Source organism: Cucumis melo, chromosome 6 (assembly GCF_025177605.1).
Source record: "Cucumis melo cultivar AY chromosome 6, USDA_Cmelo_AY_1.0, whole genome shotgun sequence".
Taxonomy (NCBI): Eukaryota; Viridiplantae; Streptophyta; class Magnoliopsida; order Cucurbitales; family Cucurbitaceae; genus Cucumis; species Cucumis melo.
In genome coordinates, this window is record NC_066862.1 from 17974267 (window position 1) to 18046355 (window position 72089).

Consider the following 72089-nt stretch of genomic DNA (forward strand, 5'->3'; position numbering starts at 1 on the left):
CCAATCCCTAGAGAAGGGTGAAAAGGAGTAGCCTTTTTGCAGTCTGAAAAAGTAATATTCTTCTTCTCTCGTCAACCTGCGAGTGAGAGCTTGGAGTTTGAACGGAGGGAAGCCCATTTCCCATTTACCCTAACTTGTAAACATTTTCCACTCTCTTTTCTTTCCTTTGAATATATATTACATGTTTATATCTCTTCAATCCATTCATCTATTTACTTTTCATCTATATATGTGTTATTTGTAGTTTACGACTTAGGCGAGATTCTTGATAACTTGCTTTCCTTATAACTCTTATCGTGTTAGTTGAACTATTTTCATCACTTGGCCAGTGTATATCACCAACTATTCGAGTGGGTAAGTAGCAAGGATATGGCTAACACGTGCAAGGAGGAATTTGGAGACAAACTCGATCTTGACGAGATAACTTTCATTATTTGTATCTCGAAAGGAGAACAAGTGCGGGTTTTAGGTGTCGAAGGGTTGTCTCCCTTAAATGAGAATTACCATAAGCCTTATAAGTGAAACCTTCTAGATATATCTTGCCTAACTAGGTTGAGTCATTTCTACCCCGAGAGAAGGACAAGTCATTTGTACCCCGATGGCGGAAAGGAGTCGCCATTGTCAAGTCATATAATTTCCATCTACTATTCTTGTCTTTTAGTGAACTGTCCTCATTTAGTGATGAAGGTCCTCGTCGAGCACTTGTTCTTGCCAGATAGGCACTTCTCGCATAGCTCTTGCGAGATGTCCTCTACGATTCACTAATCTTTTTCTTTTACTTTTATTCCTACGTTAAGACACTGAAACGCGGTAAAACAGACATGGTGTTTTGAGACACTTCTTTTACATTCTAGCCTCGTTATTCTATAAAAGAGACTATAATAACTTGTATTTCTACAAGTTGTCAATGCACACAAGATCCAATGAAAGATTGTTACTTATGGCCATTCTCATTAATCGATACTCCATTTCCATCGTAGTCAACTACCTTTGTCTCCCATATACTCTTAACTTTTGTTACATTATGCATCACAATTAGTTCTCTTATTTTCCATTTTTCTATTTTTTGTACTCCAGCTTGTACCAATTGATCTGTATTTGCATTGTCCAAACCTACTTTGGCCTCATCCAATCCAAGGGCAAAGTCCTCATCACTTGCTAGCTCCATGGTATAAGCATTAGCCTGAGAAACAAAACAAAGTTTAGTTAGCTCAATATAAGATGCAAAATATTCATAAAAACTAGTAAGTGAAAACCCACTATAACATTTACTCATTAGAAATCCATGTGCCTTCACAATCAACTCGTATATATGTTGGAATGTTTTCATCTAAATCTATATGTCGTAATTCATCATCAATTTTTCTTTCATTAGCATGCTAGGTTAAGTTTTTAGCACATTCAATACTTTTGAACATCGGTTGAAATCGTGGAATAGGTGGAAACTACCACAGTATATTAGAATTTTCTTGTTCTTTTTTGCATCTTTACCACATTTCCACCTAAACTCACCGCATTCAGGCGAACTGCGTTGGCATATTTTTTTGGGTACAAGCAACAATTATTAGAGCATGCATGAATCTTTTCATATTTCATTCCTAGTGCACCTAACATTTTCTTTGCTTTAAACATTGATTTAGGGTGGTCAATAGTAGAAGGTAAAATGTATTTTAACGTTTTTAGTTGTTCTGAGAAACTAATGTTACACGATCCATGTTTAACTTTTAAGTTATACAACTTTACTAATGTAGAGAACTCGGTGAATGATAGTACTCTCTTCGTTTGCCTATAACTTCTACTCATGAGAAGTATGTACTATACGATATGTGCAAAGTTAATTCATAGATTTGTCATGCGATCAATCATGGTGTCTTGATTAGGTTTATGCGATAAAAGGTGCATGTCCTATCTATGCATTTCTAAATGCATGATAATGAAATGTTAGTACAAGTTTTTCTTTTCCTAGCCCAAGTGCAAATGGTGAAAGAGGTTTCCTGGTAAGTCCAGGGTCGAACACAGGGAATTAGTTTCCTAAATGAGTTTATTTCACATCATAACCTTATGCGGTGAGTATATGGTGTAAAATATGCACAATATATTTTTCCTAACTATTTACACTAATAGTGCAAAATAGAGTAGCAAGGTGAATGTGGTCGTGAGATGTGATGAAACATGACCTCGGTGCTTTGGCGTGGAAATGAAGGAAAATTTAATGACTAATATGTAAAACATAAGATTTTAACATTTTGGTGCGATAAAAAGTATATATTAACTTCAGAATTAAGGCGAGCAACCTCTTAGTGCCTTTGCAATACTTCACCTTTTAGGATCCAAATACTTGAAGTTAATCTATGATTTGTATCTTTTCAACTTTTTTACATTATAAGTAATTTGTTCTTAGTAAGGCGAGCAACCTCTCGGTGCCTTCGCCACACATATCCTGCATGTTTGAGATATATGCAAGAAACAAATTCGGCAACTAGATTGTATTGTTACAATCTCTTATCCATATGGTTAGAGAAACACGGGTCATCACGCGTCAAGTGATAACAATCAATACTTTATCTTTTCTATCGAAGGAGATAAGGTATTCATTATCGTATTTGGCTAAGCATATGAGGTCTGGGTCCAAAAGCGAGTCCTGTTGAAGAGGAGCCTGGTTGAGAAATCACGTTGGACAAAGTGTTAGTAAGAGGCATTATGCTAAAAATGATGTGATAACTTGTAGAAATAATGTTATTATGAACTTTTAGGTAGAACAATGAAGCCAAAACGTATGATAAATGTGTCAAAACGTGTAGCTTCTATAATTAATTCATAACTATTAGAGAATGCAGCTTGCATAAGTCTTCACGTCTGTTTTACCCTATTTTTCAGCATTTTATCATAGGATTATAAAGAAAAGAAGAAAAGTAGTGAATCGTAGAGGAGCATATCTTACGTGATAAGAAGCTAGTTCGGTGACCAAACATCTCTAGACGAGAATCCACATCAGCATGTGTTGAGGCCTTGATTGCGTACTGCTAATGTGATAAAGATCTTGCGATAAGGATACTGAACGAAGAGATTCCTGACCATAGAAAATGTTCTGCGAAAGGAGTATCTGTGAGGCCTTGACAAGAAGAAAGGAAGTCCAGGTGGAGACGATCCTTTTAGGAAAGTCAGTTCAGATAGAAGTATAGGACATCCCTCGAGGGAAGATGCAGAGGGAAAGAAAGCGACGCGAAAAGAAATGCCTAAGTCTGAGTTCCATTGCGAGAAAGCAAGTAACATAGTAAGAATAAGTTGGCGAGGAAGAAGCATATATTGGAGGCAAGAGTTAGACATTTAGCATAGTAATGCAAAAAGAAGTGCCTACGTTTAAGGCAGGAGGCGAGGAAGTGTCTTGTCAGAATGACACGACCACTCACTGAGAGGAAGTCAATGTATGTGGCTTCCTGAGAAAATATGAGCGTCAGACGATTAAAAAGTTTGACTTCCCAAGGAGATAAGATATGCGTCTCGAGGGAATGCTCAATCGCTGTTGACAGACATGTCGAGTTTGGGATGACTGTGTGACGTAGAAAATCTATAAGGAGACACGTGTAAAGTGTTGAAGCTACCCTTGGATGTCGAAGGTCTTTATAAAAAGGGCCAAAGACAAACAGGAAAAGGATAAAGTTTTGTTTAAAAGAGTTAGATTTTCAGATGAAAATTAAGAAGGAAGAACGAGGATGCTAAACAGCTGGTCGAGGAAATCGCTAGGTGAGAAGAGGAATCTAAAAGCAAAGGAGGAAGGAGTTGAGCCTAAGTATATTTGTGAGTGATAAACAAGATTCAACGTGAATTAAGTTGTATTTGTTGCTTATTCTTTTCTATGTTTGTTTACGAGTTATGAATGAATGTTGCGTATGGTACATCTTAAACAAAACCACTATCTTTTTAACAATGTTCGTTTTTGGATATCTCTCATAAGTAGAATATATGTGAATCTTCCATTTATGGTTTTTATTAAAAAGATTTGAATGTGTAAGGTTTTTCATGTGTCTAATCTCTAGATTTACAGTTTTAAATTCAGTCACTCACTGAGCTTTTTAGGTAGAGATCGAGCTCTCGATGCTTGATGCACTGCCTTAGTCTGCTGAAAACTCATAGATCGATTGCCAGTACGTGGTTGGAGTTGTACATAAAGTCTATTTTGTTATGTCGTATATGTCTTTGTATGATTTAGATACTCTACAATTTGTGTAAGCTATTAGTGTTGTGATTGTGTAAACCTTTGTTGGATATGTTTTGGTTATGGTGTCTCCATTAGGTTTATTTGTTAAATCAGTTATGTCAGGGTTGCACACTTCATGTATGTCTATGATTGGTTTAGGTTTCACTATGTTGTGTTACATGTAAAATAGTTTATATACAAGCTTAGCATGTTTATCAGGTTCAAGAGTTCAGTAGAGTTAATAGGTATCATTAAAGGAGAGTGATGTCAGTTGGCTTCATGCCATCTTTCAGGCTAAGTTCAGGTAGTTCGGAAGGGGGTGTGGTAACTTGGTATAGAGTAGTTAGCTCCACGAGAAATGAGAAAAAGCATTAGCTCTAAAAAGAAGCTATGAAGTACAAAATAGATTTCAAGTTAGTTCAGGTAGAATTTACAAAGTATCGTCCAAGTAGGGATAAGAGTAAGTCCAGTTAAGAATAGATGTGAATAGAAGTTTAGTATCATGCATCTGTTATAAGTATTTATAGTATGTTTGATGCATTCATATGTTATAAGAGTCATTCCATGACGTACCCCTAAACGATCAATGCTGGATCAGAACGGGATGCAGGATCCTACATAGGGTTAATTAGAGAGGTGATCTAGTACCCCGAGAGTTCAGATGGGGGTCGAAAATGTACATTTTGCTAGATCTGAACAGGGGAAAGGTAGGTCAAAGAGGGCAGGGCTTAGTAATCCAGAAAAGATGTATGGAATAGAACGATTGAAGAAATTAGGAGCCACAGTGTTTGAGGGTTCATCAGATCATGTTGACGCTGAGGTTTGATTAAACAAAAAGTCAAATTGGCCACATTCCTGTTGTAGAAAGAGGTAGAGGGATGGTGAAAATCTATATTTTCCAAGCGTAGTAACGCATGTACTTTAGACCGACAGACTTTTAGAGCCATATTCAAAGACAAGTATTATCCCAGCACATACTGTAAGGCAAAGAGGGATGAGTTTTTGGGGTTTAAGCAAGGGTAACTTTCAGTGGTCAAGTACGAGAGGAAGTATATCGAGCTTTCACAGTATGCTGATGATATTGTAGCGTTCGAGAGTGATAGGTACCGAAGGTTTGATAGATGCTTGTGTGTTGAGATATGTACCTCAGTTACAACCATTACTAAGTGACAAATTTTTTTGAGTTAGTGGAGACTGCTCTCTGTATGGAGCAGAGTATAACATAAGAGAAGTCAGCAGTGGAGCTTAGTCGTGGGGCTTCAATAACTAGCCATTTTCGAGGTTGGAAGTAGTAGAAGTTAACACCTTGGGTAAATGCTTCAGGCCACCAAGACTTTAATAGTTAGTCTGGATGCCATGCATCGAGGTAGATGAGTTCTGGTAGTGCCTATGAATGGTAGAGGAAGAGAACACCCAGTCAGTCTACTAGATCAATAGTAAGACCACAGAAAGGTTAAGAGTCCTTTGCTAGTGTAGTCAGGAAATCCCATGAACGAGTTGTGGTAGGAATCATTGGGGTCAGTACTTGTTATTGCTGGGTGTGTTACCGATGTAGACAATCAAGATATTTCAAGAGAGATTGGGCCTAGTTGAAAGTAGTAGTTCAGAGTGACCAGGGAGTTGAGTCCCAAACAATTGAGCAATAGAGAGTTTCAACAGCTGTCGGAGCGGCACCAATGGTGTAAGTAAGAGGGTAGTTGTTAGAAGACCTAGGCAATAGGGAAATGTTTATGCCATGACCCGACAACATATGGAGGATGTACCAGATGTTGTTACTGGTATGGTTTATATTTGTAATGTACCTGCACGTGTTTTATTAGATTGAGGTACTACGCATTCCTTGAAAAAAATTGTTTAGATTTAGGTAGCCAAATCTAAACAATTGTATACCAAAAGAATCTTGAAAAAAATCATTTAGCCAAATCCAAACGATCGTGTAGCCAAATCTAAACGATCGTGTACCAAAGAAGCTTGAAAAAAATCATTTAGATTTGGCTACCCAAATCTAAACAATCAAATTTTAACGATCTTGTACAAAAATCTAAGCGATCGTGTAACCAAATTAAATAATTGTGTACAGAGAATCTAAAAAAAAAAAAAGCTTTTAAATTTGACTATCCAAATCTAAATGATCAAATCTAAACAATCGTGTGTCAAATATAGTATGCGCGTTGTTGACAGCGTGGTAGGCCTCTAGGCTTTTTTCGTTTTCAAAATTATTCTATAGAGTGTAAATATTTTTCTGCTTTGTTATATTTTTTGAAAAGACCCCTTATATATATATATCTAAAAGGGATTAAAGAAAAGAAAGTGGAAAGGAAGGAGAGGAAATGAAGGGGTCATTCGGTTATTTTTTTCTCAATCTTCTTCTCTGCCGCCAAACCTTTCTTCTCCAATTTCTCATTTCTTTTGGGTTCTTAAATTTCAGAGATGTGTTGAGGGAGGGTTTGAGAAGATTGGAAGCTAAGATTTTGCAGTTTGGAGGTTGAAGAAGATAGGAAACAACAAGCTCAAGTCATTTTCTTGATAGATTGAATTCACACAGACATCTTCTAGTTTATGAGTTCGTTTGAACTGCTCAAGAGGAATTAAAAGGTAAGATTTATTTTGTTGGAAAATTTATAGAGTTTCTAACAAGTTTTGTGAAGAAAGTGTGAGCAAATTCTAATGTTAGATTAGTGTTTTTCGAAGAGGCATTTAGGTAACAGTTTGGTATGTGAAATCCTAAAGCCTCTGGTTTTTCAAGTTTTTCAGATTGTACAAAGAGTGTTAGAAGCTCTATTATGTATGGTTGAAAACCTTATAAAAAATTTTACAAATTTTATGAAGAAATCATGAGCAAAAAATAAATGGAAGTAAGTTTAATTTTAGGAGAAAATCAGGGGTTAGCAGAAGACTCGATTTGGGACTACCTCTATTTCGGGTCATTTCTTAGCAATCTATTGGGAACCTTGTCGTTTTTCCTTCTAGTAAGTTATAGAGGAGTTCAAAAACGAAGCTTTTGATATAAAATACATTAATTTTAGTGAAGTATTGAGAAAGTTATTAATGTTTGAACTTAAGCTGTTGAATTTAGAAAATATTGGAGAAATAGGTGAAATAGGTGAAATATTCTTTTATGTCTATGTTTGAAATTGTTGAATGTCATGTTTTGTACGTCATCTTAAGTTAGTATAAAGATACAAGATCATATAAGGTTTTGAGGCTAGGTTTTGGTTTGTTTGACAGGCTAAGAGGAAATAAGTCAACTCTACACACCCAAGAACTAGCCTAAGGTTGTAAGTGACAAACAAATTTTAAAACTGTTATTTATGATTGTGTTTCTATGTTTGAATTTGATTTTATGAATAACGCATGATTTCTATGAATGATTTTAAGCATAAGTTTCAAGCTTATGTTTTATGATGAAATTTATATATGAACATGTTATTATTGTTTTTCTAAAACGTAGTTGAAACAATATCATTTTAAGCAAGTATTATTTTTAGATTTTTTGTTTTCAACAAACAATCTGAGTAAGCTTGAGTTTTACGAAAGGTGAAGATAGCAGACATGTTTTAATGTTTTCATATGACTTCCAGAGATTTCTATTAACTACATGATTAAGTTATTGAGCCCGAGGCTTTATGGTACCGTGTGCATGCAGGTTAGATTCCATTGTTGACGTTGATGTACTCCCTAACAACGATGCTATCGCGAGTGCTGGGCAGACCCCACTATGTAAACTTCAAGCTTACTCAACCTATAAACTGAATCCCTCTTGGGCGAATGAGAGGGTGGGGACCTTAGTTCAAGACTTGGATTTAGTCCTTAAGGGAACAATCTGTCTACTAACCCCAAAGCGGGTAAGAGTGAGACACTCCGTCTTGTACCTTATGTTCCTAGCTATTCACCCGGTCTTACCCCTAAAATGGGAGGCTTATTGGGCCAGTGCTGATGAGCTACCCTCACCTATACAGATCTAAGGATAATTCTTTTTGAACAAAAATTCATAGTTAGCTCAATAATTAAAATAGTCAGTTTTATACATTTAACGGTGTTGTAACTTAAAAGTGACGGTTTCATGGTTCCACTCTTATTTAAACTTTTTACATAGGATGCCCCCATTTCCATGTCTCTACAGGAGCACTTTAAGATCACATTGTTTGTACTAACTACAAAGGGGGCCGCATCCATTGTGTTCCCAGAATAAGGTGTCCAACCTTATTCATACACTAGACTATTTGGGATATATACTCGAACTTGATCCACGTTTATGTCTCTATATAAAGTTTAAGTTTACACTAAATAACCTCGAGACTTACTTTATTAGATTCAAGATTGTATTCAATTTTCACTAATAAGTCTTCAATAACAACTTTATTGAATAGAATGTTATTTAAACTACAAACTATGACTTTTATGACATAAATTCCAACATTGAAAACAAAGGGTTCTTTGATTTTTCGAATGGTTTAGCTCGATCCTCCCGCTTTTCTTTATCATTGAGGATAAAGGCAAAGTAAAAATTGAGAGATTTTAGAGGTTCTTGGTCAAATTGTTTTTGGGATCAAATTGCTTGAACACAAAAATTAATTTGTTTAAGATCCAAACCTTTTACATAACAAGAATCAAACAAATATGTGTAAAAGAAATTTCCAAAAATACTACAGATAGACCTAGTTCATCCATTAAAGTAGTTGATAAAACTAGGACTATTGGTCAAACACATTCTTCTCAAGAGTTGGGAGAACCTCGACGTAGTGGGAGGGTTGTACGACAGCCTAATCGCTATTTGGGTTTAAGTGAAGTTCAAATTATCATACCTGATGAAGGGATAGAGGATCCATTGACCTATAAATAGGCGATGAATGATGTAGACTGTGACCAATGGATCAAAGCCATGGACCTCGAAATGGAATCTATGTATTCCAATTCTGTCTTGACTCTAGTAGATCAACCAAATGATGTAAAACCTATTAGTTGTAAATGGATCTACAAGAGAAAACGAGACCAAGCTGGTAAAGTACAGACTTTCAAAGCTCAATTAGTGGGAAAAGGTTATATACAAAAAGGAGGGACTGGATAATGAAGAAACTTTCTCTCCTGTTGCCATGCTAAATTCGATTAGAATACTCTTGTCCATCGCCACTTTTTATGATTATGAAATTTGGCAGATGAATGTCAAGACAGCCTTTTTGAACGAAAATCTTGAGGAGAGTATCTATATGGTCCAGCCAGAGGGGTTTATATAAAAGGATCAAGAACAATAGGTTTGTAAGCTTCAAAAATCCTAGAATATAAGGTTCGATACTGCGATCAAACCTCATGGTTTTGAACAAATGTTGATGAACCTTATGTTTACATAAAGGATCATCAATTCTACTGTAGCATTCTTAGTTCTGTATGTAAATGGCATTCTACTCATTGGGAATGATGTAGGTCATCTAACTGATATTAAGAAATGGCTAGCTACGCAATTCCAAATGAAAGATTTGGGAAATGCTCAATACGTTCTTGGTATCCAAATAGTTCGGAACCGAAAGAACAAAACACTAGGTATATCTCAAACATCTTATATAGACAAAATGTTGTCAAGATATAAAATGCAGAATTCCAAAAAGGGTCTGTTGCCGTACAAATATGGAATTTATTTATCAAAAGAATAATGTCCAAAGACACCTCAAGAAGTTGAGGATATGAGTAATATTCCCTATGCTTCTACTGTTGCAAGCCTGATGTATGCAATGTTATATACTAGACCTAACATTTGCTATTCAGTAGGGATGGTTAGTAGATATCAGTCCAATCCTGGACGTGATCATTGGACAGCCGTTAAGAATATTCTAAAATATCTTAGAAGAACAAAAGATTACATGCTTGTGTATGGTTCTAAGGATCTGATCCTTATTGGATACACTGACTCTGATTTTCAATCTGATAAAGATGCTAGAAAGTCTACATCGGGATCAGTTTTCACTCTGAATAAAGGAGCAGTAGTGTGGAGAAGCATAAAATAATCCTGTATTGCCGACTCCACTATGGAAGTTGAATATGTAGCTGCCTGTGAAGCAACAAAGGAAGCAGTATGTCTTAAAAAATTCTTAACAGATTTGGAAGTTGTTCCAAATATGCATCTGCCAATCACCTTATACTATGACAACAGGGTGCAGTTGCAAATTCACGAGAACCTAGAAGTCATAAATGAGGAAGGCACATTGAACGAAAGTACCGTCTTATCAAAAAAATCGTACATCGAGGAGATGTTACAGTAACAAAAATCTCCTCCGAGCAAAACAAAACTGATCAGTTTACAAAAACTCTCACGGCTAAAGTGTTTGAGAGCCATCTACATGGTTTAGGTCTACGTGGTTTGTAAACTAGGACAAGTGGGAGACTTATTGGGATTATGCCCTAGTTAATATATATATATATATATATATATATATATATATATATGTTTATTGTACTCATATATATACTCTTGTCTCCTTATTGAAATTCTAACTTTGTATACCCTACTTGGAGTTTTAGTCCAAGTGGGAGTTTGCTGGAATTTATGTCCTAAAACTCGTACTTTGTTATTTGATTCAATAAAATTTATTATTGAATGCTATAATCTTAAAACCAATAAATTAAGGTCCTGAGGCTAATTTTACTGAGTTTGTCAACACACTTGAACTTTATGTAGAGACATAAACATGGATTAAGTTCGAGTTAATAGCCCAAATAGTCTATAGTGTATGAATAAGGTTGGGCGCCTTATTCTGAAAAAACACTATGGATGCGACTCGCTCCGTAGTTAGTACAAATGATGTAATCTTGAATCGTTCATGTAGAGACATGGGAGTGAGGGTATCCTATGTAAATGGTTTGCATAAGACTGGAACCCCGAAATAGTCACTTTTAGTTATAACACTTAAACTATAAACTGACTATTTCAATTATGATGACCTAGGTAACTTGATCTTAATCCTGAGCTAACTATGAACTTCTGTTTATTCGGTAGTATCCTTAGATTTTCATAGGTGAGGGCAGCTCTTCATTACTGGCCCAATAAGCCTCCCATTTCAGGGATAAGATCGAGTGGATAACTAGGGACATAGGGTGCAAGATGGAATTCACTCCTACCCACTTGTGGGATAGTAGATAGGTTGTTCCCTTGAGGACTGAATCCAAGTCTTGAACAAGGGGCCCCACCTTCTCATTGGCCCAAGAAAGATTTAGGTTTATAGGTTGGACCTTAAACCAATTGTTCAATAGTGGATCAGTGGGTCTTAAGGAGCAAGATGTAATCTCGGGGGTAAAACGGTATTTTGACCCAGCCAAAATTACGAACAACCTGTGAAGGATCAACTTACTCATCATGGTTATATCAGGTGGACATAAATATATCTATAGTGAGGGGAGTGAAACTAAGAGTCTTTAGTAGAATGACTATTTAGTTAACGAATGTTGATTAAACTTGGTCCAAAAGAGTTTAGCTAGTTAATCTCGAATCATTGGAGCCCATGATCTATAAATCCATTAGGTTCCCCTACTAGCTCATGTGGATTCAACTAAGAACAATATGTTGAAGTAACTTGAATTGTTCGAATTAGGAAAAGAGAGAGAAACTGACAAGTATATATGATATAATTCAGTAATTATAAACTTTAAACTTTAGATTCAAATATGATTTTAATTTTAGAAAAATGAATGCGGATTCATACTCGGAAGGTTAGAATTAGTCAAGACGGGTAAAATAGCAAAAAGTCAAAAAGTTGACTTTTGACTAAGAAAAGTCAAAGTTTGACTTTGACTTAAATTGGTTAAAAGATGAAATTGCCCTTTCACTAATTTCTTTATTAACTAAATGTTGGTAGGAAATGTGGCAGATTATTATGAATTAGAAGCTACTAATTCCATTAAATAATTAATGGATTAATTAGGTGTTGATATTATATGAAATAAATTGCATGCATTTTGCATGTAATTTTTGATATATAAACTTCTCATTACAGAATGAGAAGAGGATGATGATTTCTCATAAAATCTCTAAACGATACACCTTCTTCCCTTCATCTCTCTAAAAATTTACTTCACATAACGAGTCCCACAACTCAGTTTTTTGTCCTGAGATTAGTAGGTCAACATAGTGGTTGTCCTTTGCTCGTGATATTCAGGTAGAGAAGAAGCTTTTAATTGAAGAAGAAGTTGAGAACTACAAAAGGTAAGCTCATCGTTTACCTATTACATTCTTCGTTTAGTAGTTGCATATTAATTTCTAAATCGTTTAGATGCATATAGAGTAAAGCATGATCTTTTTCTTCCGCTGTGCATGCCATCTCTGATGTTTTTGTTCCATCAAACTCATAGGGGTTTGTTTTATTCAAATAAATCAAATTTTGACTTGGTTTTGTATATTCTGGATATTTATCTGATCCGCACAAAATTGAGATTTCAAACAAGTTATCAATTCACATTTGGAGGAATTACTATATCATGACAATCACTAAAACAGACTATAACAGCCACCTTCTCAAATCATGCTGAAATTCTTGTAATGCACGAAGTAACTCGAGAATATGTATGACTAAGATCAATGACTCAACATTCATGGAACATGTCACTTGTCTTCTAGTAAAATTCTTTCAACAACACTATACGAAGACAATACATGTGTAGCTCAAATCAAAGGAGGTTATATTAAAGGCAATAGAACAAGGCATATTTCACTAAAGCTTTTCTACACCCACGAGCTTTAAAAAAATGGCAACATCACAATACAAAAAATTTGTTCAAAGGATAACCTGCCAGACTTATTCACGATATTATTACCTATCGCAAGTTTTGAAAAATTGGTACACAATATGGAAATGTGGCGACTCAAAGATCTCAAGTGATGTTTTTAAGAGGAGTAAATTATATTTTTGCAAGTGTATAAATTTTATGAAATATGTACTCCTTTTCCTTCACTAGGATTTACTAGTAAGATTTTGACGAGGTGAATTGTGTATCTAAGAGGGAGTAGTATGAATATTAGTAAAATAGATGCTAATTATCCATTATACTTAGTGTCATTGTATAGCCATGTGTCACTCTTCCTCTCATCCAACTTCTATGTCACGTGTCTTGACTATGCCAACCGTTAGTGGTCACGTAATCCACCTCATATTTGCCAAATTGCCAATAAATAGTGACATTTTGTGGATTTTGATGAACACTCACACATTGGTGAAATTTTCAAATCAATTGGAGAAAATGGAGTTTATTAGAGATTTTTTTTCTTAATTTCCTTAATTAATTTCTACATGGGGAATTGTCAAAAATGGCAAATTTGACAAAATATTTGAAACATATAGTAAAATTTCAGATTCTATCATTGATAGACACTAATAGATTTCTATTATTGTCTATCTTCTATTAGTCATATTGATAGACAATAATATAAGTCTATTAGGGCCCGTTTTGTAACGTTCCTATTTTCCGTTTCTGTTTCTAATTTTTTAAGAAATAGACGTGTTTGGTAACGTTCTTGTTTCTTGTTTCCAAAATAATTAGGGAACGTTTCTGGTTTAATAAGAAATTTGTGGGAACGATAAAAAAGAGTTTCTTCTTGTTCCGTTCCTATTCTCTCCTTCCGTTTCTTCTTTTCGTTCTCGGGCTTTCTTCTTCGACGATTCTTCTTCTCTCTTTATTCTCCATTTATTCTCCAGCTCTCTTTGTGCTCTGTTTCTTCTTCGTTCTCCGGCTAATGGTATGGCTCTCAATCCCTCTTTCTCTTGCCGATTTTACTGATGGATTTTTATTTCAGATCTTTTTTTTTTTTGCTGAGAATGACCAGAGGGGTTTGTTGTGTTTCTGTGTGTTTTTTTTATGGCTCTCAATCCCCCTTTCTCCTACAAGATTGTTTCCCCCTTTTGTGTTCCATGTTAAGGGAAATTGAGAAATCCATGGTTTTAAAAGGGGATGTTAGAAATCCATGGGTTTTTTTTTCCAGATCTGTTGGTTTTCTTTTTTTTTTACTGGTGCTGTGTTTCTATGTTTTTTTTATGGCTCTCAATCCATAATTACTATTACATTCTAGATGTCACAAAAGTCAACTGAACAACTTTGTGTTGATGACGTTGTTGAGATTGATGGATTAAAAGGTGAGGGACCATGGTCGAATAAGAGTGAATGTTTATTTGTAGACTTAATGGATGAAGAGGTTGCAAAAAGCAATCGACCAACTATAATATTTACAAAGACTAGTTGGAATTATCTGAGAAGCCAACTAAATGCTAGTACAGGATATAATTATTCTCATGATCAATTGAAAAATAAGTTCAACAAATTAAGACAAATTTACAAAGACTTCAAAAAGATATTGAGTAATATGACAGGAAATGGTTGGGATCCATTATTAGGTACCATCAATCTTAAAGAGGAGCAAAGGAACGAGCTTTTTAAGGTATAATAGTTGCATGTTTTTCCATTTCTAATCATCTATAGGCGAATAAGAGAGCTAAAAAGTTTTCATTTTCTATAGGTGAGTAAGAGAGCTAAAAAGTTTAGAAAAAGTGCTTGCCCACATTATGAAAAGCTCGTAAGAATTTTTGGAGATACTACTGCAACAGGTGTAAATGTTTGTCCGTCAACAAGACTTATTTCAAATTCTGAAGATGAAAATGAAAATGATGTTGCAAGCAACACAAACGTTGGTGTTGAAGAGAATGATAAAGGAAAAAGCAAAAAACGAGTTCAAAGAAATAGAGACGAATATGACAGTTTCTTCTCATCATTCTTAGATGTATATGCAGAGAATGTAAAGAGAAAGAATGACATCCTTGAGAAAAGATCTTTTGGTTTTACATCTAGTGAAGTTGATGAGAGCCAAACATCAAGCAAAAAAGATGATCTCCATGAAGAGTTGATGGAATGTTTAGACATTTTAAATACAATGGAGGATGTTGATGGAGAGGCTTATTCCAAAATACTGAAACTCTTGCACGGAGATCTGGCTTAAAGAAATCTATTTTCGTATGCCTAATTCAAGGAAGAGAGATTTCATAAATAGTCTTTAGATGTCACTTAGGGATTGTTTTAGGATTATGTCATCTACTTTTTAATATTAGACTTGAACATGGATTTTGTATGTTTGATATTATGGTTTGGGAAAGTTACATAAATTTTATTTTCTTCCATCTTCGTCTGTTTCTTTTCTTTTTTTTTTTCAAACTGTTATTTGGTTCATCGTGTATTATTTAGATTGAGTAGCCAAATGTAAACGATCGTGTAAAAAAAATAAATTATCATGGTGTAACGACCCAAACTTTCCGGACTAAGCTGAGGTCACTACTCAATACTAAGACTCGACCACACAAAACAAAATTTATAATAGACCAGTTACGATTTCTTAAAACGTTAGAAATAAAACAACAAAACAGTATCGGGCCCTATTTCAAATCACAGTTACAAAAGTTTTGAATAAAATCTCAAATCATCAAATCCAAAATCCTCAAACAAATATTCTAACCAAAATACATCAGCGGAAGCGAAAATGAAATCAGACACGTCCATATGGCCTTCACGCATCCTTTCTGCCCCTCGTCAGTCTGCCCCTAGCCGTGCCCTTACCTGAAAAGTTAAGAAGAGAAAGGGTGAGTATAAACATACCCAGTAAGGGACCCACTACTGGGCCCGTTAGGGAACAACAGTTAACTTCCTATTCAGGGGTACCCTACATAACAGTCTAGTGGTTCCGTAGAACGCACATATCAGTCTAGCGCTCCCGAAGGATGCGCATATCAGTCTAGTGCTCCCGAAGGATGCACATATCAGTCTAGTGCTCCCGAAGGATGCACATATCAGTCTAGTGCTCCCGAAGGATGCACATATCAATCTAGTGCTCCCGAAGGGTGCACATACCGGTCTAGTGCTCCCGAAGGATGCACATAACAGTAAGGTACACTACCCCATAGATGAAGCTAACCGTTACCCCTCGGTCTATACTAAATCGTCTACCACAGTCATATCCCAATCATCAATCATTTTACAATTTCCCTAAAGGCTTTACTGGCCAGGTAGTATAGGTTTAAACCATTACACCCTCAGTTGCTATACGCGTCAACTATTCGTATACCATTATGGAAGAACCCCAAGACTCAAACAGCTAAATAGCCAACTAAACTCACTGTCCTTCCCCGTCTAATCCCATGATCAACGTCCATCAATCTAAAATTTCAATCTACAATTAGCGGTTGCAGTTCAGTTACATCAGACAGAAACATAATAACAGTGCTTAATAGTCAACACAGATACACTTATTCAGTATAGTCACTAACGTGTAATCCCCTGTGGATTACTACGTTTCCGGCCTCGACCCGAGGTCCAGTAGTAAGAAAACCCTTACCTGATACTCGGTTATGCCCCTCGATCGAATCCACGCTCAACAGCTCAACCTAAAACGAAAACACGAAGGTTTTAGTTGATGACTTTAGTAGAAGTCGTTTTAGAAGGTCCGAAGCACATCCGTTGACTTACCCGAGGAAAGAAGGCTAACTCTAATTCAACTTGCCGCGGAACCCGAGGACGAATGCGCCACTCCTTAATACCTTCAAGGGATGAAAAGTAGAATCATATCATATTCCAATATTCCAATTCGAATTGGACGTAGTAACATCAGGGAATTCATCAAAATAATCGTTACCGAAGGCTCACCGTGACCCGGAGTGGAGTAAGGAAGGCTTAGGTGGCTTGGTAAAACAAGGAGCTCGGCTCGACTCGAAGGCGTTCGGCTCGGCTCGGCTCGGCTCGCGGCTTGGCTCAACTCGGCTCGCGGCTCGGCTCACTCGGCTCGCGGCTCAGCTCGCCCGGCTCATTCGGCTCGGCTCACTCGGCTCACTCGGCTCGGACTGGGATTGCTGGCGGCTCGCGGCTGGGATTGTTGGCGGCTCGCGGCTGGAATTGGGTCTCGGGTCGGGTACGGCTCGGGTTCAATCCCTTCTCTTCCGACGGCGACGGCGGTCGAAGGCGGAGACGAAAGAAAGGTCCGTCGGTCGAAGGCAGAGACAAAAAGAGAGAGAGGAACGCCGGGGATGGCAGCTTGTGGGGTCGCACGGCCGTTCGCGGGCGGAAGACTGAGTGTCGAGTCGGGATTCGTTGGTGGTGTGCGGCTACGAAGACGGCGGCGAAGAAACTGAAGAGAAGAAGAAGAAGAAGAAGTGGTGGCGTCGGGCGTGGGAGAAGAGAAATGGACGAAGGAGAACGAAGAGGAAGCAAACGCTGGCGGCGGCGCGAGGAGAAGAAGAAGAAGAAGAAATGAGGGAGGCGCGCGCGAGGGTTACAAATTTTTTTTTTTAAAATAAACTTTATAATATACATATATATATATAATAATAATAAATATAAAATAAATTAATAAATATTAATGTTAATTAGTTATATTAAAAATAAATAATAATATATTAAAATATTTATAAATATATATATATATATATTAAATAATAATAATTATATAATTAATAATAAACATTAATATTAATTAATTATATTAATAATAAATAATAATATATATTAAATTAAAGTAAATATAATTTATAATAACTTATTACTATTAAATAATTATAATAACATTAAATAATAATTTCAACATTTATATTAAATAAATAATGAAAGAAAAATGTTACTATTGAAATTATCACGTTAATAGTACCCAATAATAATAATATAATTATTATTATATTATTATTTTTATCAATTACAAAATCTCGAATTTCTGGAAAATATTCACAATAAAGGCGAAAATTTTACCTCGAACTTCGGGGTGTTACACATGGAGACAAATCTAAACGATCGTATACCATATTTTGAAAAAAAATTGTTTAGATTTGGGTCTAAATCTAAACGATCGTGTAACCAAATTTAAATGTAACCAAATTAAATGATTTGTAACAAAAGTAAACGATAGAATTGAAAAAAATAACCAAGTCTAAACGATCGTGTACCAAATATATTTAACATGATTACGTTTTATGTACTTAGATGGATTTGTACCTTTTTTGTGTTTGATTTAGGGATATACTATTGAATTGATATGGACTTGATTCAAGATAATCATTTTGATGACGATTTTGATTCTTACGACAATGACGATGGTATCTTTATCCTTTTTACTTTATTCTACATGAGCTTGCACAGGATACAATCTTCAAAACAACCATGTAGAACCCCTGCACTAAGAGGACATGATTATGTGATTGAGTTGTTAAATGGAAACAATAGTAAATGTTTTGATTGTTGTAGGATGAAAAGAATTACATTCATTAGGTTTTGTGAAGATTTAAAATCAAAGACGAATCTGAAATCATCTAGATATCTTACCGTTCAAGAAAAAGTTGCTATATTCTTATTAATCATATCACATAATGAAAGTAATCGTATAGCAGCAAAAAGATTTCAACATTCGGGTCATACTATTTCTCTAGCTTTTAACCTTGTTTTGAGGAAAGTTTGCAAGCTTGGTAGAGAAATTATTCACCCACCCAATATGGACAATATACCAATGGAGGTCGTATCAAATTCAAAATATTACCCTTTCTTTAAGATAATGCGTATCCGCCTTGTTTGACTTTCTTGGCTTTACTTGATGAAAATAAACAGTAGGTGTAATGAAACCACCCACACCATGTACTCGACCGCCATATTCTGGAGTACCCAAAGTTTGGACAATGCATCATTGGGTGATTCATCATTAGGTGATTCATCCAAAATCTCATCCTACAAAATATTAAATATGACCAGTAATACGTTAGAAGTATATTCATGTGAGTCGGTGCAAATGTAGCATTGAAAATCTTACTATTTGGTTGGCAACTTGTTGTACATATTCGTTTATGTATCCTCCATTTTTTTATCCGAGCTTTTTTCCACATATTAGTCCGTCCAAAATCTTGTTCTTCGGAAGGACCTTTTTTCTGCATATCATTAAGCACACGATAGTTAAATTTTAGAATATCTGTAAAATACAATAACATTCTTAATTATCATATCCTTGGCAAGATTCGCATAGCCTCGTCTTGAAATATTATGAGTATATTTACTCATCTTTCTTCGATCTTGTTGTTCCCTTCTCACTTTCTATACAAATTTTACGTAAAAAGATTAAAATAACAAACGTGGTTTATACTATGATTGATTTGATGACAAGACAAAAGGATAATACCTGAAATTCTGGAGACACTCTTGACCTAACAAACTCTTGCCATACAAGTGTATCAATTATGTGAGAATACAAAGAAGGTGGATCTATCAAGAGTTGTGGTTCATCTATAAAAGGGATAATATATTTTTTCGTCAACCAACTCTTGAATTGACGAAATGAAACTCCAGTCGTTTTCATAATAACTTTCTTACTTCGACCATCAACTACAAATGCTCCCTAGACAAACCGAAAAATGCATAAGAAAAAACTATATATATGCATGGTTGGCTACCATAGCTGCAAAATAGCCACAACATAGTACAACTAAAACTCTACAACAAGTGTATCAATATATGCATGGTTGGCTACCATACCTGAAGGATAGCCACAACATAGTACAACTAAAACTAAAAAGTAAGTGTAATATTTGCACGATTTTAAAAAGAGAAAGGATTATTACATACCTCAACCATGTTGCATATTTTTTCTTTTAATTCAATTGGCACTACCTTCCAAGATGCATGTGTAATGGGGATGTAATGATGCACACAAGATCCAATGAAAGATTGTAGCTTGTGCCTATTCTCGCCAATTGGTACTCCATTTTTATTGTATTTAACTACCGTTTTCTCTTTCGTACTCTTAATTCTTGTAATATCATGCATCAATGTTAGTCCTCTTGTTTTTTTCTTCTCGTTCTTTGATGCATCAATATGTTCCAATTGATCCGTATGTGCATTATCCAAACCTATTTCAACCTCATCCAATCCAAGTGTTAAGTCCCCATCAGTTGGTAGCTTCATTGTATAAGAATCAATCTGAGAAAAAAATAAAGTTTAGTTAGCTAAGTGTAAGATGCAAAATATTCATAAAAAATAATAAGTAAAAGCTCACCAAACATTTACTCATCAGCAAACCATGTGCCTTCACAATCAGCTCGTACATATGTTGGAGTGTTCTTATCTAACTCAAGTCTAGATTCAATATCTAATGTAGCTTTAGGCATTCTTTGACAATTTAAAACTGTATCTCCAAGTTCGTCATCATTGTTTTGATCCTTGAAATGTCTTTGTGGTGGAGTAAGAACAATAGACCACCGACTATCACTTGGATCCTCAACAAAAAACACATGTTTTGCTTGGGTTGCTTATGAAAGAATCGTTTTTATGTCCTACTCTACTTAGTCAACTAACACAAACCCAAGCTCGTCAGTTTTGATACCACCACTATTTTCAACACAATCACATTTGAAAATGGCAACCTTGAATGAATTATAATTAAGTTTCCAAATCTCTTTTATTACACCATAAACGGACATTTCTCCGATTATAGAATTTTTATCTTTTGAGCTACATACTTGCATTTTTTTTGCAACTAAACTAACTCTACTATTCTGTACTGTTTTATTTTTGTCATGCGACTTTGTGTGGTAGTGACATCCATTAATAGCGTAACTATTGTAAGTAGTCACAACTGAATGAGGGCCATGAGAAATCCACCGCAAGTTATTTGAAACCTCACCATCTCCTGTTGCAAGTTCCATTCCAACCTAAGTGACAACGACTTGGACAATTAGAATATACATGAGAAAGGATAATGTTAAATAACTAATATCATGTTATACGTACCTTTTATCGTAACCAAGATATAAAGGTTCGGTTGTGTTCATCTTGAATCCATTTCTGGTATTTTGATCTACTTCGGTGTTGTTGTTGCAATGTGATCAAATGTTTCCTTTTGAAGTGTACTTACTTTTAGTTTCATGAATTTTAATCAAATAAATGGAGTATAGACAAAAGAACTTACTATATATATGGTTGCACGTCAATGGTATTCTCCAAAACATATCGGTGAGCTTGATGTAGAAGCTCTCGTGAAAGTATGCTAGTAACTCCACTTGACAATTTTCTACCAAGTTCTGAATTGTCAGAATTGTCTCTTAACTTTTCACAACCAAGTCCAATAGGATCTACTCCACATACAAATTCTGAACAAAATTCAACCATTTCTTCTAATATATAACCTTCAGCAATACAACCCTCAGGACGATGTTGATTCCTCACAGCGTTTTTTTATAACCTTCATGAACCTTTCAAATGGATATATCCATCGCAAATAAATGGGTCCACAAAGTTTTACTTCTCTAACAAGGTGTACAATGAGATGGACCATTATCGTGAAGAATGAAGGAGGGAAGTACTTCACAAGTAAACATAATGTAATCACAATGTCTTCTTGCAGCTTCTCTACTTGTGTAACATCTATAACTTTGTTACATATAGAATTGAAAAAAGACACAAACGAGTTATAGCATATCGAACATGTTTTGGAAGCACAGATCTGATGGCAACGGGGAGCAATTGTTGTAAGAGGACGTGACAATCATGAGATTTTGGACCATTCAGTTTTGAATCTTTTATTGACACAAGATTCCTATCATTGGATGAGTAACCCCGAGGAACTTTCATTTCTAATAACGTCTTCAAAAGAAACCGCTTTTCTTTCTTTGTAAGTGTATAACAAGCAGGGGGAATGAAATTTTTTTTATCCCCATTAATAGGAATAAGCTCAGGTCGAATCTTCAAATCAGCTAAATCACGTCTAGCATTCAAACCATCCTTAGTTTTTCCTGGAATATCGAGAAGTGTGCCTAAAATATTCATGTAAACGTTTTTCTCAATATGCATGACATCTAAACAATGTCTAACATGAAGATGCTTCCAATAGGGGAGCTCGAAAAAAACAGACCTCTTATTCCAACAACTCTTGGTGCTCCCTTTAGAGTGTTCATTTTTCTTGTTTATTTTTCCTCTTTGAAAGTCAAGATCTTTAGTTTTTTCAAATACAACCTCCCCAAACAAAGGTTGAGGAATACTTCCAAGTTCTCGCTCACTATTAAATGATTTCTTTTGAAAACGAAAAGATGATGATGTGGTAGAAATTTTTGATGCCCAAGGTATGCCATTTTTTTTTCATATTTCAGTCGTATTGAAGATGTGTGATCTCCACAAATTGGACATGCCTTATACCCTTTCACACTACATCCACTAAGATTTCCATATGCTGGAAAATCATTAATCGTCCATAATAGAATAGTTCTTAGGTTGAATAATTCCTCATTATAGGCATTGTAACATTGTAAACCACTTTCCCACAAAATTTTTAAATCATCAATCAATGGTTCAAAGTATATCCTAATGTCATCTCCTGGTTGCTTTGGACCCAAATCAAAATTAATAACATCATAAACTTTTTTTTCATACACAAGCATGGGGGAAGATTATAAATCACCATCACGACTGGCTAACAACTGTACTTGGAGCTCATATCACTATACAGATTTATTCCATCTGCTGACAACGCTACACGAAGATTCCTAGGTTCAGAACTAAAATTTGGCCACATGGTGTCCACTAACTTCCAAGCTAGAGAGTCAGTAGGGTGCCGTAATTTTATCATCAATTTTTCTTTCATTAGCATGCCATGTTAAATTTTTAGCACATTCAACACTTCTAAACATCCGTTGAAATCGTGGAATAGGTGGAAAGTACCATATTATTTTAGCAGGGATTTTCTTTTTCTTATTTGCATCTTTAACATATTTCTACCTAGACTCACCACATTCAGGGTAGATAATTGCGTTGGCATATTCCTTTCGATACAAGCAACAATCATTAGGGCACGCATGAATCTTTCATATTCCATTCCTAGTGCACCTAACATTTTCTTTGCTGCATACATTGATGTAGGGAGGTCATTAGGAGAAGGTAAGATGTCTTTTAACGCTTTTAGTAGTTCTGAGGAACTAATGTTACTCCATCCATGTCTAACTTTTAAGTTATACAACTTCACTAATGTAGACAATTTGGTAAATTTTTTGCATCCTTCGTATAACAGCTTTTTAACATCATTAAGCAATTTCTCAAAACCACTTGGATCTTTTGAATATTGCTCATGAGCAATATCAACCATTACTTTTATATTTCCAATGTCATTCTCTTCATACGTACACTTAGAAGACTTTCCATGGAAGGATGAATTAGGAAGTTCTTCACCATATGTCAAAACCAAATCTTATAACTTTCATCAATGCCATTAAAATATAAATGATCTCTAATATCATCGACTTTATATTTTTGACAATTTCCACACTTTAAACAAGAGCAACGTATAAAAGTATTAGTTGTATTAGAAAATCCAAATCTGATAAAGTTCTCTACACCTAATGCAAACTCTTTAGATAATCTACTCTTTGATATCCATGATTTATCCATACTTATAATATGCTAAACTTGGATCTATTAAAAAAAATTATAATATTCAAAATTAGCTAGGTAACTCATGCAACTTACTATTCTATCAACAAAGAAATCTCAATCTATCTTAAGTGTTCTAGTAGTAACATCATTTACATCGAAATCAAAGCTCAAATTAGCAAGCAATTTACTCTTTGTCAAGCCTTAAAGTAGTCTCAAATCAAGGATCCAAACATAAAACATAAATGAACTTAAGTTCAAACTTTACGATCTCAAACCAAAAGGCAAAATTAACTTATAAAAAATCTTTATTCACCATACCCAACACGTGGTTTGATCTAAAGCCACTTCAAAATTTATCTATAAAAGATCTCAAAAGTAGTTATCCTTTTACCTTTTAGCAAATATAGAGATCAAATAAAATAAAAGAAAAAAAAGAAAGAAAATAAGAACTATTTTTTTTTCAAATTCACACAAGTTTTAACTTCTCCTTTTAAAAAAATAACTTGAAAAGGAAAAGAAAATCAATATATATATTTTTTTATGACGGGTGGAGACTAATAGATTTACTTTCAATTCTCTTGTTCGAAAATATATATTCATAACTAGTTGAACTAAACTAAAATATGATTATGATTCTAATGTCTAGACTTCTAACTCTTTTAAAGTAATAACAAAATCTATGTATTTTAGTTTAACAGCACACATAAAGTGATCACTCTACTTTAACAGCACACATAACAAAATCTATGTATTTTAAAGTAATTCACCTATATTAAATTTGAACTTTAACAGCACACATAAAGTAATTACAAAATTTGTCACTTGCTTGAACGAGAGGGAATGCACAACAACAATTAGAATGTTCTTTTCTCCTTGTCTTCAACCTAAAAATTTTCCATTCTTTGGCCTAATCCTTTTAATATTTACAATATTAAGCTACAAAAATCAATCAAAATTTCATTCAAACATCACATTCAAGTGTAGATCAATACCATCTTTACCATAGAAGCCAAACAAACATCTCTACCATAGAAGCCAAACAAACAGTAAATTACCCAAGAGCTAAGTAAGCTATTAGATATTTAATACAAAGAGTAAACCAGTTCATCGATGTAACAAACTCGAAGTTCACGGGTGAAGAGACTTACCGGCGAATAGTGACGGCGGCGGCGGTTGGAATGTACGGGTTAGCAGGTTGCGGCGTTCAACAGTGTCTTACGAGCGTCCAACGGCGGTAGGTTGCGAGCGGCGGCGAGTCTGGTGCGACAGTGGGTTACAGCGCGGCTGATGGGTGTACGAGCAGCGTGGGTTACGGTGCGGCTGATGGGTCTACGAGCGGTATGGGTTACGGCGCGACCGATGGGTGTACAAGCGATGGGTCTAGTGCGGCGGTGGGTTACGATGCGACTGATGGATGTACGAGCGACAGGGTCTGGTGCGACGGTGGTTTACGAGCGGCGTGTGCGGGTTACAATGGGTCGGCGTCCAGCGGAGGCGGCGGTGAGATAGGAGATGGAGGCTTGAGATATTGAGATGGAGGCTTGAGATAGATTTGGAAGAGAAAGGGGGAAAATGAAAAGATTTAGGAGGGAAATTTTATTAAATTGATTTATTTTAGTCAAATTGTTTTATTAAATAATTTTTAATAACTTTATTTTAGTAAATTTATTTTAATAACCTTATTTTATTAAATTTATTTTAATAAACTTATTTAATGAAAGGATGGAATAAATGGTATTTTTATACTTTTTTCTTTTTTCTTTTTATTTTTTATATTTAACATTTTCAAAACATTTTTAAATAAAAATGTAACCTATACTTGATGTTTTTGTCACGTCAAGTAAATATTACCTATACTTGACGCGACCACAACGTCAAGCAAACTCTACACTATAGTTGACGTTAATCAACTGTCAAGTACAATCTCTACTATACTTGACGCGAAATAAAACGTCAAGTAAAACTAACGTAAAAGAAATCGACATTTTTATTTTTCTTCATACTATACTTGACGCAAAAAACGCATCAAGTATAGTGTCCACTATACTTGACACAGATATAATGTCAAGTAAACTCTCCTTTATACTTGACGCGGAAAAAACGTCAAGTAAAAGCCAACATAAAAAAGTTCAAAAATTTTCGTAAAAACTCCGCCTTTTTGAGACTATACTTGACGTTTTTTTCTTTAAAATAGTCAATACTTGACGTTTTTTTACTAAAATCGTCAAGAATATAAAAGTACCTAGTGTCAAATAAAGTAGATCTTGTAGTAGTTCGTACTTCCTTGTTGCTTCAAACTAGCACAGGACGGTGGGGTAAGAAGAAGAAAATAAGGATTGACTTCGTCGTACAACCTGGAAGAAGAAAACGTGGTCGACGAGTTTTGAAGAGTTGAAAGGGTTTGCGTGAGATGGGCTCCAATTTTGGGAAAAATTGAACTAAAACTTATTAAAATAAAATTATTTAATGTTTTTACCTTTTATGATAATAAATAACTGTCATAAAAAAGTAGAATCCGAAAACAACGTTTTTTTCCGCCAAAAACGCGCATTTGACATTTTATGACATTTTTTTCTTATCTTCTCTCCATTTGAATTGCAGTGAACTGTCATAGTAGGTAGTTTTTCTGGTTGTGAATTTTGAAATAGTTTTAGATTTACATGGGCAAAACCAAACATTCATTTTTAGAGAAGACTTCTCAACAAACCTAAGTTTCCTCAATTTAGTCAAAAATAAAGTTAAGACTTCTCCACACCATCATCAATTATTGGAATATTATTGTCATGTCATTATTTAAAAAATTCTCCAACATCAATAATTAAGTGCCTTAACTAGCCATGCATATACATTTTACGGCTGTAAAAGCTTTTTCAATACAATTACATATGGCAATTTACTTGTACTTCTAGCTATAGGGTAAAGGCTGTTTCAAGTCAAATCTTTAATTATAGACTTAAATTTAGGTTTACTTCTGAATATTTTTCATATTTTTAATGGGAAACAAGTGATCCTCACCAACCAGATGGTTTGTTTTTCTTTATTGCAAAATTGATGTGTGCTTTGCTTGATTTATGTCAACAGACGAACATCCCCACATCTCAAATTTTCCCATTATAAATTTTGTTTCAAAGAGTGACTACAAACATTTTATAATGTCAATAGCATCTGCACATGCATATGTTTATATCATTGCAAGAGCTTAGATCATTTAATTATTTTACGAATACTAAATATATAATAATTTATTTCATGCATGTTAGACAATTTTTGAAGTCTAACTATTTTGATTATCGAAGACTAAAATAAACATGAACAACTAGTTTTAATAGAAAACTAAGAGTTTCATTTTACTAAAATAAATAAAAGATAAAATAAAAGGAAAAGAAAAAACAGCTCATCAAACATATTACTATCTCACATATTAATTCAAATCCTTTACGATACGTGTTTCATTTTGTTATCTAAGTGGTTGTTTGAATCACAAATATTTCTTATGGTTACAAATATTTAAAATATAGAATTTAGATATTTGAGTTTGAGATAATTAATGTCTATATTCAGATAATTTGTATAAATAAATAATTACATAACTAAATGTTAGAGATCAATTAAATTTAGAATAAATAAATTTGTTTTTATATTAATTAATCATTTAGTTAATAAGATAAAAATAAAAGAACATTTTTTAAATAAACATAATTAAATTAATTACTAAAATAATTAAACTAATATAAATTAATTAGAATATCTATAATTAAGTGTAATAAATTATATTAAATAATTAAGATATCATAAAATATTAATACAAAGATATTAGTAAAAAATATTTAGATTTAATAATTGAAATTAATAGTAATAAATAATGGATCACTTTTGCACTAATGACAAAATATAAAATATAAAATGAAAATTAAGCTCTAGAACTAAAAACTTTAATATTCGTAAAAATGACAAATTAATAAGTTTAGTCCAATTAAAATTATCAGAGGACCAAAGTGTTCTCATAATTAAAAATGTGAAACAACATTGTTAACGAATTGTCATTTGATTACCACTAATTATCAATGATACCAACTGCTATTTGTTGTTGTTTGATTACTATATAATTGTTACTTGATGTTAATTGTTTTCTGATTACTATCTTATATTGATGGTTAATGATACCAATTTTCCATATCATTGTTGTTTAATTTAATATTAATTATTAACTAATCGCGGACGATGTAGATAGTTTTTGATAAATCGTCTCATTACCTTTTGTTTTTTTTTTAATTTGACAATTACTAAGTAGCTTTTCATTACCATTAGATTGTCATTGGTTACCTTCCCTTTTCTTTGTCAATTGTTAAGTTTTTTTCTTTAATTAAATTATGATTGTCATCGTTACTTACATTTTCTTAATTTTTGATTACCATCAACGTTTGCAGTCTACGTAACATTGTAGATCATTCTTACTCATAATCATTTGATTATCTTTTGATTGTCACATATTTGTAGTTTCCATATCATCGTAAGATTATGTTCTATTTTTGTCAATTAGTTAATAATTTATGATAATTATGTGATTGATATATGATCCGTATATGCTAGTTGATTAAGTTTTTAAAGATTAAGAACATTTTATTAAATTAAAACCAATGACAATTTTACAAAAAAGTTCATCTTTATAATTTTTTAGAACTCTATGGTGACGTAGATATAGAAAAAAGACAAGAAAATTGGTGCAGCGGCAATATTAATTAATGAAAAGTTGATTCATTAACTGAGTAATAATCTTAAAGCCAGGTTGCTAGTCGAAGAAAGCACACAAAAGTAACAGTTCTTTCAATCATTTCAATTTTCATAAGTTGTAACCAAATACGAAAGATGTAAAAGCTCAGCAAACAATGTTAAGTTTAAGGCCAAAGAAGGTTAATATTTATGTAAGTTTGGTTATTATTTTTTTTTTTTTTATAAATATTTTCTTAGTTTTCAAGCTGGGGACTCCCTATCTCTTTCTCCCCTTCATCATCTCAACCAGCGCCGCGGCCTGAAGTTTTTTTTCTTTTCTTTTTTCCTTTAAACAATGAACGTTCCTTGATCCACGTTGCTGCTCATCTTGTCCCTGACCACAAGTACTGCATGTTCGGTCGCTAGTCTCGCTTCGTTTTTCTCTCTCTACCAATCGTTTTCTTCAGTTTTTTCTCTCCTATTACTTGCCGCCGGCCACCACTTCTAAATAGTTTGACTGTGAGAATAGGGTAGGAGAGAGGGTTAAGGTATGGGTGTCAAGAGTGTGTGAGAGGAGAAATAAATTTTGATGGTAAAATTGGAATAAAAAAAATAAAATCAAAAACTGAATCTTTTGCCATATCTTCAAAATTTAAAAAACTCAAGCTACATTTTCCTTTTTTCTAAATAGTTTTGCCATCCATTATAATTTGTCATATATATATTTGATATCAAATTTAAATTAATTAAGATATACCTTTCTAATCCTCTCCATAGACATAAAAATTCCAAACTTTGTTTGGGTATCAAAAAACTCATGCATTGAAGTTGGAAAGTTCTCTAGATAATAACATACGTAAAATAAACAAGAATTAAATGCTTGTCTGAAATATCCCACGAAAAAATTTGTGAAATAAATGAGACCTAAGAAAGAATTTGTGAGTATATTCAAGCAAACGTATTCGATTTAGACCATAAATCCTGCCAAATAAACTCATCTAACTTTCATATTCCACCCACCATAAATTTGAAATCAAAGGAATTGAAAAATTATTATATATTGATGTAATGTTTGCCAAAGGCACTTTAATGCTTAAGTTATATCAGAGTATAAAAGTTAAAGTAAATAGTTACAGGGGAAAATGAAATTACTGTATATGTTGAGATTTCATCTTCTATTTATAATGGAGTCTTGTCAAGGGTCTTTACAGTTAGGATTCTATTTCTTTTTACCTTTTTCGAAACAAGACACGCATAGATTGGATTGGCCCGCTGTAAAGGTTTCAAATAAAGGGCCTATTGTATATATACATGTGGAATTTTGCCGGCCTCAACCTTAGCCTCCAAGGTCAAGGTGAGCTAATTGTTCTTTCCTGTCTTGAATAGAACTCACCTTGGATTGTTTTTTCCCAATCTTGAATTCAGTTGGGATAAGGTACCTTTTATGGTTCCATTTTTTTTATTTGTCTTTTTGTTACTGGTTTAGAACCATCCATAACACAAGCCACATTTACCGACCCGTACTAAAATTTTGTGTAATACTAAAAGGGATTTCATTGATGAATTCAACCAAAATAAAACTTGATCGTAAACATAACTGGATTTTAATCATGTTTATTTTATACTACAAAGATGTCATATTTATTCTCATAGTTACCATTACCTCTACCATTCAACCCTCATGCTAATGATCATAAGGGTATGGGTGAACAAGAAGAATGACAATCTACAACTTATCATGTGGTAAAATAGCAAAACTCTTTTTTTTTTTCAAAAGTGGTAAAACAAATAAAAAAATTACAATAAATAGGAGTTTGCAAAAACCCAAAATAGCCTTATATACATAAAATACCAACTACTTCCTAACTCTAAAATAAACCATAATTCCACTTTAATAACTTCACAAAAAAAAAAAAAAAACTACACATACACAAATGTCAAATCAAAATTCAGCAGACCCTTCATTATCTCTACTTTCCTTTTTCGATTCTCCATCTTCCACCCTCCTTTTTGCAAGTTCAAATTCGGGTTACATTCTATTTTCTTCAATCGAGCAAACCCTAAAATTATACATTGTGGCGAAAAACCCTATTCACTATCCTCCCCTTTCCAACTTCGTCCTACATTTACATTTGAAGCATCGATCTCATCTTCAACTTCATCATACATTTTCAAGAAGAAGAATAGAAACAAATTACAGTCCCATTTGAAGCGCCCAAATACTCATCTTCATTTTCCATTTTCCATTTCTTATCTTCAAATCTACAGCCTGCAAACTAAAACACTTATGATAACAAAAGTACAAAAGTTGCATCTTCTTTGTTTCTTAAGGAAGATTTTGGCCGAATGTTTCTAAAAATCATTTACATTATTTAATTAATAAAATGTAGACACAATATTTGGGGAGATTTTATCTAAAAGACATAATATCTTAACCTATTTTGTTGGAAAAAAATTAGAATAGTAAATCCTTTTAAAGAAGATGCAGTGATCGATTGAGAGCTACAGGGGTGACTGGAAAAGAGACTAAAAAATCTGAAACAATTGAAATTTTGGGTAGTGAAGAAGAGGTATTCCCTTTAAAAAAATGAAAGGTAATTATTTCAAATGTAGGATCATAGTAACAAGGAACAGACTAAAGATGATACAGAAGAAAATTAATGAGAAAAAAAAAACCAATAAAGAGATTGACTATAAGTTAAAATTTAAAACTTCAAAAATAAATTAAGATCTAATACAAAAATTAATTGTAATTTCCAAATTATTAAGAGTTGGAATTCAGTTAATTAAGGTTATTTTAAAATAAAAACAAGAGTCGAGATTAAACAAATAAAAATTAATGCTATGGTTATTTTGAAAAAAGAAAACAAATAAACGTGTTAAAATCTTCAATAAAATTGTTAAACCTCAAGATATTAGGAATGTGGGTATCTTGGTACTTTATAAAATATCATGCACGTGTGGCACTCTCAAAATTATATTATGATGATAAGAATCTTCATACCTAACCAACCAGTTAGCAGTTTTAAGTATTATTTGCATGATCTTTAATATTTATACATGACCAGGCAACTATTTCCTATGACTACAAGAGTTATCGTCGACCGGTGAGGAAACCTTCTGTAACGACCCAACTCCTTATACTGAGCCGAAGTCATTACTAAATGTAAATAACATGATTTAGGCCATAAAGTTTAGTTAAAACGAATAAAACCTCAGAATTTTATTTAATAAAATCAAATCAGGGTAATGTTCGAAATATAAACAAATATCAAAATCCTACTCAGGCCCTATCTACTTTTAAAGAAATGAAATAGTAAATAAAGAAGAAAATAAAACTCAAGTACTAAATGTTTAAAACGGGGTGTAAGCGGAAGCAGAAATCCCTATGGCTCGCCACGGTCACTTTTGGTCGCTCGCCAGCTTGCCCTTGCCCCTACCTCGGCCTCTACCTAAAAAACATGACATGGAGAGAGTGAGTATAAAATACTCAGTAAGGGACCCACTAGGTGCCTGTTAACTTCCTATTAGAGTCTTGAAAATGGTACCCAATCTTTGGCACGTTCCCGAACACGTGCAACATGCGCTCCCGTAGGAACGAAAACTGGTCTTCGATGTCCCGGGGGAGCACCTAGGACATACTGGTCTGTAGTGAACCCGGAGGAAGCACTAAGACAATCGGGCTGCGAGGATCCCGTCGAATCACTCGAATCATATCTATATCCATGCTAGACTGGCGTCCCGTCGGACTACGCAGTCCTAAATAGGTGGTGATCCCGAAGGACACCCATGCAGGTACGACTATAATAGGCTAAGCTAACAGGTACCCTAACCATAGCATACATATACATAACATCATCATGTAATCATATCAGTCTAATCATCATCTCACATCTCATCACAATATCCAACATACAGTCATAACAAGCCACATTATCACATTACCATGCCATCATATAAAACCACATCATGCCCTCATTAATTTACATGTGAGTCCTTAACATGCATAACTGGAGGTGTATGCGGTCTCATGGTTTTAGTCATAGAGCTAGTAGTAGAAATCTCTTACCTGGAGATTTGCTCGACGAGTCCTAACAGCAAGAAAAGTGTGCTTCCCAAGCAGCGAGGTCCTAAATGGTTAGGGACAACAATTAATAACCTAACCTTCATGGAAAAGAAGTCCAAGAGTCGTTCGAAGCAACTTACCCAAGATCACGGTTGCGATAATTCCCTTTAAGTCGAGAAATCCCACGTTCCAACTCCACTTGTTTCAACCGGCTCTTTCAGAAAAATAATTTCATTTAACCCAAAATTAAATTATTTAAAACCAAGATTACTCTTTGTTGGATATGCCAAAAACCCAACCAACTTACCACAAACTTACCAAGGACACGTGGGGGAAAGGACCAAGGAACTAAGGGCCCGTTTGGTAACGTTTCGATTCTCTGTTTCTTGTTTCTTGTTCCTTGTTCCCTGTTTCCTGTTTCTTCTTTTTTTAGAACAAGAAATAGTAATGCGTTTGATAACTGTTTCTATTTTTTGTTTCTTGAAAAAAAAAAGAAACATAAACAAAAAAAGTGTTCGATAACTGTTTCTTGTTTATTGATTTTCTTCTAGATTTATTTTTTATTTTTCACATCTACTTCAATTAAACAATAAACAAAAATATAGGTCTATCCATCAAACATAACAAATAAAATTATCAAAAGTTTATTCATTTAATACGAAGAAGTATCAATGCACGAATAAAAATAATAACATAAACATAAAATTATATTTATCCTTCAAATGTTACCAAATTTGATTGGCAATATCATCTCTTACTCAGACAATTTCTCTTTTTAATCCATCAATTTCTACAATCTCATCATTATTTCGTGACATCTAGAATTTAATATTAATTTTAAAGTAAGTTATTATGTCTTCAATATTCAGAATTGAAAGAAACAAAACAAAATTTAACCTTTAACTCTTAACCTATGATGCTTTAGAGAAAAACCCACAACGAAAATCCAGATTTGCACAAAGAGAAAGATGAAAACTATGGATCCGACGAAGAGGAACAATCAGGCAAAAACTATGGATCCGACGAAGAGGAAGAGTTCGGGTTGTCGAGAAAGACGGTGAGAGGTGAAGAGGAAGACAGTGTGCAAAGAAAAACGATGAGTAAAAGAGGAAGAGGATGATTATTTGGAGAAGACGATGGAGATAAAAGGAAAAGGAAACCAATAAAAATAATTGAAAAAAGAAAAATGAACCAATAAAAATAATTGAGAAAAAGAAAAATAAAAGAAATAAAAATAATTGAGAAAAATGAAAAGGAAACCAATAAAAATAATTGAGAAAAAGAAAAAAGCCAATAAAAATAATTGAGAAAAATGAAAGGAAAAAAATAATTGAGGAAAAGGAAAAGGAAACAAATAGAAATAAATTGAGAAAAAGGAAACCAATAAAAGCAATTGAGAAACGGAACAGAAGAAACTACTTTTTTTTTGTTCCCAATAATTCTTTATAAAATGAGAAACGTTTCTACTTTTTTTGAGAACGAGAAACAAGAAACGTTATCAAACACTTCTGTTTTGTTAAAAAATGGAAACAGGAACAAGAAACAGGAAACAAGAACGTTACCAAACAGGCCCTAAGTGGCTCCAAAAAGGCTTAGCGGCTCGGCTGGAGAAGCAGGGACCGGCTCAGCTTGGGCACAAGCACGACTCGGCTCGTGTGCAGGCGCGGCTCGGCTTGGGCGCAGGTGCTACGTGCGTGTGGCTCGGCTTGCGGCAGAAGGGAGGCACGACTCGGCTTGCGGGTGCACGCGGCGCGGCTTACGCGCGGGCGCAGCTTGACGCTCGGGCACGGCTTGACGTTCGGGTCAGGTGGCGGCGCGGAGCGGCGCGTTGCTGGACGTGGGTCGGAGACGCGGCTCGGCTTCGCGACTTCAATTGACGGCGCTCGGTTTCAGCGGCCGGCACTCGGCTTCGACGGACGGTCGCGACTGGGCGACGGCTGGTTTCGTGGCGGAGGGGGATGCGGAGCGGATCGGGCAGAGCGGCACGGATCGACTCGGGGCGGAACGACGCGCATCGGATCAGGGCACTCGGGACGAGTGGTGGCGCGACTTGCGAGTTGGGTGCGGAGCGACGCAGATGATGAAAGGGATCGAGTGGCGATGCGGGTCAGCTTCCAAATTCAGGTGGCTGACGGCGTGGGTTCGACGGCTTGAAGACGCAAAGGGTGACGGCTCGGATGGTGTCGGTCGGCTCGACTGTTCCGAGGACGTCGACAACGGTGACTGGCGGAGAAGGGAGAGGCGGCGGCGGATTTTAGGGCTAGGGTATTTTTTCTCCTTGGTGAAGGTGATGGTGATGGTGCATTAATTGCACCTCCCAATGCCCCATTTAAATAAAATAAAACCCTTTATTTTATTTTATTTGCTTTAATTTAATGCTTTATCCCCTTTCCACAAAAATCTCAATTCCAATCAATCACATACATCCCTTCTTTCCCTTTTTCTTTTACCAAATAATATCTCACCATTAATTTAACCAAATTAATTTTCTCTCTCCTCCACCCAACTATCTTTAATCTTCACCAAATAACTTTACCAAATTTATTTTCCAAATAAAACTATTATTAACCAATTCAAAATAATTATAACTCTAAACCTTAATTAATCACAAGGTCAAAATAACCAAGTTCCTCAAATAAATTCGAAATTTCCATATCCACACTTAAGATAATAATAAAAAGGAGATCAAATTTGTTGGGGCGTTACACCTTCTTAGGTCATCATATTCTACTACAGACCACCACCGACCAAAACCCGCTGATAGCCTTGCTCCCAACGGGCACCTCCTCTAGTACGAAAAATGGCCTTGAAGACACCTAAATTCTAAGGCTAAATACTAAATTTAGTAAGACCTTGCCTCTATCTTCTTATCTGAGGTAGGAGTCTCCTCTTTTTTTGACTCCAAAACATATTTATTCTCTTTAGATGGGGTGAGTGTAAGTCATTTCTTTGTCACGTGCTTTCCCTTTTTAATAAGAGCAACTACTTTCATTGAGGAAAAATAAAATAATACTTGTAAAAAAGTAAAAGAAATTTCGATATCAGCACAATGAATTAACTGCAAGTAGATAGAGCATAAGCGTAAACAGATGGCAGGAAAAAAACTTACAAAATCTATGTTCGAACCAAAGTGCTTGTGTACAGCGATATCTGCCACTCCTTGGAGAACAATACAATTTGCAATCATTCAAGCTGTTACATAGCATTCCTAGTCTAATAATTTCTCCATCAACATTGAAGAAGAAAATAAGTTGTTTTCATGCTGACCTTGAATAATTAAACATTGAGAAAATCTTGAAAAAAGGTTATCCATTAACCATAAGGAAGAAATGGCTTACACTTTCTCATACAAAGTCACCAATGAATGACATCCTCGCTTTTCATTCATACTAGCAATGTGAGTTCATGAGTGCTCTCAGACGTCAAATCTACTAGCAGATCTGAGAAGGCAGAAATTGGGAAACCACTAAAACTACTTTTAACTCTTTCAAGACAACTCAATTTTTAGCATGCAAGATGCAACAAATGAGGTCGGTCTATAGAAAAATAAATAAAAGTCGTGATATCTTACTTCAAATAGTCAGCACCATCAACCCCTTGTTGCATAAAGTAGGCTATTGAGCTCCACTGTACCAACAGCAAATTGCTGAAGAAAAATCAAGAATCGTGAATAAGCAAGATACTTATGAAAAATTAGGCAAATAACACTTTTACATTCGTTGACATCTATTTCCAAAGGTAAAGTCAAGCATAGCAATGCCCTAACGCGACCATTAATCCAAAAAAGAAAACTCCAAGCAAATTTGCTCGTCTTAACTTAATATCATAAAGGTGGACAACTTCAAATTAAACATGAAAACATCTCAAGATCATCATTTACCCTTTGTAGCATTGACCTTGTACAAATCCATCACCCAAGAAATAAGTCTAAGTGACTTGTTCAGACTACTCTCAATACTTGACCTGCTTGATGATAAATTCGTTAATACCTTATTGAGGCTTTATGTTTGCGACTGGACTACGTGATAAGACATGATCAATGCACTATTATGCTCTTAATGTCTTTGAGCGAGAATTATGCAATAAAAGATACAAATCCTTTCCATGCGTACTACTTCATCTATGTTGAGTACGAGTTTTCCAATTGTTTGCCCAAGTGTAAGTGAAACAATAGTTTTTTTGGGTAAACTAGAGTCGAACACAGGGAATTGCTATCAAACTTAGTTATAATGTTTACTTCTCTCTCCAAGCGGTATAAATATCTATACAATATCAAGTGTAAGTGTATAAGTGTATTAAAATCTAATATTTACACTAGAGATTCTATAGAAGGTGACATAAAATGGTGAGAATATGGAGAATGAACTAACTTGCTTTACGGAAATATGAGCGAATGTCTCTGCATTATAGACATTTCGCCATGCAGCGATCCTTGAAGCGATAGAGATTACATAACCATTTTCAAGGTTGGTACCTCTCAATGCTAAAAAGTCATACTTGTTCTCCTTTCGAGATACAAATGATAAAGATAAACTATGTGATAGGTAGCTAGGTCCCTTTATTTATAAAACCCACATTGCCTCATTTTTAAGGTAGAGAACCTCTTGGTGTCCAGATACAACACTTGTTCTTCTTTTGGGACACAAATGATGTTGGTCAATCGCCATAATGAACTTTGTTTCCAAACTCCTTTCTTTATTCATTTAGCTATGTCCTTCCTACTTATACTCTCTCGAGTAGTTGGCAATAAATGTTGGCCAAGCGATGGAGTCAAGCTCAACTAAACGCGATGAATCTTATAGGTAAAGAGCTCTTGCTAATCACTTATCATGAACTTAAACTACTTAAAACACTTCAACAGATGAAGAAATGAAAGATTGACAGTGAATAAAACTGCAAAGATGTAGGCCTTTCGACCATTGAAATAATGGAGTCAAAACATTATACTAAAAGTAAAAAAATGGAAAGCAAGGAGATGAGTCGAGTCGTAGAATGCATAGTTCTTTGTCTCTTTTACAAGTTGGGGGAAAGGTGGTGGTTTCTCTTTTAAAACGCTCTCTGAGCTCTCACCCAAAGTGGACCAGAGATGAGGTAAGGAAGAGGAACAACTTCTACAAAAGGTGGAAAGACTATTCCCTTCCACCATCTCTCATGGAGATGTACCTCTTTGAGCTCAAAAGGTTTTGTCCATTCATATCTTTTCTCCCCCTTCCCTACGGCGAAGATGAAGGTCGTTTATAGACAACTTTGAGTGAAAAACTTCTGTTCCTTTGCAAATATCAACACCGAATGCAGTTGTATCAAGTCACATCAACTCTAACTACCATACTTGTCTTCTAGTGAATCTCTCCATGTGATGATGTGCAATATCCCATAGTGAAGTAAATCACCAGACAATCTTCCTATCATATTAACTTTCACATGCATTCCCTTCTGTGATTCACTATAATTCTTCTTTTTCTCATTATCCTGTGATAAAAACACTAAAAGCATGGTAAAAAAGGCCTTGAGACTTATGTAAGCTATATTCTTTTACATTCATGAATTTGCAGTAAAAGATACTTATTTTGATGGTTTATCCTACGTTTAGACTCCATTGTTTTACCTAAAAAACTATAATAACTTATAGAATATTATCAAGCATTTTCAACATCTGACAAGGACTCAATACCATTTTCGCCACCAATCGCAAAAAAATTTGTTGTCAATGCTAACTCCTCTAAGGCTTCCCTTCGCTAAATTTAAGGAAGGGGACAAGGTTCACTAACTAATTGGTCTCTAGGTTATAGGATTCAACTTCAAGAACAAGGAAACCAAATGAAAAATTATTTGATTACGCAAACAAAGAAATCTAAGAAAATTTGTAAAAGATAATTCTAGTGTTATACTATACACAACCATCACCATGTACAAATCTCATTGCCCTAAGAGATTTAATCATATCTCTAGAAGGATCATATAATTCAGTCAACAAGTGTGATGCACCATCATGTCCTCTAATAAGAAAAATGGATTCCGTACAAGGATCAAAACATGAGTCTTCAATTTGATCCTCCTCCACGACTCTCTTTCCCTCTAGTGCATTCGAGTTTGACAACGTAAAAAGACTTTTCATCTCCAAGATTTCACCTTATGCAACCAACTGCTATAAAAACAAGAAAATTTTTATATGAATCATAATAATATAAGTTAGCGAGGGTCGTTGTCTTCCCCTATGCTATTATCATCTTTGGTAGAAGGAATATAAAAAACAAGCATCTGATAATAGAGAATCAACTAGTTACAAAGATAGATTACTTAAAGGGCTTCTTACCTGAACATTCTCAAACATGGACGGATCTGGGCACGAATGGATCAACAAAGATCCGCAACAAATATGGGCAACGAATATGGGCCACTTGAACGAACACGACAATATGAGTACAATGAATGTACAATGAATTTGGGCACGAACGCAACAAATCTAGCTAGGAGCACAACAGACACTACAAGAAATTTGGCCTTTAATGTCACTTGGCGACCGACATCTTTGTAAGCGTTATTAAAGGCCTTTAATGTCGGTTGGGCTTTAATGTCGGTTTATAACCGACATTAAAGGTGTCTTTAATGTCGGTTATAAACCGACATTAAAGACCTTTGATGTCGGTTATAAACCGACATCTTTGAAGGTGTTATTGAAGGTCTTTAATGTCGGTTCATCTTTAATGTCGGTTTATAACCGACATTAAAGCTGTCTTTAATGTCGGTTTATAACCGACATTAAAGATGTCTTTAATGTCGTTTTTAAACCGACATTAATGTTGCTTAGTGCACATCTTTAATGTCGTTTTTCCACCGACATTAAAGACACATTTAATGTCGTTTTTCCACCGACATTAAAGACACATTTTATGTCGTTTTTTAAACCGACATTAAAGATTCATTTCATGTCGTATTTATAATAGTTTTTATGACGGCAAAACCGATATTATTTGAGTCGAACTACGTCCGGAAATGTTCGTCATCGTATATTGTAAAAAATAAAAAAATTGCTTGCACACTAGCTATAATGCCTACTACTCAATGCACACAATAATACCTAATTCACCTGCAATGCACACAATAATACCTAAAATTCCAGCACACTTCCAACACTTACATATAGTCACATATCAATAAACACAACTATATTCAATACTATAAGTCCAACTACTCCAAATCCTCCAATATATACACTTATATATAATCACACATATCAAACAACACATCCTACCATCCATGGCAAACCAATAGTAAACACCTACAATGCATAAGATCCAACACTAAAATACAAGCACACTTTTCCACACTTCCATATAGAACTACAACAAATACACATCATCCAACACTTACATATAATCACATATCAATAAACACAACTATATTCAACACTATAAGTCCAACTACTCCAAATCCTCCAATATATACACTTATATATAATCACACATATCAAACAACACATCCTACCATCCATGGCAAACCAATAGTAAACACCTAAAATGCATAAGATCCAACACTAAAATACAAGCACACTTTTCCACACTTCCATATAGAACTACAACAAATACACATCATCCAACACTTACATATTATAAACACAACTATATTCAACACTATAAGTCCAACTACTCCAAATCCTCCAATATATACATAATCACACATATCAAACAACACATCCTACCATCCATGGCAAACCAATAGTAAACACCTACAATGCATAAGATCCAACACTAAAATACAAGCACACTAACGCCATTAAAGATAATATATAAGATCGTGATTTATAAACACAATAGAAGGTTCCTTCACTAACTAAAGTATAGGTACAAACTATCTAACAAACAACAATTAGTACGGGACCACCTGCCCTTCAAAAAACTATAGGACTGTCGTCCCCTACAAAAACTTAACTCGACCAACTACTAACCTAACTACAAAAATCAACTACTAACCTAACTACAAAAATCAACTACTAACCTAACTACAAAAAGCAACTACTTACACAAATCTGCTAACAAAAGCTGCCCATTCAGTTCGAATCTCATCAATCTCCTCTTGGCTATATGCATTTTTGGTATTGAACTACACACAAAGAGAAAGATATGGAAAGTATGAGTTTGGATCACAAATTGTAATATGTAAAAAGTTAAAGTAGAAACTTACAAGGTTAGTAATAGAAGTACTAGAATTATGCACTATCTCATGTATGTACTTTTGCACGTAGTACCCGCACCCTACAGAATCCAATTGACGAGGGCACTGCATGTATATCAATTGAATACAAATTAATCTTATGTTTCATAAAAAGTAATAACCTGTAAATGCAAATTACCTTTACAGGTCTCCATTTTGGAGTTGATCGATAGCGTTGTAGATCGTGTTTCGCTTGCCATGTCTTCAACCCTCTAAATATTTTGAAACATTAGAAGACAAGAAAGTTAAATAAGAAGTAATAAAGTAAATACACTTACACATTTATGATTCCATGAATGTCTTCATTGACTTTACTCCGAAGAGAGTCCAAAACATAAACGCAATTTTCACGAAGATCGATAACATGCAACATCCAATGAAAACTACAATAAACAACATCTTCAATGTGAGTACACATTTAAGCTCAATGGAAATATATTAATGTGTTTCTCTTCTTTATTTACCCAGTATTATATGGAATTAGCGCTTTCTGTTCCAAGTTAACTGCTTCTAGCTGGTTGGCTAAATTTCTGGATCGAAGATCACGATCTTTGATATGTGACGATATTTTTGATTGGTCAATGACAAAAAAATTCTTTGCACAGTCACATTTATCCCAAAGACATCTAAGTAAAAGCAACCATAGTTAAAATATCAACAAACTAACTACAAAAGTGGTATTGGAGATAAAGATGAGTATAAGTTGTCTACTTACGTAATATACGCTAGTATACACATATAGCCGATTTCAACCATGCCGCAGTAATGCAACAAATCTTCACGAGCTAAATAAACAAATTTGTCACTTCCAAATATTAGCTCGTTCATTGGGATGCGAATCATGTCTACATCCTCCATGTTGTTCATGGCATGTCTATTTAAAAGCTTAATAATCCCGTTAACGTCAGTATAATTTGAAGGGTATACGACATCCTTCCTAGTTGAATGCTCCTATCACAACCAAGGTTCTAAATTCAAAATACATATACAAATAAAATCAAAACTTAAATAGTAAAAAAAAGATACACACTTGTTTGTCATTGATCGTAGAAACAAGCCGACGAGGCCATTCTATAATGTTACCCAATGCTTGATTTAAAGTCTCTATCTTTCCCTTCACTGGATTGGGTATAGTCAAATTTTCTCCCGTAACCACGTCTACTAGAACTTTAACATTGGGACATCCAATGTTATCCTCAACTATCGTGGCTACTGCAACAATATTATTAATGGATCCTATAGACAATTGGCATGGTGTTCCCTTTACAAACATTAAAAGCATAGTTAAGAACAATTGATCCTATATAGTTAAAAAACTAAAAGTGACAACAAAGTCAATTACCTCCACTCCTTTGTTGGTAGGTGTGTCCTCATCGGCATCAAGATCTATATTAATACTTCCAATGGATGACCTCGAGTGATTACTTCTCTTCTTGTCACTTTTGCACCTCGAGTCATCCTCTTCTTTATCACACATTTTCTCCTTCCCTTTTACTGTCTTGAAATATTGTGATTGAGAGACGAAAGCACCCACGCCTCTTACACGTCCACCGTGCTCCTTGGAACCCAATGCGTCAGTCAAGATGTCCTCATTTTTATTTGTTGCAACTAATTCATCCTATAAAACAATACAAGTATAAAACAATTCATCATCAGTTAGGTTAACAAAAGATTATATATTGTAATCATAAGTATACTTACAATCCGAGAGGCACAATCTCGAGTAGCATCATCAAAATAATCATTATTTTTTCCTTTCCGTGCTTCTTTCCAAAGAGTTGATCGATAGGAAACATCATGCGTTATTTTCTACAACAAAAGATACATATTTAATTAACAACAACATATTAAGATAAATTCTTCAATTTAATTAGAAATACTCACTAGTTCATCGGCAAGATTAGCATATCCCTTACGTGACATGTGGTGATTGTATACGCATTTCGACCTTCTTTCCCTTTGAATACGACTATAATCCTGTACAACGTATTAGTTTGTAGGTAGATATCAAAACAATTCTAATTCCATTGAAAATTTAAACTTATTTACCTCCCATTCTTCACTTAGTCTAGCATCCACAAACGATTCCCAATCTTCTTGATTTATATGAGAATAGATTTTGGGAGGAAACTGCAAGAGTGATGGTTGATCCTTAGACGGAAGTATATACTTCTGAGTTAACGTCGTCTTGAACGTTCGAAACTTTCTTGATGCAGACATAAGTATAGAATGTTTAGCATTGGGTTGTAAATCAAACGACATCTACACAAAAAAAAAAAAGAAAAGCTTAGTTAAACTTAGAGTGTAAAGCAAACTACATTATATGAAAAACATAACAATAGAACTCATACCGATATACAATCATATATTTTATCTTTTAGCTCATTCGGAACTTCTTTCCAAGAGTTGTATGTGATAGGAATCTGTTGTCGAACGCACACACCAATGTAACTTTGCATTTTCTTAGACGTGGCTCCAACAGGTTGTCCGTGTTCATTAAATTGAATGGGCAACTTTTGTCCAGAATTTCTCACTAAGGCCAACTCAGACATAGTAGTTGGCCCACGTGGAACAAATGATTTCTTTCTTACTTCTGGAAGCATTTCTCTTTCATCCTCACTGCTATCCTCCATCTATGAATCTGCAAAAAATGGAAATACATTAATAAGCAAAGTCAACATACATAAGCATAACAATTATGTTACGAACTTAAACATAAATACATTATAAAGCAAAGTAATGACATACCATAAATATAGCAGTTATATTACGAACTTTAAACATAAATACATTATAAAGATACCATAAGCATATCAATTATATTACGAACTCTAAAATTAAATACATTATAAAGCAAAGTAATGACATACCCTTCTCTACCCATCTACCCTCACAATCATGTCTAATATAAGTTGAATTTGTATCATCAGTCTCATTAGGTGTATCAACATTGGGCATCCTTTTAATGGTTTCGTAACCACACTCTTGAAGCATATCTCCTATTTCATCTTCAAAGAAATCTTCTTCAATAGTTCTTTGTGGAGATGTTAAAACCACCGACCATTCAGGATTTGCAGAATCTTGGACATAGAATACTTGTTTTGCTTGAGTGGCTAAAATAAATGAGTCTGATTTATGTCCAATACGTTTGAGATCAACGATGGTAAACCCAAGCTCGTCCACTTTGACTCCACTTCTATTGTCAACCCAATCACACTTAAATAAAATAAAAGATAATTGATGGTAATCAATCTCCCATATCTCTCGTATTACACCATAAAACGTCATATCTGACATGACCGGGTTTTTGTCCTTAGAACTAGAGACTTGCATCGTAGTAGCGGTTATACTAACTCCACTATTTTGAACTCTCCTAATATCATCACGCCTTTTTGTGTGATAGTAATATCCATTAATTATGTAACCAGAATAAGTGGCCACATCTGGAGAAGGTCCGTGAGCTATCCATCTTAAAGAAGGCGTGATAGAATTTTTAGGTACTTCGAGAGCAAGTGCAACCTACACAATATATTGGATTTAGTTAGATCCAAAACAAACATACAAGAGTATGATTGTAGTGATTACCCGTGTGGACAGCCAGCGACTGAATGAGCGATTATGCTCTTCTTGAATCCACTGTTTACTTCGAGCTTTACCAGAGTTAAGCTTACGCAAACTCTCCATATGTTGTCTGTCGTAAATAACAAGTTATTAAGTAATTACATAAACTTATATAGAATGAGAATAGATAGGATTTAGCACGTACTCGACGTATGGTAGAACATCATTTACATTCTGAATGACATAAAGATGAGCTTGATCTAACTGCTCCTTACTCGGTCTGATAAAAGAAGAAGCTGATAATGCTCTATCCATGTTTGAATTCTTTTTTATTACAGATGAGTTAAGTCCAATAGAACTAACTCCAGCAATAAATTCAGAACAGAACTCTATAGCCTCTTCAACAATATAATTTTCTACCATACATCCTTCTGGTCGATTTCTATTTCGCACGTAAGTTTTTAGGACTTTCATATATCGTTCAAACGGATACATCCACCTTAGATGAACAGGTCCACAAAACTCAATTTCTCTTACGAGATGCACTACAAGATGTACCATTATAGTGAAAAATGATGGTGGAAAATACTTCTCCAATAGACATAAAGTGACAACTACATCTTCTTGCATTCCTTTCAATTGTGATGTATCAATTGTCTTCTTACATATAGCATTAAAGAAGAAGCATAACCGAATAATTGCAAGTCTTACATGTTTCGGTAGAATACCACGAATTGCCACAGGTAGCAATTGTTGCATAAGAACGTGATGGTCATGCGACTTAAGTCCATACAGTTTCAAATCTGTGAGTGACACTAAACTTTGAATGTTCGATGAATAGCCTTCTGGTACTTTCAATTCAGATAGTGTCTTACAAAAACTCAACTTCTCTGCTCGAGATAATGTATAACATGCCGGGGGTAAAAAGATCTTTTTCTCCCCTACTTGAGGAGCTAGCTCTGATCTAATGTTCAATTCAACCAAATCTAATCGACTTTTTACTCCATCTTTGGTTTTACCGGGAATATCAAGCAATGTGCCAATGAGATTTGCACAAACATTCTTTTCAATGTGCATCACGTCTAAACAATGTCGCACATCAAGAAACTTCCAATATTCTAATTCAAAAAAAATAGATTTTTTCTTCCAATAAGTTCCTGAAGAACTCATTTCACTGTTCTTTTCGTTCATACTTCTCTTACCAAATGAGTGTTTGTACTTACTTGTTTGTATGAAAATTTCTTCCCCACTCAATGGTTCTGGAGCCAATTCTAATTCTTGTGCACCATTGAAAACTTTCTTTTGTTTCCTATATGGATGATGACGTGGTAGAAACTTGCGATGCCCAATATATGCCATCTTCCTTCCTTTTGGCAAATAAATTGATGAAGTTTTCTCCCCACAAATTGGACATGCATGATATCCTTTGACTGTACAACCACACAAGTTACCATACGCAGGAAAATCATTAATAGTCCATAATAAAATAGCCTTTAGCCTGAAACATTGATCTTGATATGCATCGTAACATTCCACCCCATCATGCCAAAGTATTTTCAAATCATCAACTAACGGAGCTAAATAAACATCTATTTCATTTCCCGGTTGTTTGGGACCAGATATTAGTGCGGTCAACATCAAAAATTTTCGCTTCATACACAACCATGGAGGTAAGTTGTATGTCACTAACATAACTGGCCAACAACTGTATCTACTGCTAAGATCTCCATGCGGATTTACCCCATCTGTAGAAAGAGCAAGACGTAGATTTCTAGGTTCTGACCCAAACTCTGGCCATAAATTGTCTATTTTTTTCCATGATAATGCATCTTTTGGATGTTGTAATAGATCATTCACTTCTCTTTTTCTGTCATGCCACGTTAATAATTTTGATGTTTCTTTGCTTCGAAACATTCTTTCAAATCTTGGAATTGGAGAGAAATACCACACGACTTTCACTGGAACATTCTTAACCTCCTTCTTTGAATTTTTAGGAATCTTCCATCTTGACATACCACAAGAGGGGCATACATTTGCATCAGACAGTTCTTTCCTAAACAAGCAACAATCATTCCTACAAGCATGAATCTTCTCGTACTTCATTCCAAGAGTACACAAAAATTTTTTTGCTTCATAAGTAGAAGTAGGGCATTCGTTGGGAGTAGGTAAGATGTCATAAATTAATTGTAATAACTCAGTGAAACTCTTATCACTCCATCCAAATTTAGCTTTCAAATTATATAACTTTATCAACGTAGATATTTTGGTAAAATTCGTACAATTAGGATATAATGGTTTCTTGGCATCATCTACAACTTCCTCAAAATTTTCTGACTTGTCATTAAAATAATTATGTGCAGCCTCAAACATTCCAATTGTGTCATCAACATCATCCTCGTCAATTTCTTCTTTTACACTGCTAAAGACACTTTCATTGTTTCTCTTTATTGGTAGTGATTCACCATGAAAAATCCATTCTTGATAACTCTGATCGATGCCGTTAAAAAACAAGTGATCTCTAATTGTATTCACATCTAAAGTTTTTGCATTCACACACTTTAAACAAGGACATGCCATGACATTCGACGTCTTTGAATGCTTCAACCCATTTTTAATAAACATCTCAACCCCATAAGCATACTCAGATGACGTTCTATTCTTTTGCATCCACGACTTATCCATATTATATAAGATGCAATTTAATCTACAAAAAAAATCGAGAAAACAACGAAATTAAGTAAACTTAGATCGTCGAGACAATTATTGTATGAATTTTTATCTCTTAACTATTTTAAATTTGTTTGGAATGACTTTTCAAGTACTTAAAACTATTAGAACTTTATCTATGAAAGAACACTCTTTTAAATACTTATAAATTGTTCCAAAGAGAGACTCCAAATGTATATAGTTTTAATTTTGAATAAAAATAAATAAATCTTAGGAAATGGAATTCAAAACCTAACTAATTATATAAAACTAATGTTTTTATTGTTGAGGAATCCAAACTAAAAAAAATGAAAGAGCCTCTCACACTATTTATAAAATATATATGAAGTACTTCTCTCCTTCTCAAATGAAATTTGGAGATGAAACTTCAAATTATATTATTATCTATAGATATATAGTATTTACAGCATATAAAACCCAAAATATAGTCTACCCTATAATGACATAATGTATACATCTTTTTTGTTAAATAGTAATCTTTATATATATTTAAGATAGTATATTATTCTTTTACACATGCGATTATCTTTTTAAAATGTTTAACTATTCACCTTCACATAGATTCAACTACTAAAAGAAAAAGAAAGGACTATTATACATTTTTGTATTTTAGAGAAACATAAAAGTATAAAAAGATGGTTGCTAAGGAAGAAAAGAAAGAACCAATTATTGTATAAAATTGAGAGAAAGAGGGAGAGAGATGTGCACTTTTATATTAGTTTATCTTTATACCATTTTAGGGTCAAAATTGAGTTATTGCAGCTTCTATACTTTACGAATGAGAAAATATATGCATATACTTTATATGAAAGCCTATGGTTTAGAAAGATAAAGTTTATAATTCTTACTATTCAAACAATAGTTATTAACCAAATTCAACAATTCACCCAACTCAACAACGACTTAGCTACATTATCTACCTTAGCAAAATCAAACAAAAAGTTATTAACCAAATTCACCACCTTCCCTAGCTAGCATCAAATTCAACCACAATAGAATGAAGGAGAGAACACATAGAAGATAAAATATTTGCGTGTGTGCGTGGGGTTGATTTGCAGAGAGTAACAACGTGGAAGAAAGTGCACGTGATATACAGTTTATTCTTTGTGAGAAAAGTGGCAGCCCATATAAACACCTTCATATTCTACTGTCTTGTATTACCAGCCACATTGGTAGTACAAGATGTTGAAGTTCCTAAATGGGGATATGTTTACATTCCTGCTATCATTACTCTTCTCAATGCTAACTATCGCAAGAGGTCATAAATACTTTCTGCACCAAAGTCTTAACCATTCTAACTAGATGCCACTCTTAAGAATTTTTCTTAAAATCAAGCCAATGACCTAACAACACATATGAATAGAATAAAAGTCTCTACATTCCTACTTTATTGCCGATATTATAAGAACTTCTTGCAACTACAACAATGATATAGCTTTATTTTCTCCATTCATTTTCCTGCCCAAGTTAAGCTAATTCTAAAGAGAATAGTTTTTTGATTCCTTTCTATGAACCCAGTAGAAAGTAAGAACTTCCAGTTTGACCAACATTTTAACATAGCACAACATCTCTAACCTGTACCTGTCACTACACCTCATCTACCAAATACAAACTTCCAGTTTGACCAACATTTCAACATAGCACAACATCTCTAACCTGTACCTTTCAATACACCTCATCTACCAAATACAAGAAGCTTATACTAAACGCAACTCCAGCCATTTCATCCTTATTTACAGCATTATTGTAATTTATGCTTTTCAAGATTCGTCGACGCCAATAAAGCCCGCAACACAAATCTTCCAATGCAACCAGACAAAATTTAGACTCTCTTCCTAGTTTCTAATCTAGCCATTCCAACAGATTCTATTATTTTTTTCCCTTTCTTTTCATAACAATCCATCATTCCTAGGATTTGTATATAGCGACCGACTTCAACTCTATGTTGTATATACCTGATGTGTTAAGTTAATAAAACTAGAAGACAGTGAAATTAATTAAATTAATTTCTGTCTCGCGCCTTTCAAATCTACTTACCCCACACACACTCATACACAAACAGAATTTTTGTGAACGCGTTTCAAGCATCACTGACTAATCAGAATTCGACACAAACAACTAACATCAGGATCACAGGAATACCTTTTACTTCCCCTCGTAACTGTTTGAAGAAAAATACTTGGGTGCAGTTCGCTGCACCGACTGCATCCAATAATAATGTGCAATTTTTTGGGTTTTGCAGCAGAATAATAAGTGATTTTGAGGTTGAATTTTAATCAAAGCATCAATACAATTATGTTCCAATTTTTTGGGTTTTGCAGCAGAATTGATGTGTGACCGCATCATATGCCAAAATAGTAAAATATATGCATGAACAGAAAACTACTCGTATTCTATATGCCTTGACAACTTTCCCTTGTCTAAGAATCCATAATCTAAATCAAAATCAAAAAACATGCTAAAAACCCCAAATGAAAGAAGATGGAAATTTTACCGTGAGAAGATGTATTTTGTGAACGCGGACGAATTTGATTCCAAGGGTGGGCGAACCTGGTTGCTGGTTGATGTGAACGCGGACGAGCGGATGAGTTTCAAAAAACCTGGTTGCTGTGAACGCGGTTGCTGTGAACACGATTGCTGTGAACGGGGACGACCGGACGAATTTCTTTAGAAGGAGAGAAATGCGGCCGAATTTGATTCCAAGGTGGGCGAACAGAACAACAATCGATCGGAATGGTGGCGGCGATAGAAATGGTGGAGGCGATAGAAATGGTGGCGGCGATAAAATGGCGGCGTCGATTAAAATTGTGGCGTCGATCGGAGAAGAAATGGAGAAGAAATGAAGGAAGTTCGGAGAAGACGAGGGTCGAGATTTGGAATCGAATAGCTAGGTCGAAAAGGTAAAGTAAGAGAGAGAATTCACGAAAAAAATTATTAAAAAAAAATTAAATGGACCTTTAATGTCGGTGGAAAACCGACATTAAAGTGTCTATTTTTTCACAAAATAAAAATATTAAAAATTAAAATTTAAATGGACCTTTAATGTCGGTTCTCAAAATGGCGGACCTTTAATGTCGTTTTAAAACCGACATTAAAGCTTTGTCTTTAATGTCGGTGGAAAACCGACATTAAAGATCCGCTTTTTCAAAACCGACACCAATGGTCTTTTTTCATTTTTCCCAAGCGACATTAAAGCCTATATTTGTTCTAGTGAGATCTTGGCACCAAACGAAACACGGCTGTTACGCGAACCACGGTGAGACGATCTAGGCACCAAACGAAACACAAGACTATGTGGACAATTTGGGTGTGTCGAAACAACAGTGAGATGATCTAGGCGTTACGAATTGCTATTCAAACGAAATGACGACGTGGTGTTCTTCAATCTTACCACATGCATAAGACAGATAGCGATCTAGGCCTCACACTGATTATATATATATATACGTACACACACATACATACACAATGCTATATTTTTAAAATAAGTTAATATAAATTTAATAAGAAAGATTGAGAAACAAATTTGCAAGTTCTCATTGAAACACAAAGGGCATAAAAAAAGAAGATTAGTAAAGTAATCAACATTTAAACAACCGTTATTACTTAAAGTTACACCAAAGTAAACAAACATAAATATCATGATCTGATAATTAAAATGTAACTATTTTTGCAAATATATAAGTAAATAAAATTTTAAGTATATGTATGATCGATATAATAAAATTCATAAGTAAACAAATTTCATAAGTACTTGCCACGTAGAATTCATAAACATTCCAAATGAAAAACACTAGCTAAAGTATAAAATAAATAGATACTCAAGCTCAACGAGGTATTGGATTTGTACATGCCCTTAAATTGTATAGGATTCAATGAACAAGATGGAACATGGTCAACAACAACCAAAACATCATCAGAGGAGGAATCGGAAATAATGGAGAACAACCACACCACATCTTTGTCTTCGATAAAAGTACTAACATTAGGATTTGCTGCAATCACCATGATACAATATAAGTAGAAAAATTAAATATTCGAGAGAAAGAAAAAGTTTAGATTGAATTAGATAAATAAGCTAGTTGAAAGAAGTGTCCAAAGGGAGATACACTTCAACCAAATGGAAGTTATGATAACGATTGTTTTCATCCCATCTACCATTGAACAAGACCCTTATACGTTTAGAGTTCATGATAATAGATTGTTATGTATAAGGAATGGACAAATATTGGCTATGAGTTAAAAATTTAAATTTAAAAAATAAATTAAGATTTAATATGAAAATTAATTTTAATTAAAAAAAATGAATAAAGTTGTGAAAATCTTCAACCAAATTGTTAAATCATGAGAGATATTAGAAAGACTATGCTTGTAGCTTTCTACTTGTAGTTTTTGTAGGGATGGATGGTCCTATATTTTTTGTAAGGGCAAGTAGTCTCGTAGTAATTGTTGTTTACTAGATAGTTCGTACATATAATTTAGTTTGTGGAAGAATTTGTTGTTGTACATATAATTTAGTTTTGGGTTTTTCAGCTTATAGCTTTCGTAGGGACGGACAATCTCGTACTAATTGTTATCCTAAAACTCATAGTTTGTAGTTTAAATTATATTCTATTTAATAAAATAGTTATTGAGGACTTATAAGTGAAAATAGAATACTATAATCTTGAATCCAATAAACTAAGGTCTCAAGGCTATCTAGTGTAAACTTGAACTTTATGTAGAAACATAAACGTGGATCAAGTTCGAGTATATAGCCCAAAAGATCTATAGTGTATGAATAAGGTTGGACACCTTATTCTGGGAACAATATAGATGCAGCTCGCTCTGTAGTTTTACAAAATGAAGGGATGAAAGCCCTTTACAGCGGATGAATTAAAAGAAACCATAACTCAATTTAATTGGAATTGGAACTTAAAAAATACCAATACATTGACAAAAGAAATTATAAAATTAATTTCTATGGCTAAGCATGCTTTCAAGAAAAAAAAATACAGAGAAGAACTAACGATCGTTGACGTTTTTTAATCTTTCAAACACCAGTTTGGAGCACCACCACTTGGAAACCTTCCTATTTTCTGGATTGAGATGGTTTGTGGGAACCAAATTGGAAGAGGGAATTTTTTTAGAGAGAAAAAATTTCAGAGAGAATAATAGGTACGAAAAAAAATCACATAACTCTTCTGCTACATCGTACCGGTAACTCCCTCTTCTTCGGTCTGAAGAAGAGGGAAGTTAAGAGAAAAGTGGGAACGTGGAAAAACCACCCACGTTCCCTATTAATTTAATAAATAAATATTAAATTAATATTAATATTAAAATAAATAATTAATTAATTAATTAATTAATTTAATAATTAATTAAATCATATTTAATTAATATTTCATTTAAATCATATTTAAATGAATTTCTCTCACACACCCTATTGTTTTAATTCAATTAATTTAATTAAATCAAATTTAATTAAAGTAAAATAAACTAAACTATTAATTAATTCTCCAATTAATTAATTTCTAAATTAAATATTTTATATTTAATTTAATCCAAATTTAAAACATATTCAAATATGAATTTCTCTCATAACTATAGTTTTAATATGTATCATATACACATTAAATTTTAACCTATAGTCTTAGTATGAATCTAATTCACATTAAATTAATATTTGAACTTACTCAAATATTTTATTCTCTTATAAATTAATTTTGAATCATATCCAAAATTAAATTTATATAATAAAGTTTAATTAAAATATAAACTTTATATTATAATGTATCATTTAATATAAAGTAAATTTGAACATTTCAAATTACAACCAATATAAATAAATCTCATTACCCTTTATGAGCTAGGAAGGGGACATAATGGACATACATATCAGAAGCTACAACGATATGAGATTAATTGGCTAAACTCATTAACAACATTAATCAATATTCGTTAACTGTGTGTACACTCCACTAAAGACTCACAGCTGAACTCTTCTCAATGTAGATATATTTATGTGTCCATGGATGTAGACCAATACCAGTAAGTTGGTCCTTCACGAGTGTTTGTAACACTAGCTGGGTCAAATTATCGTTTTACCACTGGGTTAATTCTAGTCCTTAAATACCAATGCTCCTCTAATGAACAACTTTCTTATGGTCCAATCACTAAACAGAAACCTCTCTCGTTCCATAGAGAGGGTAAGACACTTTGTTCAAGTCTCGGAGACATCATTGAAGGGAACACTAATCTACTTACCCTAAAGGCGGAAAGGAGTGAATTTCATCTTGTGTGATTATGTTCCTAACTCCCCACTTGATCTTGTCCCCAAAATGATAAGCATATTGAGTCGGCAATCTGGTCACTCTCACCCGTACAACTCAAAGGAAAATCCCTCACAAACAGGAGTTCAAAATACACTTAGGATTAAGATTAAGTTACCTACGTCGTCCAAATGAAATAGAAACTCAACTAGTTAAACGATTTACATCTACTGATTACTATTTCGTGGTCTGGTCTTATGCAAACTTATTGCATATGATACCCTCACTCGCATGTCATATATATGAATGCATTTTGATTGATGTGTTTGTATCAAATACAAAGTGAGTAGTATCCATAGTGTTGCTAGGATAAGGTAACCAACCTTAACTCTATGCTATAGATCCTTTAAGCTGATCTTGAACATTAATCCCCGTATGTCTGTACATACTATTCAAGAATCATCAAACAACTTAAGATGTTAGCTTATTGGATTTAGGTTATTAAGACAAAACTAATAATATAATCAATAACATTTATTGAAATTATAATAATAAAACACTTTATTAATAACGGTCAATGAATTATATTTACTATCTACGAGTTTTAGGACATAAAACCCAACACAATGTGATCCTAAATAATTCATGTAGAGATATGGGAGTGGAGGTATTTTATGTAAAGATTTTACATAAGACTGGAACCATGAAATAGTCACTTTTAAGTTATAAACCCTTGACTATATAAAACTGATTATTTCGATTATTAATGACCTAGGTAATTTAATCTTACTCCTGAGCTAACTATGAACTTATGTTCAAACGGTATTATCCTTAGATTTTCATGGGTGATGGTAGCTCATTAGTGCTGATCCAACAAGCCTCCCATTTCAGGGGTAAAATCGGGTGGATGGCTAGAGACATAGGGTACAAGACGAAATTCACTTCTACCTGCTTTAGGGTTAGTAGATAAGTTGTTCCCTTAAGGACTAAATCCAAGTCTTGTAAAAGGGGCTCCACTCTCTCATTGGTTTGAAAGGGAATCAGTTTATAGGTTGGACCTTAAACCAATTGTTCAATAGTGGATAGTGGGACTAAAGGAACAAGGTGTAGTGCAGGGGTAAAACGATCTTTTGACCTAACCGAGGTTAGAACAACCAGTGAAAGATTAACTTACTGATTATGGTTATATCAGATGCACACTACAAAAAATAACCCTTTTTATAGCCATTCATTATAGCCTTTTATTAAATGGGCTATAGAAAAAAGGGAGGGAAAGGAAAAGACAAAACAAAAAAAGGCGGAAAGCTAATATTTTTCTTTAAACCCATTTTTTATCTCAACGCTCCATCTCTCCCATTTCTGTCATCTGTCTCCTTTTGCAAATACTTTACTTGCTTGATGAAATTAGCGTTAGAGCTTTGCACCCTATAGAGTTTTGTGCAAGATCTCTCTCTGTTTCATTGCATCTTCATTCTCTCTCACTTCCCACGACCGTAAAATTTTTTTTGAAGTAATTTTGTCCCTCAATTTTCTATAGTAATAGGAGAATCTTGCCTTTGGTCACCGAAACTCGAAAATGACATCTCATAAGACTTTTAGAATGAAGAAGAAGCTCACGAAGTAGATGAGGCAGGTCGATCCCGCACTGGATCCATCTTGGAACCAACAACATGATCAGATACAACGCAAAGTGCAGGCATTGGCAATGCACCAAGCTAGGGCTTTGAGGTGCTTTCCGTTCCTAATTTCAATGTTCATTTACCTTGATTTTGTTAAGTTTCAGAACTTGAATTTTCTTAAAGATCTACATTTGTATTTTCCCAACTGAAATTAGTTTATTAGATACTTTTATTTGATCATCGTTACACTCAAGATTGAAGCGCTTTGGAATAGAGTGACTTTACCATAAAAAATACCGATAGATGACTTTTATTTCGAAAAATAAGATGTGTGATTTTTAAAATTTTAACATTTCTAGTCCATTTAAAAAACATAGGTTCTAGCTTTTGATCTATTATTTTAGATTGAGAGAAAGAAGTTTCGTTTAGAGATCTTGATGAAGAAGAGGTTTTCTTGCCCTGAATGTTGGTTCTTGATGTCTAATATGTTTAGTTTTTGAGTTCATGTTAAGTTTAGTCGTGTTTTATCTTGTTTACCATTGTAATAATGTTGTTCATGCCAAAGGCAGCATTATTTTCTGTCAAACTCTGGCATGTTGGCCGAGCTTCACATCAAGGTACAAAGTATGATTCGGTAAGGACACGTTTATATTCAATTACATATCATTTTTGTACAAGAAAGAAATTTTGAAGTCAATAAGTTCCAGCATTTATTTGTATAATTTGAGTTGGACATGGATATGCTAACTAAACTAAAATCTTTTATTACTTCTTAGTGATCTTATCTTTTATCTCCTTCCTGATCTTTTCTAATTTTGATGATTCTGAATGAACTTGTAGTTTATCAACCTGGTGGGATGCCACCAATTTCATCCACAAGCAAGCCCACATTAAAGAGGTGGAGAATCTTGCTTCCAGATGGCTCTTATGGCACATATCCAAGCCCACAGGCACTTGGTACCTATGAGATCGAGGTCGTGGTCAAGCAGTATCGACAAGCTGCATTGAATGTCATTCGAGCAGGTAGTTAGATTATAATCACTATTTTCATCTGTACCTTAATGTGATGATTGAGATGAATCTTGATTATTCTGCAACATTCTTTTTTTAATCTCATATTAGGAAATAATATTAGTTGAATCTTTGGAAAGCAAGTTGGAAACCTACAAATTACCTAAAAAGAAAAGGTCTTGCAATTTAACAATCTTGAGATAAAGTTTGATTATTAATTTGATGTTTATGTTACGAACAATAGGCATTTAATTTAACAATGGGATTGAGATCCATTCAGCCAATGGCTACCTCCTTGACCAATTCCGTAATCCCAAGGTAATAATGTTGCAAAACTATAGAAAATACTCCCCAATAACACACTCAGGCAGTTCCTTTTCATCTAAATCTAAAAAGAACCAGTCAATTTGAAACAATCAATTACTTGTAGTTTTGATCTTCCTTTTTGGTTGAACTTAGAGAACTGACAACTTGTAACAAATTAACTACTTGTAGTCTTTTTCATCCTTTGTGGTTGACCCCAGATACAATAGTTGTACTGAGATAAATATTTCGCCTAATAAGCTTTGAATCATCTGTGTAGACAGACCTGGAAGAGGCAAAAGCTCAGGAGATAGGAAAGTTACAAAATTATTTGCAAGAACTGCAAACTTAAGTATTGTTTTTCCTTTAATCCCAGCTTTTAAAATTAATTAGTTTGGTCTATTTCCCTTATTTTTGTTTGTAACAAATAGGCGGTAACATACTATAAAGTCATATATGTTATTAGGTGGCAGAATATGAGAAAGATAAGGGTAAAAATGGTTAATTCTTAAAGTTTTAGAGATCAAAATGAGACTTCATATTAACGTATTTATCAATATTTTTGTGCCAACTAGTTCTGACGAGAGTTGTTTATAATGTTTTGGATCTTGGACAATCTAACCTCTTCTTTGTAATTCTGATTATATTGGACTTGGATTTCTTATAATTTTGCTTCAATGTGAAAGGGATTCAAGCCGAGTTGGTTCTTGTGACCATTGCTGGGAAAGAAAGCAAGAATGGTGTATGTAATGGGCATTATTTGGAAGATAGAGTTTCTTTTAGTGAAGATAAAGTGATGGATGCTGAAGGTAAAAAAAAAAAAAAACTATTGCTTATCACACTCGTAGAACGAGTTTTAGTTTTAGTTTTAGTTTCCTTGTCAAAGTTCTAACCTCTCCTTTTATAGAGTTTCTAACCTCTCCCTTTATATCAATAGGGGAAGGGTGAAAAATTGATCACTAGTATGCTATTTTCTAAGCTTATTTATCTATATTTATTTCCTTAATTGACTATTATTAGTATTTCATAATCATATATTGATATATATTTTATATATTCATGTAGGTGTGCGATGAAATGATACCTTAACAAAGCAAAAGAGAAACAACAATGACAACTCAACTACATTGATAATATAACCTTGAATACTTGATGAATCAAGAGCATTTTGAGATCTAGTGTACTTTATCTTAGCTTGTTTAGTTTGAATAACAATTTTATTCTAGAAAATTATTCAATACTTTATTTTGTAATGTTGATGTTATCAATGGAAGTTATGGTGTTTGGTTTGTTATGAAATATTTCATGTGTTTGATTTTCAATTAAAAATGAGTACTCCAAGAAAAATTTATGAAAATCTTATTAATTTAAAAATTATTGTTATAAAGAAATTAGATATCTTATAGCCACGACCAAAACCTATAGGAATTTTTGTATAGCAAAAAAAAAAAAGCTATAAAAAGGTTAATTCAATAATAATAATGGTAATTATAATAGATTAAATAGCATTGTTATAACATATAATCATAGCTATAAATAATATATTTTAACCTTGAAAAAATGTTATCATATGTTAAACATAGCATCTTATTTTAGCTATGTAAATATATTATAGCTTTACTAAAAAAAGCTATCAAATGGATTTATAGCAATATATTTAAGCTATATATTTATACTCTATAATAGCATCCGGTATAGTTCTACTAAAAGGCTATAAAATGTCACAGATTTCTAATAACATGGGCTGTCAAGACCTTTGAAAAAGGCTATAAAAGGTCTTTTATAGCCTTTTTCATTAGCTATCGTAAACATTATTTCTTGTAGTGGGACAAAAATATATCTATAGTGAGGGAAGTGCAACTACGGGACTTTAGTGGAATGACCCATTAATTTACGGATGTTGATTAGCTCAATCTAGAAGGGTTGAACTAGTTAATCTCGGATCATTGGATCAATTAGGTTCCCCTGCTAGCTTATATGAAATTAACTTAGAACACTATAATGGAGTAATTCGAATTGTTCGAATTGAGTAAAGATAGAGAAACTGATAAATATATATGATATAGCCGTCGATTTTAAGTTTAAGATAGAGCTTTAAGTTTAAATATGATTTAAATATTTAAAATATTAATATGGATACATATTCAGAAACTTGAAATTGATGGAAATAGTCAAAGTTGTGAAAATTCAAAATGTTCACTTTTGACTTTGAAAAGTCGAACTTGGACCTACTTTATATTCAAACATGATTTTAAGTCTAGAAAAATGAATACAGATTCATGCTTGGAAGGTCGAGATTAGTCAAGACGGACAAAATGGTAAAAAGTCAAAATGTTGATTTTTGACTTAAAAAAATCAAAGTTTGACTTTGACTTGAATAGTCAAATGACCATATTGCTCCTAGACTAAAGTTAGTGGGAAAATCCAATATTTTGTTGGATAATCCCTAACACTTAGTGGGACAAGTAGTTATATATGATGTAAACACATAGCCCATTAAGATTGAGTGGAGGATGAGATGTTTATCAAAGGTGAACTTTTTCCATGCGTTTTGCACATATTGTTTTTTTATAAAAAAGGCTGTGAAAATTCTTTTGAATGTTTTTTGATGATTTTGAAAATTATTCATTTTTTTCATTTTTTTATCCCAAATCTCTTCCTAATTAAGCAAATTGTTGGTTCCCTCCTCCTAATTCCATCCATCTCTCCCCAATTTCCTTCATCTTTCGGGTCCCACAAAATGGTTCTAAGTTCAGAGAATAGTGGGTCTAACACTAGTGGTCCTGATTTGAGTTCGTGAGGAGATTATCGAGTAATCGAAGAAAGGTATGTGTTCCTTTAACCCTAATTTGTTTTAATTAAGGTAATTTCTATGATAACTTATAAATTAGTTTAGATGTAATTAGAGTAAGATTTGATCTTAATTTCGTTGTGCATGTATCTTTTCCATCAATGTAATCATGATCTTACACATTATCTTTCTATTTTAAGTATTTCACTTATAATGGTTGGATATAGTGTGCTTATTCATCTGTGATTATATATAGCTGTTGGATGATGCGTATTTGTTGTAGTACTCTATGGAAGTGTGTGTTGGTACTTTAGGTGTTGAGAATGAAGAATGCAGGTGAAATAGAAATAATATTGGTTTGTGTAACGACCCAACTTTCCGGACTAAGCTGAGGTCACTACTCAGTACTAAGACTCGACCACAAAACACAAAAACTCATAAAGGACCGGTTACGATTCATTAAAAACGTTAGAAATATTACAAAAGCAGTTTCAGGCCCTATTTTAAATCACAGTCACGAGAGTTTCAAATACAATACTCAAGTCATCAAACTCAAAATCACAAAACCAAATATTCTAACAAAATACATCAACGGAAGCATAAGGAAAACCAGACGCGTCTATATGGCCTTCACGCATCCTTCCTGCCTCTCGTCGGTCTGCCCCTCGCTGTACCCTTACCTGAAAAGTTAAAGAAGAGAAAGGGTGAGTATAAAATATACCCAGTAAGGGACCCACTACTCGGCCCGTTAGGGAACAACAGTTAACTTCCTATTCAGGGGTACCCTATGTAAACAGTCTAGTGGTTCCGTAGAACGCACACATCAGTCCCGTGATCCTGAAGGATGCACGTATCAGTCTAGTGATCCCGAAGGATACACCTATCAGTCTAGTGATCCCGAGGGATGCACATATCAGTCTAGTGATCCCGAAGGATGCACATATCAGTCTAGTGATCCCGAAGGATGCACGTATCAGTCTAGTGATCCCGAAGGATACACCTATCCGTAAGGTACACTACCCCATAGATGAAGCTAACCGTTACCCCTCAGTGCATACTAAACTGTCTACAACAGTCATACTCCGACAACAGTCATATTACAAATTTGCCATAGGCTTCTCCAGTCAGATGGTATAAATCTAAACAACTACATCCTCAGTTGCTATAAGCGTTTCTAATTCACACACCATTGTGATATTCCTTAGATCCAATCAACTGGTCAAATCAGAACCGGACTCACAATCCTTCCACGACAAAACTCCATGATCAATATCCAGACAACAGACTACCACATACCTAACCTTAAGACTTTAAAGTCCATCGACATACAATTTCAGTCCACAACGTAGCCCATTAACATAACTACAATATACAGAACATCCGGGCATCGGTGTCTATCCGTAAACAACTCCTTACACCCGACGGCACACAAGCTACAACTAGCGGTCACGTTACCTTTACATTAGACAAGAGCATAACAGCGATACTTAAAATTCAAACATACATCCATTTATTCAGTACAGTTACTAACGTGTAATCCCCTATGTATTACTACGTTTCCAGCCTCGATCCGAGGTCCAGTAGTAGGAAAACCCTTACCTGATACTTGGTTATGCCCCTCGATCGAGTCCACGCTCAACAGATCCACCTAAACAAAATCACAAGGGTTTAAACGATGACACTAGTAAAAGTCACCTTTTTAAATCGTTCGAAACAACAAACGTCGGCTTACCCGAGTAAAGGGAGCTATTCCCAAATGAACTTGCCGTGGGACCCAAGAACTTGAGCGTCAAATCCCTACTACCTTCAAGGAACGAAAGATAGGACCCAGTCTTACTCTAATATTCAAACTCGAAACGGTTATAGCAACATTGGGTAAATTACCAAAATGATCCTTACCGAAGACTCACCGGACCCGAAGTGGAGGGAGAAAAAATATGGCTTAGGTGGCTCGGCTCGGCTTGGCTCACCCTCGGCTCGGCTCGGCTTGGCTCACCCTCGGCTCGGCTCGGCTCACCTTCGGCTCGCGGCTTGCGGCTCACGGCTTAACTCGGCTTGACTCGGCTCGCGGCTTGGCTCAGTCTTGGCTCAACTCGGATTTGCGGCTTGAATCGCGGGTCGGACTAGAAGCGGATCTCGGGTCGGGTCAGCTTGAAACTGGGGCAACCACGAGCGACGGTCTTCGGCGTTCGACGACGGGGACGCTTCGCAGCTTGGAGGAGTCCGACGACCGGCTCCGCTTCAACGCGGTGGAGAGCGACTGGGCGTCGGCGGACACAGTTGGACGAAGGACGCATGGCGGCGTCTGGGTACGTGAGACCGAGAGGGAGTTTGGAAATGGATGGGCCGCGGCGGACGAAAGCTGGAGAGGTGAGATTGCCGACGACGGAGACGGAAACGGTACCACCACAGAGAGAGGGAGACGGGGAGAAGGGATCGCGACCGGCGGGTGCGGAAGAGAGAAGGCTGGGGGACGGCGGCAGCGACCTCGCGTGTGGAAGACGTTGAAGAAGAAGAAATGGATTGGGGGGGCACGCTTTAGGGTTAATTTAAAAAAAATATTATTATTATATATATATATATTAAATAATAATGTTATTAAATAATAATAATAATAATAATAATATAATATAATAATAATATTAAATAATAATAATCATATTAATATTAAATAATAAAAATATTAATATTAAATAATAATAAAAATATAATTAATATTATATTATTATTATATCAATTTACAAAATATTAATTTAAAGAAATTCATATCCCTAAATTTCTTTTTCTTCCCTCTTCGAAGGCAACCGAGAATTTACACCAAAATTCTTAAATTTCCGAAAATTCACACAAAATGATAAAAAATACCTCGAAAAACTTCGGGGCGTTACAGTTTGCCATGGGGTAGTACGCATTCTAGCAAGTGTGCAAACAATTTTTTTATATGTATATTTAACAATATACGATGTCGAACATTTCATCACATTACCCGAGGCAAGGAATTAATGTCGTTTTTAACTATTTGGCGTCATAAAAAATGGACAATAATGCATCAATTTAATAAAAGTAATTTTGTAAAAACAGACCCATAACACAAGGTTTTAATGTCAATTTTTAACTGACATTATTAAAGATTTATGATGTTAGTTTTAAATCGACATTGTTCGCCTATTTAATGTTAGTTTTAGACGGACATTAAAGTGCTATAATAACACGATTATAGATGTCAGTTTAAAACTGACATCGTACCTCTTTAATGTAGATTTTAAACTGATATCAAAGTCCAACAAACATTAAAGGGATTTAATAACTCTATCATAGACGTCGGTTGCCAACCAATATCTATCATTTTTATTGTCGGTTTTAAACCAACATTAAAACGAAATTGTGTACTAGTGTATTTTTTACTGTAACTAGATTTGAAGGGTAGGACGCACAATTCATTATAATTATAAAAATATTAGTAAATAACAATAATAAATGTAATTAAATATAGTTTACTTTTCAGATTACCTTGATTTATTATGTTTTTCTTGAATAAATGTGACCTTAATTTGGCGTGGGAGCTAGATAACATAACCCTAATAAGAAGGCCAGAAGTAAAGGGCTTCCATACGAATATAATGGAGTGAGGCCAAAGAGGGAGAGTATGGAAGTAAAAGACAAGATGAGGGAGAAAGTTGGTTGGAAATAATAGTCATTTTCAAATTCTTGGCATATCACTTTTTCTTTCCTTTTCACAGACGGAATTTGACCTGTTCGGAAGGGAAAGCCGACTATATATATATATATATATATCAGATGGGTTCGGTACCCTTTCATTAATTAATTTCATACAGTAAATAAATTTATAATGATAACCACAAAGTTGTCCTTTTTTTTCCTTTTGGTTTCAGGATCATTTTTCCTCATCATCATGGATGTTTTGTAAGGTTTGGAAAAGGAGGGGTTGGTAATTGTCTTGTGTCGGTTCAACATAGGGGTCCATTTCAGATCTATATATGGATATCCATTTTGTGTGAGTAATATATGATTGACACACATATGATCTCAACATGTTGTTCTTTGGTATCCATCCTAGTCTATCTCTTTGATATGGATTTGTTTTTGCTTTCAAGTCCTTTTGGGCCAATATTACTCATTGAATATGATGTGTTAACTTATGAACTTTTAGCACTTTGAGATTTGCTTTTATTTGGTCCATATGCTATAAAAGTGTTTGGTATGGTAAATTTTTAATTTTGTATATGACATGGTCTTTGGTTTATTAATTTTTTAAAAATAATTGAATAGATAGATATTTATTTGAATTTTATATTAATTAATAGAACATGCCTATACTTTTCCTGTTGTGAATTTTTAAAATAACTAGTATCAAGAAAATGTCAAAGTTTAAATTTAATGTTCTAAGAAACAGTAGCTAACGATTTTTAAAAATATCGAATGCAAATACATTATCGGTTCAATTATGATATGACAAATACAAAAGTTTTCTTTCTCAACATGCATGGTCGGTTCAATTTATGAAATAAAATAATGCGCACATCCACACTCATAAGTATGAAACCATCTCTATCGAAATAGTTGCAAGCTATTGATATTAGTTGTATTTGTCGAACTCTACAAACACATAAATTTGAATAATCATATCAAGTCTTAGAGATTTGTATCTCGTTGATATCATCCATTGCACCTATTAGACTACAACTACGCCTATTAGACCCACCAGAACCTATATTCATGCAGAGTTGTGTTCCATCTACATCAGTAAAATAAGATTTTATATATTAAAAAGAATGTATAGGAGGAAAATAGCAAACAAAATATTCACTTTTATTGGTCCATTAATACATATATATTATAGCTAATAGATTATATAAAGGTAGATTTAAAAGCTTAAAACTAAATTGATAATGTTGAAATAGTTTAGACTAAACAGAATAGACTATGAAATCTAAAGATTAGATTTATTTTTTAATACCGATGTTGTTAGGAATTATACCATGCAAAACTAAACATGTATACGATGGATGACCAAGTGTGTGATGTATATCTTCCAGACTATAACCCTAAAATTTATCTAAACAGACAAAAGTCAATCGGTGTGAAATAATAACTATGCCAATAAAACAAACTACAAATTTCAAGAAGAGAAAACCTAGAGAGTTACTTCACCTAATAAGATACCATTTTACTTGATCCATAATCAATGAATGTTCACATTCATTCTCATCTATTAAATGAGGAAATCTATGTTCAACACACTGATCAATTTTTCAACAGAAGTTAATATTCCCTCGTGCAAGTTAATTATAGAACTAACATCCATGCTTAAAGATTAAGAACATGCACGAATTTAAGCAACTTCATTTTTAAAAAACCGCTAAATTAAGGAGCTAATTGATAATTTTCCAATGTCAAAGCAACATTATATTTAGTATAAAATCTAGGCATTCAACTGTTCTAATCTCTAATCTATCATACTTACTCAAGCACACGAGTCAAACCAAGACGACATGCATAAACTTTAGCTAAAAGATCAATATGATCATTTTTTCATTCTTAATTGGTTTTTCCAAAAACAATAAATAGAATCTTGGTTCAATTAAATACGATATAGTTCAATGAGTACATCAATTTTAATAGAAAATCCATAAAAGAAAACTACAAAATTAGAGATAAGTAAGAAAGAATCGTCAATGCGTCATAGCACATTTATCCTCATTCCCTTGGTGATCTCCACGTTCTTGAGTCTCAAAATATCTTTGTAAGTTCGCTCGAACTCTTCAAAATTATTCAAAAATTAGTAGTAGAAATTATTGGTCATAATGTCTCAACGTCAAACCCAAGTCAAATAATAGTTTTGGACAATTATTTGCAGTGTCCAGACACCAGTTATATCTTGAAGTTACAAATTGTGAAAACTTCAAAGACAAGTCTTCATTTTACGTTGAATTTTGTTGAGGGAAATCTTCTAGCGTTGAGTGAGATGTGATTCATCCAAAATCGTCTTTACATTGAAATATTATGCAAGACTATATTGATACATTTTGCGCTGATAGAAAAATCGGCTTGCTTGCTGATATCGTCTCGATGCTCTTCTCAATTATTTTGATTTGGACAATACTTTAGCATGAAAAAATTAATTAGGTATTTTAAAAAAGAGAAAAAAAATTGTTATAAATCATGAGAATTAGTCAACAGAAGAGTCAAGTGTGAAGGTCAGCCAATACCAAATACACTACACTACACTATAGAATCAGCCTAGTAGGAAAAGCTACCTCAGAAATCATCTAGAAGCTAAGACCAAATTTATTAACATTCTATTTTATAGAATATTTAGTATACCGACTAGGTTGTCCCATGTGTACCTTTATTAAAATATTTCTTGGTTATTCATTTCCTCTAATAATTTTGGATTCCTTTGTTACACCCCCTCCCGATCTCCTATTCTCGATCCATGAGACGACGTGATGGTAACCGATGTCGCTTTCCTTTTGAACAACACCAGTTGACCTTGACTACTGAACCTTTTGTAATGTTAAACGACTTTGAGTAAATTAACATATGCAGCAGATTAACATGATAAACACAAATTAAACAAATTTCATTATATAAACCTCAAAATAAGTAAAGGCTAAATGTCAATTATCAATGTTGTCGTAAATCGCCTAGAAAGAGTGGTGCATTGAGAAACTTTGATGCCTAGACAGATGCCTAGACAAACACGTAATGTGTTGGTATCTCGCCTGGTCAAAATGCCCTCTCTAGTCAACTCGTTTACTAGTCAAAGCACCTAGTGATCATCTCGCTTGTCGCTTGGTTAGAACGCTTAATGATGAAAATGTCTGATCAAATCACCTGGTCAAAACGCATATTGCAAAACAGGAACAAGTTCGAAAATGACTGAGTCGTAGATCTCGCTCCCTTTAAGACGTATCACGACTCTTCTCTATTGTGCAAACAGATTTGATCGCCTAATCGACTCCAGGATAAAATAGTCGTGTTCTTCAATCAAGATCACACTGAAATTGATCGAAATTCTCAACATTTAGATAGACACTCTAATGTTCAGTATGAAAGAGAATTTTTGGGAGAGAACAAAATCGTTGTATATTTTTTTGTGTATATATATGAAGAAAAGAATGAGATTCAAATATATAGTAACTGGGGAGAGAGACTACAATGGTCATATTAATGACACCGATTGATAGTTGATACTTAACATTAATTTGAAACATTTTAAAATTTTAATTTACAAAAAACGTTTATAATATACAGAGTAGTTTTGAAAATTATATTAAAGATAGCTTTAGCAAAAATATAATATGTTGTTATTCTATTTCTCTCCACTCCTCTCCTCGACCAACGGATGGTGGCGGCGGCACGTGCGCATGTGGAGATATCGACAAACCTACTTTTGCCTATTTCCTCACCCCATCTAAAATTTGGGTGCCCTTAGGGTTTAGTTGATGACTCTAGTAGACGTCGTTTTAAAAAGGTCAGAAGCGACATCCGTTGACTTACCCAAGGAAAGGCAAACTACCTCCAAACAAGCCTACTGCGAGACCCGAGAACTCAAGCGTCAACTCTGTACTACCTTCAAGGGGGAAAAGTAGGGCCATATCTTATTCCAATATTCAAACTCTAATCGGATGTAGCAACATTAAGGAATTCATCGAAAACAATCCTTACCGAAGACTCACCGTGACCCGGAGCGGAGGAAGGAAGGCTTAGGTGGCTTGGTGAAACAAGGAGCTCGGCTCGGCTTGAAGGCGTTCGGCTCGGCTCGGCTCCACCTCGGCTCGGCTCGGCTTGACTCGGCTTGACTCGGCTTGGCCTCGGCTCGGCTCGGCTTGACTCGGCTTGGGGCTCGGCTCAACTCGGCTCGCGGCTCGGCTCACTCGGCTCGCGGCTCGGCTCACTCGGCTCGCGGCTCGGCTCACTCGGCTCGCGGCTCGGCTCACTCGGCTCGCGGCTCGGCTCACTCGGCTCGCGGCTCGGCTCCCTCGGCTCGCGGCTCGGCTCGCGGCTCGGCTCGCGGTTCGCGGCTCGGCTGGGTCTGCTGGTGGCTCGCGGCTCGGCTGGGTTTGCTTGTGGCTCGTGGCTCGGCTGCAAATGGGTCTCGGTCGGGTCAGCTTGGAACCGGGTCGGGTTTGGATGAAAACGGGCAGATTCAACGACAGCTTCGGGCGTTCGACGACGGGGGTGTGCCGCGGCTGGGTAGAGTCCGACGACCGGTTCTGTTTTCATGCGGCGGAGGACGACGGCTTGACGGCGGAAGGTGGGACGATTTGAAGCCGAGGGAGGATCCGAAATGGACGGGGCCGCGGCGGTCGGGCAATGGAGCTGGAGAGTTCGACGGTGTAGACGGCGATGGACGACCACCACGGAGACGGAGACGCGTCGGAGGAAGAGAGATGGTGGCGGCGGCGCGGAACGGAAGGATAGAGAGAGGGGGATCGTCGGCTGCGGCGCTGAGGGAGACGAAACGAAGAAGAAGATGGATGGGGAGGGGGAAAGCGGCGCGCCTCTAGGGTTTTTTCTCCTTTCTCTCTTTTTTTTTTATATAAATATATATATATATATATATATATATATAAATTAAATAATAATAATTATTATTAATAATAAAACATTAATATTAATTAATCATAATAATAATAAATATTAATATATATATTATATAAAAATAATAATAATTTATAATAAATATTAGTATTAAATAATTAAAATAATATTAAATAATAATGTTAGTATTAATATTAAATAAATAAGAAAAAGTTATTAATATTAAAACTAAAATGATAAAATACCTAATAATAATAATATAATTACTATTATATTATTATTTTATCGTTTTACAAAAATCTTAAATTGCCGAAAATTCACATGATTTACTAAAATTTACCTCGATCTTCGGGGCGTTACATCGTTTTTTTAAAAATAGATCTTTTATATTTGATACACGATTAACCAAATAACAGTTTGGAAAAAAAAGAACAAGAAAAAAAAAGACGATCGAACACACTAAATGGAAGAAAGGAAAAAAGAAAAGAAAAGAAGAAAGACGATAGGAAAGACGATAGAATAGACGAAGAGGGGAAGAAAGACGGAAGGACAAACCTATAATATTTATAAAATGACTAACACAAACCTATAATATTTATAAAATGACTAACTTTATGGACTTTATTATATGGGCCGTAAATATTTTACCACTTTCTTATATTTATAAAAAGTTTTCTTATTTAAAAGCATAAATTACAATGTAATTGTGTCGACAACATATACTATATATTCTGTTAAATACTGTGGATCTAATATGGAAAGAATAATATTGTCATATAGTATGTACAAAGACATTGTAACTCTATAGAAAATCAACGAAATCAAACTTGGTCGAGTTAACAAAATAAATCGATTTTGTTATATTAAGAAAAAAAGAAATAAACAATAAAAAAATGGAACAAATTAAATACATTAAAATACTTTATTTATATTTTCCAAACAAATATTTTCAAGGAGATCAATGAAATATTTTGGATTAAATCGAATTTATTAATTTTTTGTTAATAAATAAATAAATTTAAAGATTACCAAAACAAAATAAAACTAATAAAATATTATCCTATATCATAAACTAAATGGTTCTTATGAAAAAATACCAAAACTAATAAATTTCCAATTTCAAATTTGCACATTTCTCTCAAGTTTGTTATAAAAAAATTACTTAATAAATTTTAAATTTAAATTGTTATTAAAAATTTGTATTATGTATTATTTAATAAAATTTTGATAAATATTTTGGAATATAAGTTGTTAAATTTTAAATTATAACAATTTAAATTTTAAAATTTAAATTCAAATTGTTATTAAGAATTTATATTTGCCATTATTTTACGGATATTATGTAAGATTTGAATTCAAATTGACGACTTTTGGGTTGATATAAAATCTAAATTCAAATTGTTATTAAAAGTATGTATTATGTAAAATTTAATAAAGTTTTGATAAATATTTGAAATATAAAAAATCCAAACCTATTGAATTTATATTTGCTGTTATTTTAGGGGTATTATCTAAAATTTGAATTCAAATCGTTATTAAACATATCTACTATGAATTATAGAAATAAATTGTTAACTAATTGATTTAAATTCTAATTATCCAAAAATCTGGTACAAATTACAACCATATCTTTAGCAGATGTTGGTGCAATCTTCTTCAGTAAGAAAATATCTATCTTTAGTAAAAATTTACCAAAACTAAATGTTGTTTACAAATACATTGTATTCATGATATGTGATATTTTGCCTCATTTTTTGACATATCCAAATATACTGTATCTTTAAGAAATGAATTGTCCTATATAATGGGGTATAATGGGGTATAAAAAAGTCAAAAAAGTATGTAGCCGACGGTTTTGCAATAAATCAAAAGATTTTCAGGATTTGCTATTTTCCAATTTGTTATTTACTATTTTGCTACTTACACGGTTATCTCAGTAAAATAATAATAAATATTTACTTACTCAATTTTTTTCATTTAAAGATCCAACACTTGAATTTTTTTTACAATCAATACCTTACTTAAAAATTTTTAAAAACATTTTCATCAAGTAGTGTTTATCTTTATAATATTGTGTTTAGGTAAAGGTGTCTAATGACCTCAACCTTTACGTAGTGACAATAAATTAGAGTATTGTAAAGTAACTTGTAGTTTTGAACTTCTAACAAAATTACACATACAACATTATTCGAGTGAAGTTTTAAAAATGCCCTTGCTTGGCCTTGCACGTGTATCCATGTTTAGTGGACACTCTAGAGAATTTGTCCAGAATTTCATAGGAAGCGGCCGTCACTTCCACATCCACAAGGTGAATATATTAAGAGTACTCCTGTAGCTAGGGACCCTACTTGATATCAAGTATAGAATTCATTAAGAACAAAGTTCAGTTTTTTGTCTCGCTAGTTCTTTCGTCAAAAAATCAGCCAAGTTGTCATCAAATCGTACATAATCCACTATCATTGCACTAGTAGTAAGAAATTCTCTAATGGTATTGTACTTACGACGTATCTGTCGTCTTTTATTGTTGTAATAACGGTTTTGAACTTTTTGATAGTTGCAGTACCATCATAATGAATTAGTATGACTGGTACTAGTTATTCCCATATGAGAATCTCTGATAGCAAGCTTTAAAACTAGCTTACTTCTTCACTTGGAGTAGCTAGCACTATCATTTCTGACTCCATCGTTGACTAGGCTAAGATGGTCTATTTCTTTGATTTTAAAGTAATAACTCCTGCTGCTATATTAAAAATATAAACACTTGTTGCCTTTGTGTCATCTGAGAGGGAGTTTCAATCAGCATCGTTGTAACCTTCAAGTATAGGGGAAACTTTTGATAATGTAATCCTAGGTTTTGGGTTTTCTTAAGATATCTCATTATTCTTTCTATAACATTCCAATGTTATAGACTAGGCCTGCTAGTAAACCTACATAGTAAACGTAGAACATAAGCTCATACTTCTTGTAATGCTAGCATATTCGAATTGACCAACACTGTCACCAGTGTTTTTGAACAACTTAATACCAAAATCATAGGGAGTACAAGCTGGTTTTCTTTCAAAATAATTATACTTATTTAGGAATTTTCTATGTAATAAGATTGATCTAAGAAAATTCCATTTTTTGTTTGATTAATTTTGATGCCTAGGATTATGTTCACTTCTCCTAAGTCTTTTATGTCAAAATTTACACTCAGTATTGATTTTACATCATTTATAATGTGTAAGTTTGATCCAAAAATTAACATGTCATCTGCGTATAAGCATATGATAGTACATAACCTATTTTCAGCTTATAGTAGATACATTTGTCACTCTCATTTACTTTGAATTATTTGTACATGATTAAGTTGTCAAACTCTTCATGCCATTACTTAGGAGCTTGTTTTAGGCCATAAGGATTTATATAGTTTTACAAACTTTTGATTCTTGACCGTGAACTATGAAACCTTTAGGTTGTTCTATATAGATCTCTTCTTCTAAGTCACTGTTTAGAAAGGCTGTCTTGTTATCCATTTGATCTATTAAGAGATTGTTCAAGTCAGCTATAGAAATTAACACTCTAATTGAGGTTATTCTAGTAACTGGAGAGAAAGTGTCAAAGAAATCTATATTTTTCCTCTGTGTAAAACCTTTTGCTACTAATCTAGCCTTATACTTATCTACTGATCCATCAGGTTTGAGTTTCTTTCTCAAAAGCCATTTACAACTTATTGGTTTGCAGCCACGCAGTAGGTCATCTAGGTGCTAAGTTCTATTAGATTCAAGAGAGTCCATTTCATCATTGATAGCTTTTGACATAAGTTGGCATCTACTGAGGATAAGGCTTCTATTAGATCTCTAGGATCTTTTACATTGTACATTTCGAAGTCTTCTCCAAGGTCTTTTATGGTTCCTGCTCTCTTACTTCTTCTAAGTTCAGGATTTACTTCCTTATCTTGGGTTTGGATCCTAATTGAAGGTAGACTACTTGAACATGAGCTCTTACTAGTTTGATTAATTAATCCCCCGTTATTTTTAGATTTAAAAGCAAATCTATCATCGACAAAATCTACATCATTTGATTATATGTTTACCTTATTTCCAAATCATAAAACCTATAGGCTTTATTATTTTTAGGGTATCATATGAAGACAAGTTCATAGGCTCTAGCTAGTTTACTTCTCTTAGGATCAGACATTCTTACATAGGCTAGACAACCACAAGTTCTAAGATAAGACAACTTTGGTGTTTTATTTTTTTAAAGACTTTGTATGTTGAAGTTTTACTGTTTGATTTAGGAATCCTGTTAAGATCGTAATTAACAGTCTTGATTATTTCACCCCACCCATATGGTGTGTAACGACCCAACTTTCCGGACTAAGCTGAAGTCACTACTCAGTGTTAAGACTCGACCACAAAACACAAAATTCATAATGGACCGGTTACGATTCATTAAAACGTTAGAAATATTACAAAAACAGTTTCGGGCCCTATTTTAAATCACAGTCACGAAGTTTCAAATAAAATACTCAGGTCATCAACTCAAAATCACAAAACCAAATATTCTAACAAAATACATCAGCGGAAGCATAAAGAAAACCAGACGCGTCCATATGGCCTTCACGCATCCTTCCTGCCTCTCGTCAGTCTGCCCCTCGCTGTACCCTTACCTGAAAAGTTAAAGAAGA

The 72089-nt window shown here is 34.2% G+C and overlaps 2 protein-coding genes and 1 long non-coding RNA gene across 9 annotated transcripts; 2 read left to right on the top strand and 1 right to left on the bottom strand.

The window, feature by feature from the left end:
- The first annotated feature begins 4859 nt into the window (after positions 1-4859).
- LOC127149706 (L10-interacting MYB domain-containing protein-like) lies at positions 4860-15167 on the top strand. The gene is made up of 3 exons (XM_051085569.1): positions 4860-5018; positions 14247-14612; positions 14691-15167. Exons 1-3 carry the CDS (start codon positions 4860-4862, stop codon positions 15165-15167), a joined length of 1002 nt encoding a protein of 333 aa, XP_050941526.1.
- A 25110-nt stretch (positions 15168-40277) lies between these two features.
- On the bottom strand, positions 40278-40910 carry LOC127149993 (uncharacterized). The gene is made up of 3 exons (XR_007821910.1): positions 40729-40910; positions 40560-40655; positions 40278-40478 (listed from the first exon to the last, which is right to left on the bottom strand). It is a non-coding gene; the product is annotated as an uncharacterized LOC127149993 (long non-coding RNA).
- A 13543-nt stretch (positions 40911-54453) lies between these two features.
- On the top strand, positions 54454-57360 carry LOC103500165 (12-oxophytodienoate reductase 3-like). 7 transcript variants are annotated; one of them, XM_008463380.3, is made up of 6 exons: positions 54454-54856; positions 55313-55364; positions 55588-55770; positions 56342-56413; positions 56748-56870; positions 57127-57360. In XM_008463380.3, the coding sequence occupies exons 3-6, from the start codon at positions 55605-55607 to the stop codon at positions 57135-57137; spliced, it is 372 nt and encodes a 123-aa protein (XP_008461602.2). In that variant the 5' UTR covers positions 54454-54856; positions 55313-55364; positions 55588-55604; the 3' UTR covers positions 57138-57360. The 7 variants fall into 7 exon arrangements, with proteins under 7 accessions (XP_008461602.2, XP_050942269.1, XP_016902714.1 ...); XM_051086312.1 differs by having other exon boundaries at positions 55317-55364; XM_017047225.2 differs by having other exon boundaries at positions 54455-54856; positions 55313-55381.
- The last annotated feature ends 14729 nt before the right edge of the window (positions 57361-72089 follow it).

What these genes read in the sequence shown, in the direction of transcription:
- LOC103500165 (XM_008463380.3), top strand. Translation starts at nt 55,605, where the DNA reads ATGCCACCAATTTCATCCACAAGCAAGCCCACATTAAAGAGGTGGAGA. An exon ending in ATTGAATGTCATTCGAGCAG is followed by an intron (nt 55,771 to 56,341) that starts GTAGTTAGATTA and finishes TCATCTGTGTAG; the next exon opens with ACAGACCTGGAAGAGGCAAA. An exon ending in TGCAAGAACTGCAAACTTAA is followed by an intron (nt 56,414 to 56,747) that starts GTATTGTTTTTC and finishes TCAATGTGAAAG; the next exon opens with GGATTCAAGCCGAGTTGGTT.
- LOC127149706 (XM_051085569.1), top strand. Translation starts at nt 4,860, where the DNA reads ATGGGGGTCGAAAATGTACATTTTGCTAGATCTGAACAGGGGAAAGGT. An exon ending in CAGATCATGTTGACGCTGAG is followed by an intron (nt 5,019 to 14,246) that starts GTTTGATTAAAC and finishes ATTACATTCTAG; the next exon opens with ATGTCACAAAAGTCAACTGA. An exon ending in AAAGGAACGAGCTTTTTAAG is followed by an intron (nt 14,613 to 14,690) that starts GTATAATAGTTG and finishes CATTTTCTATAG; the next exon opens with GTGAGTAAGAGAGCTAAAAA.